Source organism: Lynx rufus, unplaced genomic scaffold, assembly GCF_022079265.1.
Source record: "Lynx rufus isolate CCGP_SWC_20201006 ecotype Redwood Valley unplaced genomic scaffold, mLynRuf1.p SCAF_8, whole genome shotgun sequence".
Classification (NCBI taxonomy): Eukaryota; Metazoa; Chordata; class Mammalia; order Carnivora; family Felidae; genus Lynx; species Lynx rufus.
This window is the reverse complement of record NW_025814896.1, coordinates 30,735,477-30,797,373: the sequence shown is the minus strand read 5'-3', so window position 1 is coordinate 30,797,373 and position 61,897 is coordinate 30,735,477. Positions and strand designations below refer to the sequence as shown.

Sequence of the window (61,897 nt, the reverse complement as noted above, 5' to 3'; positions counted from 1 at the left end):
TACTGAGGAAGTAGTCTGAAAGGTGCTTGAAAGGTCACCACAATTTTAGACTTCTCACCCCAATTTTATAAGGTAAAAAGACTGCCATTATTGGTGCCCAGGAGCAGACATTTCACACTGTGGGTCTACAGCAGGGTCTAGACCCTCAGGCCTGGCATCCCCCGAAGGCCCAGGAAGGGCAGTTTAAGGTGGGGGATTCTGGGAACATGCTGCAGACCCCGAAGAGGGCCCACTTTACGGCACATTGGCCACCCTAAAGCTGGGGACACTGGGGGACAGTCCTTGCTCTTTTCTCACCGAGGTGGGGGCCATTCCTCAAATCAGGGGTCAACGAAAGGACAGACCCCATTGTCAAAGAACTGAACATTGGGCTCCCGGGCAGGGGTTCAGTGGCAGGGGAGGGTCTCTGAGCAGGTAAACATGGGCTCCCACATGCCAGGGCAGGTAAGCCCACAGGAGGCCAACAACGGGGACAAGGGAGCACGCTGGGGAGGGAGCCTTCATAAGGGGAATTTTGGGGGGTCCTCCCTGTCCTGTCGTGGTTAACCCGTTAGGCATGCAGGCAGGTGGGGCTGGCAGCTTGCCCAGTACTTTCTCCAGGCACAATGACTAATCAGCAAAACACGTCTGATGTTCAAGTCTCAGCTCCCATCTCCTGGGCACCGAGGCCCTCTGCACACAGCTGTTCCTTCCTATACCGCCATACCAAGCCTTCAGGAGATCAGGGAGAGCTGCAAAGCCCCCAGAGAGGCTGTGCCACAGCTAACGCACTGGGTTGCTGACCTTGGTGTCAGGACATGCCAAAGGGTCACAGAGTAGACACATCTGATTAGAGATACTGTCTCTTCGGTACATAGAGAAATGAGGACGTCGTCTCCGGGAGGCCCCCAGGAAAGGTCAAGGTGGCTGGGAGAATGGGAAGACTCTCAGCACTGATTAGAATGGGAATAAGAGTTCCTTTACACAATCTTCAAGAAATGGGACGAGGCCTTCAGGGAGTTTGTGAGTGGGAAATGGATGGCCCTGTGAGATGGGACAGGGCAGAACGAGCCTCCAAAGACACTGGCATTTGCCTAAGCCCTTTGCCCCCACCATCCTTAGAAAGTCTCATTCCTGCTTCCCACTCCGGGCCCCAGTCCAGTCTGCCCGCCCTCCCCATTTGAGCTGGGCTCTTGCCACCCATCTTGCCTTGCTTCCCACACTCTTTCAGGGACCTCTGTCCCCAGCATCCCCCAGAGCCGCTTTTGCAAGTCACCTGGGACGTCTCATTTCCCCGACCTCCTCCCTCTGTCTGCCACAGTCCACGCTGGTGGCTGAAATGTTCTTCTCCGCACCCAAGCCACGCCCCTGGGATCTCTTCTGGTTCCCTGGCCACACACACTCTCTCTCTCTCTCTCTCTCTGCCTCCTGCGCAGGCGCCTCTCTCTGCCATTATATGTCCCCCAAGGTTTTCTTCTTCCTCTTCTCAACTCTCCACACGATCTCATCCATTCCAAATGATCTCAGTGACCACTTGTATATAAATGGCTCCCAAGAGTTTGTCTGTAGCTCCAGATGTGTGTTCACCCTCCACCCGCCTGGGTGGATCCCAGACACCCCAAATACCAGGCCACTCGCCTCCTGCAAGGTCATCTCCTCACCTCCATGTGGGCAAGACAAGGCCACTGGTGCTGAGGCCACAGGCTCCTGGAAGCCCTGAGCCTGCCCACCTTCTTCCCAAGATCTTTCCAGATCCCCTAACCCAAACGAACCCCCACGTATCCCTCAGCCTCCCTGGTAGCTTGCACCAAGGTCATCCTTGCTAGGATCCATCCTAGCTAGGCCACCCACTGCTAGGATCCGTACCTGTGCATGGGGAGAAGGCCGTTCCCAGAACTGCTCAGGGCTGGGTGTAAGTGTTCGTTAAATCCTGGATTGATGGAGCTGGCCGACTGACCCTTCCCTGGGACACTGCCCCATTGCCCACCTAATACTCAACACCACTGTCTCACCCCTACTGGTTCCGCCCATCCTCACAAGGCTGGAGCCTGTGTCCTCCCCCAGCCAGACAGCCAGCTGTGCCTGGACTTCTGCAGGAACACCCGCTCTATGTGCCTTCCGACCCGCCACCCCTCCACCTGGAGCCCCACCCCAAGCCTTTAGTGCCTCCTGCTCCAGGCGCTGACAGGTCCTGGCAAAAGGTTTGGGACCTTGGTGGCCCTCCCTTCGCGACCTGTCAAAGCCCCGACTCTTCAGTGCCCTCCTGACCCTGTTTCTATTTCCGTCCTGTTACACCCCCAGGGACTTACATGTTCACCGTCTACTTGGAAAGAATTTCCTTTTTTTCTTCTTCTTCTTGTGGCTCCAGCGAAGCACAAAACCAGATGCTGGTAAAGGCTAAACCGCTCCCGCAGCCTCTGCTCAGAAGAGCTCTCTGGGGAGCCCTGTGGACTCAGGTGGTGTTGGAAGCAGGGTCTTTGGGCAGAGGGGCTGCTCTGGACTCTCCGGCAGTTTGGGGCTGGCTCTCTTCCCTTCCCCACCCACCCCCTGGCAAGAGCAGGGAAACAAAAGGCATGCTGGACAGGACCCCAGCCTACATCCTCAAATTGCTCTGGTCTGGGGAGGAACTAAGCAGGAAATGCAGGATGCATTTGGAATCCAGAAGAAATCCAAGAACTGGGGCCACGACAGCCTGAGCTCTCAGAGCCGGCATCTGGAGGGAGGGATGCATGGGAGGCAATTCCAGGGACCTCCCCCATGACATTTATGGGCGTTCCCTCCAGGGGTTCATCATTCACATGACTCCATCATACCGTTGTGTCTACCTCTTTCTGTCCTGCCAGAAACCAAAGAAGGGGTCCTCAGACGGGCCAGATTGGCCCCACTCATCTCTTGGGCCAAGCCCCAGAGGTCATAGGTCACTGGCCAGCCTATGGATTGGCTAATTTGGGGTCGAGTCTGATCAGCTGGGCAGGCAGGCAGAAGTGGGTCAGATCACGTGGTATAAAACACAGCTGTCCAGGTGCCAGTGTCCGTGGGTGGAGTGATATTCCCAGATGGGCCAGGAGCAGACAGCCATGGACATCTCTAGCACGCTGGAAAGGTGAAGAATGCAACTGCAGGTAACGAGGACGCTGAGGGACAGCTGCTTAAACATGGGGCGTCATCTTTCTCACTTGACAAGTTACAGGGTGGGTGGCTGCGGGCATTGTTCATCGCAGACACAAGCTCTGCCTCTGCCTTCTAACCTCTGCTGTGTCGACTCACATACTCTCTGTTGCCTGATCATGATCAATGTTTCCAAAATCCACATTCTTATTCAAGACAGAGAAAAAAAGGAGAAAAGTCTGCTTTTATCAAGATAACAAAAAGCTTTCCCTGAGCCCTTCCCCTAAGCACACCTCCACTCGGCTCTTATGGGCCAGAACTGAGTCCTATAACCACCCTGCCAGGGAGACTGATGAAGTCAAAATAGGTTATGGGGCGCCTGGGTGGCGCAGTCGGTTAAGCATCCGACTTCAGCCAGGTCACGATCTCGCGGTCCGTGAGTTCGAGCCCCGCGTCAGGCTCTGGGCTGATGGCTCGGAGCCTGGAGCCTGTTTCCGATTCTGTGTCTCCCTCTCTCTCTGCCCCTCCCCCGTTCATGCTCTGTCTCTCTCTGTCCCAAAAATAAATAAAAAGCATTGAAAAAAAAAATTAAAAAAAAATAGGTTGGATGCTTGGGAGCGGAGGTCCACACTCAGCCTACCACGTGATTTTGTACAGCCCACAACCTAAGAATGAGTTTTACATGTTTCAGTGGAAGGGGTAGTAAGGTGGTTGAAAGAATATGTCATGATGAGAAAATTACACGGAAGTTTCCTCTTGGCTCACAAAGCCTAAATTTTACTATCTTGCCCTTTACAGGAAAAGTCTGTCAACCCTTGCTTTAGGGCAACAAGGACCCCAGCCTCCCACTGGGCACACTGCTATTCTGAAGAAAATTAGAATTCTGGCATTAGGAAGAGGCAAAGAATCACTATCCAGCAGTCAGGCTCAGTGCCCACTATCTATGCCAGTCAATACGTTTCAAGCCCGCATCCACTTATCTAATCTGCAACAGCATAAGCAGAGAGCTCCCCCTCTCACTAGGAACCTGACAGAAAGGGGTTTTTCTGGAAGCCCCCAGCCTTGAGGACATCTTCCCAGACTGGCCAAATGTGTAGGATTTGGAAAGAGACCGGTGAAAAGGAAAGGGAGCTACTAGGAAGGATCAACACTGGCTGTGTCTCAAAAGGCCCAGTGGGACATTATTTGCTCAATGAACTTGCCCCCAGCCAAGGTGCCGGTTCTTAGTATCACAGGTCTAGAAAATGGATCCAGTTAGGGCTCCACAGTTACCAGCCTCCTATAAGCTGACACAGACAACCTAACTCACTAGGACATGAAGTTCCTAAGCCCAAGACCAATGTGCTCATTTTTAATGGAAAAATATAGCTGTATGTTTACAAGCCAGTGTCCTCGTGATGACAAATGAACTTGTTGGGAAGCCAAACTGTGGTCTGAAAGTCCCTTAGTGCATTCAGAGGCTGAGCAGGGAAGTTAATAGAAAGAGCTGTTGATTTAGTGCACCAGGCATAGGGCCATCCTAGTTCACACATTCACCTCCTTGTGCATCCTGCCTGTTTCCATGATACATCCCTCTTCAACCACCCATCCAAATGACTCATGCCTCGATCCCAGCCTTTTGTCTTTCTCTGTGCCTTTAAGTTAGCTTTACCTATCTCCAATCTCATCCATCATGGACCCGTTTCAGTCTGGAACCCTCAGAAACCAGCTCTCAGGGAACATCTCAGGGTCGTCCTAGTGGGTCTACAAGCACCAAATGCCTGGACCTCTTATAGAGCAGATGGTTGGTGTTCCTCTAGCTTCAGATGTGAACGGCACAGGTGGGGCCCACATGCCCTCTGATGCATTTCAACCAGCTAGCACCCACCAGCCAATAACAAATGGCCAGGCAACAATTGGTCATTGGTCATTGGTCATTGACCATTGGTCAATTGGTCATTGAACAATGCACGCATTTGATAATATTTACGGAGCACCTACTGATGTGCCCCGTAGCTGGGGAGACATCAGTGTACAAAAGAAAAAAAATTCTGCCTCCACAGAGTCCTCATTTCAGGAGACACAGAAGTGATGGGTAATAAACAACATAAAATATACAATAGGTGGTGACAAGGAAATGTAACAGGGGAAGGGAACAGAAGTACTGAGGATGGGGGAGATCGCCCTTTTAGATCAAGGACCCAGGGAAGTCCTCAGATAGGAGGTGATGTCTGAGAAAGGGCCTGAAGATGATAAAGGAGTGAGCTATGCAGACCTCTGGGAAAGAGCATTCTAGGCAGAGGGAGCAGCAGGTGAACCAGTCCTGACTGAGGAGGAGACCTGGTGTGTTCAGAGGTTCGCGAGGAGGGCCGAGTAGGCAGTGCATATCAGGCAAAGGAGGGGAGCAGGGGCTGAGGGTGCCAGACGCAGTAGGTGATGAGTGCCAAAGCACGCAGGGCTGTGTAAGTCACAGCAGGACCCCGGCCTTCCAGGTGCGGAAAAGTGAGTCGGGTGGTGCCTTCGGAGGGCTTGAGGAAAGAGGAGATAGACAGCATTGGACTCTCGGTGAACAGGGTCACTCTGACTGCTGTGTTGGGATAAAAAAGCAAAAGGACCAGAGCCGAAGCAGGAGACCAACTGGAGAGAGGTGACGGCAATAATCCGGGCAGGAGATGATGGTGCTGTGGCCACTGGCCACAGGGATGGAGAAGAACGACAAAAAAAGGTAGATTCTAGAGATTCTGCAGATGGCATTTCCACGTGCCACACCCACACTCAACATTCCCAAGCTACCATCTAGACCTGCTGTCTTGTCAGGAGTCCCTAACAACTCAGGAAAGTTGTTTTTTCCTGCCCCTCTTCTATCTGTCTCCCTCTATATTTAAGCATATTCTCAAGTCCTATTCTTGGGTTCCTTTTCTTTCCCTGTTGCCATCCACAGGAACATCCATGTGCCAAATTTGCATTTCCAACCCCAACACTATCTCTATGAGGTTGACTCTGGTTGTCCGTACACAAATTTTCTCCTGACTTTACTGCTGAAAGTCATACACACTGTTGGTGTGGGAAAGACTTTTTAAATAAGTACAGTATTTCCAACTTAAGATGGCATCCTGTCAAGCCCTTAAGAGCCCTCCCCTTAAAACACCAACAAAGACCTAAAAAGAGGATAGAAATTCAAAACAGATCTGTAGAGTAAGGATATCAGTCAACCATTTGCAAATTCAGCAAAGACTTCATGCTCACTGGACTGTCCAGGCTTGTGGCTCTGGGGTCAAAAGAGACCTGAGAGCAGAGTAGGACAGCAGAGCTTCTCAGATGTTCCATTTGATGGAAGAGGAGTAGCCATCAGCTCTGAATTTTTAGAACAAAGTTCTTCCTCATTAGCTGAGAACTGGGTAGTTTGGGATAGAAGATCTCTCCTCAGTCTGATAGAACAGAACTAAAAGAATGCCCACTGGCTTCTGTCTCCTCCAACTCTTTAAGCCAGAGTCAAGCCATGAAATGCATCCTCCAGGGAACTGAATCCCTTGGCCGGTTTCTGCCAGGCCCCTTTGTGGGACTGAGCCACCCTTGTACCCTGGGTGGCTCCCCCATCTATGGGCCCACTGCTTGTTCTATCATCAGTGCCTAGAAATATCCCCTTTGGGCTGAGTGACTCCCCAGAGAGAGGTGTATCAGTCAGCTATTGCCACAATAATGCTGCAAAACAAACCACCCGTAAATTCACAGGTTACAAGAGCAAGCATTTGTATTTCTTGTTCATGTGTCTGTCTGCAGGTCCTAGGTTTGGTTCCAGGCTTCTATGGACACAGATCTATTCCGTTTTTCTCCATACTCTCCAGGAAACATCAGCTATCAGGGGCACGTTCTTCCCATGACAAATGGCAAGTACATGAAAAGTGAAACCCAACTGTGCAAACGTTTAAAACTTCTGCTCATATCACATCATGTCATGTCTGTTCACGTTCCACTGGGTGAAACAAGTCAGATGGCCAAGCCTAAAGTGATTATGCAGGAAAAGAAACTCTGCTCCCAGAGGGAAAGGAAAGTGATTGAACATTTGCTGAATAATCTTCCACTCTATCACAAGTGGCTGGGTTAGGACATCAACATATGAATGTGGGGGACACAATTCAACCCAGAGTAACCTCTTTAGTGGGAGGAGATACGAAGTCACACGGCAAAGCATGGGGTCACAGGGAGGAGGGAAGAACTTTTGTCATCATCTACCACAGTGGCAATACCAATCTAGTTCTTGCTCTGAGCCTGAACAAACAATGGCCCAGACCGGAACACTCACTCGTGTGGCCTAGAACAAGGACCCCACCACCCCAAGCCCCAGGTTCCTCCGTCTGTTACCAGGGGCTCACATTTTCCGTGAGAAGCAAATGAGATCCTATTGTACATGTGTGTTGAAGAAAAGAGTTATAAAGAGAGACTGTGGTTTTCTGACCCAAATAGGGTATCATACAGGCATAAAGGCAAGAGGCAAATATTCCCAGACATGAATGAATTCTTCTTTTAAAACAGTACCCTTCGAAAAAGCCCAGTCAACATAAACACAATGAAAAAGAATAAATCTGAAACAAAAAGGGGCTATAACTGAAGTCCCAGAGAATACTGTGAACAATTTGAAAGCAGTAAATGTTTAAACCATCATGAAAAGGCCAGTTTTCTAAGAAAATATAAATCACCAAAATTGCACCCCCCCAAAAGTAGAAAACGTTAACAGAATGTGATCATAAAAGAAATTAAAACATCAAAGTTCTACTTCCAAAAAACCCAAATGCAACCAGTTTTGCAAGTAAGTTCTTTAAACCTCCAGGAACCACATATTTAACATTCTATACACACTTTTCTAATGCATATAGTAAAAAGATGCAAAGCTACCCAAATTATTTTAAAAGCCCAAGAGGGGAAGAAAGAAAAGCCTGGAAAGCCTAAGATAAAAAATCTTAGGTCACTTGTGAACATAGATGCAAAAGCCTAAATAAATATTTGCACGTGAAATCCATCAGCATATTAAAATAATAATGTCATGACCAGTATGATAGATTGTATTATAATTATGAAAACATTTGCTGCCCCAACCTGCTGGGTACTTTTCTGCAGGAAGATTATATGCCTATTCACTGACATCAAGCAAGTTCAGCCACTGATTTGCTTTGACCAATAAAATGTAAATAGAAATAACATATGCCACTTCTGAGTAGAAATGTTAAGATGTTCCAGTATCTCTCTTTTCCATCTACCATGAGATGCTCCATCAACGTGGGCCCTAGAATTAAGAAGACATGAAATCAATCCTTAGTGCTCATATGTCATGAGCAAGAAATAAACATCTGTTGTAATTCACTAAGATTTAGGGATTGTTTGTTACCAGAGCAGAATTTAGCTTAAGCTGACTAATACACCAAGGTGAAGACGGTATCCAAAATACAGGGAAAACATTAGAAATATTAATGTAATTAACACATTAACAGATAAATGGAGAAAACCCCTATGATAATCTCAATTGATACCAAAAAAGCATTTTATAAAATTCAATATTCACTTATAATAAAACAGTTACAAACTAGATCTTGAAGGGGATTTCTTCAACCTGATAAGAGGTACCCACCAGAAACCAAAAGCAAACAGCATACTTAGAAACTGCAGAAGCATTCCCATTAAAGTTTGGAACAAGGCTATGATCCCCTTATCGCTCCTTTACTCAACATTGTACCAGTAGCTACACTTAATACAGTAAGGAAAGAGAAAAAGACACAACAGGTACATTAACAGTAAAAAAAAAAAAAAAAAAGGACTATCAAATTTGGCAAGTAATATGACCTTCTACCCAGAAAACCTGAGAAAAGTCCTGGATAAATAATTGAAACTAATAAAAGAGTTTGCATTTAGCCAAGTATAAACCAATATTCAGGAATAGCCTTCCTATTCCCCAGCAAGACAAAAAATCAAATAATCATTTGATGGCATTTCATATCAGTGGGGAAAAGGTGGACCACCCAACAAGAAATAATCGGGATAAGCAGCCAATCCCTGCCTCATACCACAAGTCCACTAAAGATCTAAACACATAAAATAAACGTTTAAGAACTCTTTTTAAAAAACACAGAATCCTATCTTCACGACTTGGGATAGAAATGCATATTCTGAAATAGGTTACAGAAAGCACAAACCATAAAAGAAAAGATTCATGAACGTTTGTTCTTTCTGAATTTAAAGCTTCTATATGTCAAGAGACCCCATAAACAATGCAGCTGACTGGAAGAAAATATATGCAATTCACAAAAAGACTATAGTCCTCAATATATATATATTTTTAACTCCTACAAATCACTAAGAAACTACCAAAACTGTGGGCTAAGGGATAGGAGAGACAACCCACGGGGGGGGGGGGGGGGGGGGCGGGGCGGGGCAGGGGAGACAGAGAATTTCTAATAATCACAAGAAAAAATATCACTAGTTGGGAAATGCAATTAAAACAAAAATGAGACACCTGGTTTTACCTACCTGGTGACAAAAAATAAATAAACACGAATTTTTCATTACACTGAGTGATGGCAAAACGGCGTAGATACAAGTGCTCACATACCCCATCTGTGGGAGTGTAATTTGGCAAACCGCTTTTCAGGGTAATTTGGCGGTGTCTTCCAAAACTGAAAATACTTAACACCCTATGATCCAGGGACCTTTACACGGTGCACACAGAGGCATTGTCTATGGTTATTACAGCATTGTTTATAATAACAAATAACTAGAAACAAGAAAACGTCCATCCTTGGCAAAGGGGATACTTAAGTGAAGCATGGTTATACAATGAAATGTTATGTATCAGTTACAAGGAATATATGAGATACATAATTTCAACAGAGAGTTCTCTTTTTGTTGTGTGAACAAAAAGCTAATTGAAAGAGAATATGGGGGCACCGGGTGGCTCAGTGGGTTAAGCATCCAACTTTCTTTTGCTCAGATCATGATCTCACCATTCATGAGTTCAAGCCCCGCATCAGGCTCTGTGCTGACAGCTCGGAGCCTGGAGTCTGCTTCGGATTCTGTGTCCCCCTCTTTCTCTGCCCCTCCCCCACTCGTGCTCTGACTCTCCCTCTCAAAAATAAATAAACATTAAGATAAACTTAAAGGGGCGCCTGGGTGGCGCAGTCGGTTAAACGACCGACTTCAGCCAGGTCACGATCTCGCGGTCCGTGAGTTCGAGCCCCGCGTCGGGCTCTGGGCTCGATGGCTCAGAGCCTGGAGCCTGTTTCCAATTCTGTGTCTCCCTCTCTCTCTGCCCCTTCCCCGTTCATGCTCTGTCTCTCTCTGTCCCAAAAATAAATAAACATTGAAAAAAAAATTTAAAAAAAAAAAAAAAAGATAAACTTAAAAAAAAAAGAGAGAATATGTACAGGGTGATTCCATTTATCTAAAAATACATATACATACAAAATACTATATAATTTTCATTCACATATTATGTATGCAGAAATGTATTTTTATATTTTGGTAGGACAAACACCAAATTCTTAAGATGGGGGATCAGAATTAAGGAAATGATCACAGGAAACTCCAGCTTTATCTGTAAAGTTCCTTTATTTTTAGGAGAATATTTTCACAAGTACTTGTGTCACTAAAAACTAATTTTTAAAAATCTGAGAATTTTCGGGGGTGCCTGGGTGGCTCAGTTGGTTAAACATCTGACTTCAGCTCAGGTCATGATCTCACGGTTCATGAGTTCAAGCCCCACATTGCGTTCCATGCTGACAGTGCAGAGCCTGCTTGGGATTTTCTCTCTCTCATTCTCACTCTCCTCTCTGCTCCTCCCCCACTTGTGCTTTCTCTCTCAAAATAAATAATAAATAAATTTTAATAAATCTGGGAATTTTATATCAATTATATTATTACCTTCATCCATTTAATAAACTTTTTTGTAGCCTTGTTAAATACTTGGATGCTATGGGGATATGAAGAGGCAGTCACTGCGAACCACCTAAGACACATGATCGCATTATTGGCAAACAAGGCAGGTACGATGATGGCAGTAAAAAATCAAACTGAAGCGCCTTGGGAATTCAGAAGACAGAAATCTACTTCTAGAAGGGGCAGGGAGTTATGGATAAGACAGTAAAATCACCAGAAAGCTCATTAAAGGGGATTACCTGGATGCTGAGTCTTAAAGCTTTGGCAACCTGGGAGAAAATCTTCAGACAAGCAAGGGAGAAATGACACCTTCTTGTAGGGAGACACAATTGTAAAGACAGCGGATTTCTCATCAGAATCATGGAGGCCAGAAGAAAGACACAGCATTTAAGTACTGAAGAAGCTGCCCATCAGAATCGTACATCCAGTGGAAATGTCCTTCAGAATGAAAGGGATGGGAGGAGGCTAGAATGATCCATGTGGTGATGAAGACATCAGTAAGAACTCACACCTAACACAGATACGGATAGGTACATTAAGAAATACTCACAGATGTGTAGATACATAGGTTAGTATACACACAGCTCTGTCAGCCAAGAGAGCCTAGAAGCAATGATACCTCCGTGGCACAAGCACACCTAATGCCCAAACCTTGGTTTCTTTTTTTTTTTTTTAAGTTTATTTATCTTGAGGGTGGGGGGAGGGCAGAGAGGGAGGGAAAGAGAATTCCAGGCAGGTTCTGCACTGTCAACACAGAGCCCCACGCAGGGCTCTAACTCACAAACCGTGAAGATCATGACCTGAGCCGAAGTTGGATGCTTAACCGACTGAGCCACCCAGGCGCCCTATCAAAAGGGCTAGGATTCCGTACAGAAGTGTCTACTTCTATGACTAGGGCAGGATGTCACAGGATGAGCCTAGAATATCTTGTAGTGCCAGAAAGTAAAGAAGCACTCCAAAAAAGAAAAAAACAAAAACAAAAACAAGCCACACACACATTGATGGGGGTATGTCCAAGGGACATAGGAGTCCACTGAAAGATTTCCCAATGATCAAAGCTGGAACAATATAATAACAAGATTAAGTAGTATTGGACAATCCAAAGTATAAAATAAATACCCATGAATCCATTCTGATACATAAAAATAACTGAATAAATTAATAAAGGATTGGGATGGGGGGAGACAATGCTCCTGGGCAGAAGAATCCCAAATAAATTAAGGTAGATACTCTAAAGAAGGGGAGCATCACTCCTTACTTGCGGCTGCACAAAGTGACTTCTTTCCAAAGAGCAGAGCACGGAAAGGAGGAAAAGACTAACCTCCCGGTGCGGAAACCTGACAAACACAACCTCAACCAGTGAGCAAGGCTCATATCAACAGTCCTAAGTCATGTTGATGGTACCTACACTTGACACGATGACATAGAATGGCACTTGACTTCTGTGGTTTTCCTCCCCAAAACCTACAACCCCAGTCCAATCATGAGAAAAACATCAGAAAAATTCCAGTAGAGAGGTAATCGTACAATATACCTGGCTGCATTCCTCAAAATTGGTAAGATCATCAAAAACAAGGAGAGTCTGAGAAAATGTCACGACCAAGAGGAACCTAAGGAAATGTGACAACTAAATATAACCTAGTACCCTGGGTGGAATTCTGGAACCAAAAAAGGGCATTAGGTAAAAACTAAGGAAATCTGAATCAACTAGAGACTTTTGTTAATAATAATGTACCATCATTGGTTCTTTGGTTGTAACAAGCATATAATATTCATGAAAAAAATGTTAATAATAGGGGAGATGGTTGGGGGAGGGGACTCTATATATTTACTTCTTCCTACATCTGAAACTGTTCTAAAATAGTCTACTGATATCACAAAAGAAAAAAACCCTGATAGAACGAAAAGGATACATAAATACAAAATTCTAATTAGACCCTTTAACACTATTCTCTCAACAATTGCTAGAACTATATAGAAAATCAGCAAGGATATAGAAGAAACCAAGAATACCATCAACCAACAGGATATCATCAACATCCACAGAACACTCCATTCAACAATAGCAGAAAACACATCCTTCGCAAGCCCATAAATCATGTACCAAGAGAGCCCATATGCTGGACCATAAAACAAACTCCATAAATTTAAAAGAGTTTAAATCATACCGTCCAACTTTGTTTGGGAAACCAAATAAGTCACATTTCTTATTCATTCGTTCACTCATCTACTTAGTGAATGTATTTCTCAAAGCATAATTAAATCTTCTTTGAGGCTGGCATACAAAAGGAAAACACTAAAAGTCTGGTAGAGAAACGGAAGAGAACGGGAGGGTATGGAAGGCAGGAGGGAGGGAAGGAGGGAGGGAGGGAGGAGAGAAAAAAATCTCATCTCAGGGCCAACAAGGTCCCTTTTTACTGTTAAGAATGAAAAATAAACGATACTCCAGAATAAGTTACAATGTTATTTTACCCACTTACTCAACATAAATTAAAGGTATTTTCTGTGATTTGTTGGGAGGTCTCTTTGTTGTTGAATTCAGAAAAGACCACAGAGAATCCAGGGCACACACGTTCTCCCTGCAGCCAAGAGGGCTGTAGTCCTATACGGCCAGCAGATGGCGCCAAAGGACAGGTTTCAAACGATGAGGTCGTCCTCACTTCAAGAGACCCTGGAGTCAGCAGGGATCCTCCCTGCCTCTGCTAGCCTTAGTGAGAAGGGGAGCCAACCCAGCCCTTCCCGTGTGTGTGTGTGTGTGTGTGTGTGTGTGTGTGTGTGTGTCTTTCTCTCTCTCTCTCTGCAACCTAAGGATCCCCACCACCAACTGCTAGGGTAAGGATAGTGAGAATGCAGAGAGCAAGTGTAGAAACACTAGCATGAAAGGAAGGCAAGGGAAGGTGGTAGAAAGAGGAGAGGGTGATGGAAAGACAAGAGCATCTTGAAATGTGGATGGGAAGGATGGAGTAGAGAGAAGGGGGAGAGGAAAAGGTGAGGCAAGGTCCCTGAGTTTGGAACATGAGATGCACAAGTGGAGGGTCACATACTTCCTTTGGGGTCAGGGATGGGGGAGTGAGGGGGGGGGATAGGGTGGTCCCTATAAGGATGGGTGTTTAGATTAGCTATTTGTAGACCTGCAGAGGAAGTTGCCTCCAATGGCTTCTAGTGAGCCTATGAAGAAGGACACTTTGGGAGACATTGTTGTCTGTTGACAGTGAAGAGACAGGGGGGTTCGGGGGTTGAAGGGGAGAACAGACAAGGGAAACCTAAGAGGGTTGCCTCAAAATTGCTCCAATACTGAGCTCATTGAAATAAAACATGCCTGACATTTTGCATCCCCTAACAGAAAGCCAGGTTTTGAACACACCTGCAAAATCAGCGTCCAACAACCACTGCCAAAATCATGAAAGGCAAGAGCAGATTTTGTATCCACATCTCCAATTAAACAGTATGAAGCAACCCCTTCCTTTCTTACATTAAATGCCTACCATCAGCTCAGATGTCCTGGATGCCACCTTAGGGCCACAAGTCTTCCGTTCGGTTGAGATTAGATTACCCTGCCTAAATCAAGAGCAGCTTCAACAAACGGCACAGCCAGTCATTATGAGAAAACACGGCCTCGTGTAACTCTACCATTATGTTTGGCAGACCATTAATTAGGCAGGCGGTTCTCTAGAACTGAACCAGCAGCCCACCTCGCTCTGCACCTTGGGCTTACCCTTGGGCTCGTCTCAACAGGCCCAAGTAAGTCAATGCAGGGAAACTCAAATCAGAGATGCTTCTCTCCTACCTTTGTACACAGTGCAGACATTCCAAGTGGCTCCCACGAAGTAGGAGCAGTTAACCTGTCCCATAGCAGCAAAGGTGGAGAGGCACGGTACTTGCCAAGTACCCCAGGCCCCTTGAAGAAACAATTCTGAGGCTTCCACATCGCCACAACTGAAAGCCTTGCTCATGAGGTCACTGATGCCCACAGCACAAGACATCATGCAACTATCCTACTAGAATCCTATGACCAGAAAAGAAATTTCCTCTCACGTGACCTTCTCTAGGTGACAGGAAATGTACAGCAGGCGTTGACGTGGGTGTTGGCCCGAGCATGCCACATTTGCCACCCCTGATAGAGTCCTTTGAGTTTCAGTCAAGGCCAAGGCTGCTTCAGAGACTTAGTCACAGCAAGGAATTCATCCCGTGTTCCTGGTACATCTAATCTGTCTTGCTTCTGAATGGCCCTTGCATTTATCTGCCTCAAATATGTGTATTTAATGTTTTATTTATTTTTGAGAGAGACAGATTATGAGCTGGGGAGGGGCAGAGACATGAAGAGACACAAAATTCAAAGCAGGCTCCAGGCTCTGAGCCGTCAGCGCAGAACCCGACGCAGCACTCGAACTCGTGAACCATGAGATCATGACCTGAGCTGAAGTCGGACGCTTAACCGACTGAACCTCCCAGGCACCCCTGCCTCAAATCTGTTTTTGAAGCTGCCAATCATAAATGCTACCCACATTAAATGATTGTTTGATAGGGAGGCAGCACCCTGGAAGGCTCTGGCAAACTCTCCAGGGCCACCGCTCCCATACCTGTCCCCACATTTCCCCCAGGGCTGTTCCCTTCCCCCTCAGATGGCATCCCCTGCAAGCTGCATGGCCTTGCACAATCCCACACTGTCCTGGGAACCTCAATTTCCCCTGCTGTGAAACAGTCCCCACCTCCCTCACATGGCTGCAGGTGCCTAGATGAGGGGACATAGGCAAGGAGTCTGATAAATGGTGACATACTGGTAAACACAAGGCCAGTCCTTATCACCAGGCAGCCAGAGGGACATAAGTAGGTCCTTCCTCCCTTTATCTGCTCTCAGGATGTCATCCCTGTTGCAAGGAGGAAATTTGTTGGGTCAACACAACCGTATATTTTTGGATGGAAGGGTGGAGGGAAGGATGTCCTCAGACTCTTTTTTAAACTTCATAAATTGAGTTATATCACACACACAGAAAAGTGCATAAACCTTCAGTGTGTAACCCAGTGCATTTTTACGAACATATACACCCATGCAACCACCACCCAGATCAAAATATGGAATAGTTCTGTAACCAGAAAGCACCCCTTACTCCCTCCCAGGCACTGCTCTGTCCCCTCATATCTAACACAAGAGTTTTATAGGTTCTTCAACTTCACAGAAAAAAACCATACAGCATATAGCCTTGTGACTGGCTACTTTCACTCAACATAATGTCTTTGAAATTAATCAATGTTGCAAATATCAACTTGTGTTTTTCTATTGCTATGTAGTATTCCATTGTATGGAGGTAATACGGTTCGCCTGCTTTACTATGGATGGACATCTAGCCGCTTCCAGTTTTTAGCTATTACAAACTATGTCGCTATGAACATTCTGGTACATAAGTTTGGTGGCCATATGCATTCTTATCCCTTGGTTGGGCACACGCCAGTTTCAGTAGAATCTGCCACAGAGTTTCCCAGTGTGGCTTGCCCATTTCCACTCTCTCCAGCAATGGCCTCAGATTTCTTTCCTTTTTTTTTTTTTTTTTTTTTTTTGGTGGCCTCTTCTTTACATGGTTCAATAAATAGAATGAGCCTGCAATGTGGAGTCAGACCTCCATGACCTTGGGTGCCATTACTTAACTCTTGTAAGACTTGTCTCCCCATGGGGATAAACTGCCCTCCCCAGCCTGAGTTGGCATCCATATCAAATTAAGAGACCCGTGCACCCAGCATTAACAACTAGCACCTTGCCTGGCAGGTGGCCAGCTCTAAGTGACTATTCCCTCCCTCCCCGCTACCCACACCTGAAGCTCCCCAGCGTGCAATCATAGAATAAACATTTATAGCCCTCTGACCCTCATAGAGTCCTTTAAAATTCCCCTGCCAGTGAGCCTCAGAATCTACCTATTACTCTCTTCCCCCATACTTATGTGACAGGCCACTTCTACCATCCCACCACAGTTAGTGGGGAAAATCCAGGACACGGGGAGGGTGCACACTGGATCACTGCCTCCCAAGGCCAAGTTAACAGAGGATGCTTCTTGCAAAGCAACTCTGGGCCAGGAGGGAGATACACCCCTGGACCAAAGCAAGGTCCAAATTTACGTGGTCTATTTAAGTGTTGTTACGGAATGATCTCCAAGATACATTATGTCGACTAAAACAAGCAAAATGCAGGACAGGATGAATACTTGGTCACTTTTGTGCGAAAAGGAGAGAGCAGGGCCCATCTTTATATTGACATATCTAGAAATGGACACACAAGGCACTAATCACGTGGGGTGTGGGGAGCAACAGTGGTACTGGGGGCAGGTGTGGAGGGAGGGGTCTCCACGGATCCTTTCATGACTTTGAGCTTGAACCACATCTTTAGCTGCTCCTATAATTTTTATACAGTTACAATCTTTTAAGCTATGTGGCAGGCGATTATGAACCCCTGACCTAAACTCCAGGGGGGACCAACCTTGGTGAAGCAAGGACACCTGTTAGCTGTGTGGGCATGGCGGGTGTGCATGCAGGGAGGGTGTGTCGGGAGGTGCAGGTAGGCATGTGTGTAGGCGTGTCTATGTGTTAGACATCTCCACCATAACCCAAGGAAACAGAGGACAGGATGTAGAGTCCTGTTAGGGGCAGTGCCTTCAACTTGTGAGAAGGGAGCCCAACCTAAGTGCACACAGAGTCAGGCCGGGGGGGGGGGGGGTGCCGAACCTGGATTTCCACAAGTTCCTCCACCACCCAAACCCCCCAAGTCTATACAATTCAAACTCTATCATTAGCAATCTGGAGTCAAATCTGCAGTAATAAAATGACTAACTGTTCTTTAAGGTTCTGTGCTTGTGTATGTCAATGTAGTTGTGTGTAGCTGTAAGGGTGTGGGGTGCTGTATCTGTGTGGGAGTGAGTGTATGTAGGTGTGTGGATGTGTGGATGTACTGTGTGTGCACACAGGTGAGTGTATGCGTGTGTGCACACGTGTGCAAGTGACTGTATGTATATGCGATGTGTGTGCTTTCACTCAGTAAAAAAAATAGCAGAAAAGACTACTCGCCCCCCCTCTGCCCCCCGTAAGTGATAGGCCCTTGGAATACAGCAGGTGAGAAATACTTAGGTATATCACAAAAAAAAAAAAAAAAAAATGGCCACCCTATCCACCTTCCCAGAAGTCAACAGCAGCCACCCCAAAGGTCAGACCTAGGGCCCCACAGCCAGGTGACACTGACTGATAATTAATGCATCTGAGGTTGGCATGGAGCCACAACAGATGTCCCCTCCCATGGAACTCACCTTCGCTCCATGTGGCCATGCCACCCAGTAGGGCTCTGAGTAGTCCAGCAAAGGGCCGGTGGGCAGACACAGGCCCATCCTGAAGGAGCTGAGCTGAGTAGTGAGGAGCCCTTATCCCTGAGGGGTCTCGCCGGCAGGAAGGCAAACAACCACAAACAGATTGAGGTGAGGGGAGACCCCTTCCAGTAAGGCAGGCACCCTACCTTCTGGGGGCACAGCCAGGCCACAGCCCTCCCACCATCCCCTCATTCAAAGAGGATATGCTAACAAAAAGTACAGACACACACATAAGAGGCTGAGGTAAATGGAAGAGACGAGCTGAGGGGTACGGGAAGGGCAAGCCTCTTTTATTATCCCAAAATGCAAAGTATTGAAGGCACTTACAATGACAAGGCAGGAGGGGAGGGGAGGCACAGGGAGGTCAGAGGTCAGAGGTCAGAGCACAGAGGTAAATCAACGGGCCCCACCCTGGTCACCACCCGGCACAGAGAAAAGGAAAAGCTACAGGACCAGATCTGAAGCCAGTCGGGGTGTCTAGCTCTACGAAAGGTACAAATCCATTCTACAGTGGATTAGGAAATTAGGAGCACACGGCAGCAAAGGGCAGGGCTGGCAGTCACGAGTTAGTGGCTCTTTAAGGAACACGCTCAGGAGTGAAGAGGGCCCTCAGGTCCCCTGCTGGAAGAGGTCCTGGTACATCTCGATGAGACGGGCAGCCTCGCGCTGGCCAGAGAGCAGAGCACCATGGGTGGTGGAGTAGTACTTGCGGTGAGTGGCCTCACCCGAGAACAGCACCTGCATGGGCTGGGCCAGGGGATGGGGAAGTGAGGGGGGAAGAGCAAGAAAGGCTAGGAGGCTACCTGTCTGCCCCAGGAACCCCCCATCCGTACTACAAGTCAGAGAGCAGGCACCTGAGATGCAGGTATCGCTGCTTCCACAGGATGAGGAGTTGCCCATCCCACCTGGCCACCTTCCCCTGCTTCTTCCCCAGACATCCAGGTCTCAGTTCTTTCTGCTCTGAGGCTGCTAGGAGTCCCAGATCTGCAGTCTCAGAGGCTCATGGTGCCTCTTACTAGTGAACTCAGGGCAAATGGTTTAACCTTCCTAAGGCTTGATTTTCTCATCTGCAAAATGGGTTTATACCACCTACTTCTGATGGTGGTTGTAGGGATTAATTGAAACAATGTATCTAAAGCACTTAGAACCTGGAAGAACATAAGCACTCAATAAAGTTAGGCGGTAATTTAACAAACCTTTATGGAGCCCCTATTAGGGTCCAGGGACTGTTCTGAGCACTTGGAAGATAAAAGGTGACCGGGCTGCTGCTTTGAGGAGCTTCCTTGCTGGTGGGGAAGCCAGACACGAAACCCAATTACTAAACGGCGTCATGTGTGACTTGATGGGTGTTTGGGCAAGGTGCTGAGAGCCCAGAAAAGAGGCCCCCTGTAAGGGGGATTGCACAAAGCTTCCCAGAGGACAGGACCTTTGGGCTGCTTCTCAGAAGATGCTAGGTAAACAAACAGGCAAAAGACATTTCAAGAAGAAGGAAAAATGAGGGCAAAAATGCACCAAAGCAAGGGACAGTGAGAGTTTTGGTACAGCCGGGGCTCCACCTCGAGAAAGCAAGCTGTGTAGGTAGGGGTCCAGGCAAACTACAAGTGCTTGCATTCCAAACTTGAGTTTGGACTCTATCCCACTGTGTCTCAAACTGAATGTGCAAAGGCACCAACTGGGGATCCCGGTAAAATGTAGGTTTTAATTCAACAGGTCTGGGGCGCACTGAGAGTCTGCATTTCTAACACACTCCCACATGATGCTGATGCTGCTGGTCCGCAGACCACTCACTTTGAGAAGTGCAAGCTTTAACCCACCAACAAGGAGCCCACAGAGGTCGTTAAGCCGCAGAGGGGTGGGGGGAGGCTTATCGTGGCAGAAGTAGGCGAGCTGCCTACTCCCACATCCATTCTGCTCTTTCTCCTCGGTAACAAAGCCCTGATTTTTAACTGGATTCATTGCCATCCAGAATAAAAATGACGCATCCCAACCTCTTTAGCAGCTGCTACAGGCACGTGACTAAGTTCTGGCCAATCAGCTTCAAGTGTACTGTGGTTTAGAAGCACTGACTCAGCCCCAGGGGTTCCTCTCTTTTGCCTTGTCTGCCCTGAGACTGGTAGCCTCGCAGCCCTCTAGAACCACAAAGTGGCCTTGAAGACGGAGCCAGGTGCCAATGGTACTGGGTCCTGATACCTACCTCTGGATCTCCCTTTGTGTCTCTGTGTGCTTCAGGCCCCAGCAAACTCTGTCTGCTTTAGGCCCCAGTTACTTTCATGTTGTTTTGCTTTTTGCTGGATGCACTAGTCCTAACTTGATGAAGGTGACAAGAGAAGGTTTGCTTTTCAGGAGGATGGCTGTAGCATCTAAGGGCCTTTTCCTCTCTCCCGCTGAGCACAACCAGGCATGCCCAACACACGCTGGAAATCTTCTTCACCAATTACACCAAAGAACTGTTTTAAATATAATCCTGCTGGGTTTTAACATTTTTTTTTTTTTGTATGTGTCTGCTTGATGGGGGAAACTTGAAGTCCACTTTATAAAAACAGAAATATATACAATTGTTTTTCTCAGATTTATTATTTTTCTCTATTATTTATTATATAGTTGATATAATTTAGGGGAGGGTCAGTACTCTCAATTTTATTTTCTGAAACTTATTAGGGGGGAAAAGTAAATAAAACATATTGGGGAAACTTACTCCTACTGAATGAGCGCTGTCCAACAGAACTTTCCATGGTGCTAGAAATGCTCTATAGCTACACAATCCAACAGCCACTAGCCGCACGTGGCTATCAAACTTGAAATGTGGCCAGTGCGACCAAGGAGCTAAATCTTTAAATCTATTAATTTAAATCATAATTAATTTCAACTAAATGTAACTAATGGCTAGAGCAGAACATGAAATGGCTCAGCTTTTACAACCTCAAGAAAGCTTTTAATATCTGTTTGATTCCATTTTTTCTTTCAGATGTGAAGTGCACGTGACCTTGCTTTCTCCTTCATCATCTCCTTCATCACAGGAGCTACACCGTCTGCCTCAGCTTGTCGTCACCCCTCGGCGGAACACCACCCTCCCCCTCCCCTCCCAACCAAACCCACACACAAAACCCCTGCCCGCCCCCCCCCACCGCCCCCCCAGGACCTCCTCACCCTGCACCCCGCTCACCGCCAACTTGGAGCTCTCGGTGTATGGCAGGGGCTTGGCCAGCTTCTCCACATCTGCCCCACTAGATCCCACCTGCGTGTACGAATAGGAGCCTCGGAAATAGGGGTTGCTGCCCCAGGCCGAGCGCAGGATTCGCCGAGGTTTTGGAATGTTGGGGTTCCCTGTTGGGAAGTCGCAAGAGCCGAGGGGAAGGAAGATGATAAATGGCTGCACACAGAGGACACCCCTGAGCGGACAACTGGCACTCCACCTCCCTGGCTGCAAGACCAGCCCCCGCCAGCAGGCAGGGGGACGCAGGAAGAGGGGTGGAGAGGCTGGGGGCTCTAGCTGTTGGCCCTTCAGTGCCTCCCTGCGGACCGCCCAGCAAAACAGCTCATCTCTCTGGGTCCCTCGATTTCCTATATGAAAAATGTTCAACTCAGAGGATCTGACAGTGACACACAAATGCATCTCACAGCAGGGCAGTATGGGTAGGAAATGGGCGATCGGAGGTTTGGGGGTGATACCTGAGTTTTTACCGTCAGCCCTTAGAAGAAACACAGCACCCACGGTTTTCAGGGTTTCAAGTTCCAAAGCGCGTGCGGGGGGGGGGGGGGGGCGCGGGCTCTCCCAGTGGGCACGCCCCTCAGCTGCACCATCTGGGGATGCGGAAGAGCCACCGCAGGCGCAGAAGATGCAGAGGGTGGCAGAGGACCGGGAGGGGGCAGCGGGCTCGGCGGCGCGGGGACACACCTGTGAACTGCCGCAGCATCTCCGTGCAGATCTCGGCCACCGCCTCGTCGTCGCACTTCTCCATGACGAGGGCCTCCTCGCCGCAGATCCAGCCGCTCAGCACGTGGCCGTAGCGCTCAGGCGGGTAGAGGACATCGAAGCCGCAGATCTTGCGGTACCAGAGCTCCGGAGGGTAGGTGAGGGTGCCGCTCTCCGCCTCATCCTCCCACACAAACTGTATGCTGTTGCACTCGGGGCCCCAGAAGGGCTCCTCGAATTCCAGAAAGATCTTGTCGGTGGTGCCGATGCCCAGGCGGTGGATGGCGGCCACCTTCTCGGTGGGCAGGCCCGGCCGGAAGAAGCTGGTGTACTGCCTCTTGAGCACGCCCAGCGACACGGTCACGATCACGTGGTCCGCCGGGATCACCTCGCAGTCCTCACACTCCACCAGCACCGGCCACTGCTCGTCCTCATCCCGCCCATCCCCCCGGGGCTCCTCTCCCCCCTGGCCGCCCTCCCCGGCGTCAAGGTTGTGGTCACCCTCGCCCCGGGGCTCAATCTCAGGGCCCCGGGGGCGGGCCGAGGCCTGGTCCCAGTGCACACAACGGACTGGTTTCCCCAGCTGGATGACGTGGGCGGGGATGCCCTCGGCCAGCAGCTCCACAACCCGAATGAAGCCCGAAGGGATGATATGGTGGGCCCCGGGGATCTCGGTCCACTCCCCAAAGGCACTCAGGGACACATCGTCCATGCTGTGCGAGCTACTCTCACAGCTCTCCACCTGCGGGAAGAGCCAGAGAGGAGCCAGGTGACCACCAGGTCTCAGGCAGGGGTCAGAACGGGACCTCAGAGCAGCCCCGCCCTCCTCGGACCCAGATGCCCCAGGATCCGTCTTCTTCCCTCTGGCATCTGTATTCAACAAAGTTCTGAGAGGACAAGGATACCTTCAGGTACTGCTGGATCATGGCGAGTTTCAGGCACTTGGTGGCCTCAGGGTCGTCAGGGTCATCCCTGATGCGGTTGCGCACCTCTTCCCGGGTGAACACCCCCACGCTGTTCTGACTCTCAGCATTGACTGGTTTACCATGCCGGAAGAACTCCTGGGTCAAGTTATAGACCTGCCAGAGAAACCCCAGGAGACTGAAAACACACCTCTCTTCGCACCTCCCTCCATCTCAGACCAAAGGACCCCAGCTCAGAAGTCCCCATGTTCCCGATGCTCCCAGATATGCTGAGCCCATGGCTCCTCATCCTTGGTGAATCAGTGTGGCACTCCGTGCTGCGCTCAGGCTACACCAACAGGGCCAAGGTTCAGGGCTGGCAAGCTGTCCTGGACAGCCAGCCAGCTTACTTGCTTCCAGATCACCATCTAAGGCCCCGTGGGTCTACGAAGGAGGGACGGGGCCCTGGAGGCTCTCCTGCAGGGCCCTTGCTGAAAACCAAGTAAAACATTTGGTGCCTGGTGGGAAAGGAACCGCCCCCTCAAGGGCGCTATGTCCCCTAGCAGACCACCCACTGCAGAACCTGGGTCTGCACACCTTTCACTTTTCCAAGAACCAAATGCCCAAACCCTCTCCCTGCCACTCCTGCCCAAGCGTACCCTCTCCCAGGAGGGCAGTCTGGAACTGCTGCCTGGACAGTGTTTGGAGGAGAGGGAGCAGGAGGAGCCCTGAAACCTGACCTCCCAGGAGCCCCTCCCTGGCCCTGCTCAGGTCCACACAAAGTGCCCCTTTACTGCAGAACTCAGACATATTTAAGCAAGATGACCATGTTGGGGCAGGGCATGTGGTGGGGAGGGAGGCTCCAGTGTCCCAAGGAATGAAAATACAGGCATATTTTGGCAAGAACTCCAAACCATACCTTATCAACAGAAAGCAACAAACAGTCCCTTAGAGCAGGGTCCTATTACGTCCCATGCCTGCCAGGCACGTAACTCCCACCAAACACTAGGCAGATCTCCCTGAAGAAACTAAGCCAGTCCTGGGCCAGTCATGGCATCCCCAGAGGGCAAGGTCTGAGTCCCAACATTCACTCAACAAACTTTTACGGGGCCATGCCAAACACAGATTGTAACGGTGAGGAAGACGGACACAGCCCTGAGCCCCTGCCTTCACTCAAACTGGGGAGATCTCATAACTGGGCTGTTTCCACAGGATGCGCTGTGACAGGAAATAACCCTCAGGTTTTGAGATCAACGCAGATGACCTTGGACAGTTGGCAGTGAGAGACAGAGGAAAAGTATTTCAGGAAAAAGGAACAGCATACTCAAAAATGAGGGCGGGGAGAGAGAATGTAAGCGACTCAGTCTTGCTGAAGAGGGCAGCGAGGAAAGAGAAAGTTACAAGAGATGATTTTGGAAAGGCAGTCAGGGGTGGGGCATGAATGACTAAGAGTCACGTCAAGGACTCTGGACCCTGGCATCACTGAAGGGCTGTGAGCATGAGCACACGCCCTCTCCCTCCCAGGACACTGGCAACAGGTGGGCTCCTTAGCCAAACATCTATGGCTGGTGCCAATTAGTGGTGTGGTTCCCTTCCTAAAGCGAGTCTGAATTTGGTCAGCACACGTTCACGGGAATCATGTCTGCCCTGCAATCCAGCCCTGGTAGAGGCCCTGAGGCTGCAGGGTAGAGAAAGGAAGGTGACAATACCCATCCCCTACCATTCCACTCGGGGAAAAGCCTCCACATGAGATAGAAACATGAATTAAACATGTCTCTGTAGCATACAGTCTAAAGAAGAAGATGAGTTAACTTGTTCACTTTTCCTCCCTACAGTCACACGATGCTGGGCGTTTGGCCTTAACTGGAGTCCTCAGCAAATTCCTCACCCAGTACCACTGCCAAGGAGTCAGGCTTTCAGTGTGCCTCCTCCTCCCTGGGTTTTCTTCCTTGAGTGATAAGCAACATGGTAGCCAGTCTTTAGCTTATGTTGACCAAAGGCCGGAATGTACAGCTGAGGACAGATAAATTTAGTCCATCTAAACACGATTCTTTGTGTCCACCACCAACTGGGACAGCCTGGCCTGCACACGGAGTTGTCCTATGGGTACAGTCTTCTGTCCTGGATTAAATTACATCTTCCCAATGTGACCAAGGGAAATGGCACAGGCCTGTAACAGTTAATAATATTCACCCCAATTCTCATTAAGCACTTTTCATCAGGATCTCATTTAATCCTCGTGACATTCTGAAGTGGGTTTAACTATGTCTGTTTTACAGGTGAGGAAAGTTAAGACTCAGAGAGCCCCCAACAACTTGCTCAAGGCTACACAGCTAATAAGTAGTAGAACTAATATTTGAATCAAGGTAGTCTTGCTCTAGGGACTAAGCTCTATATGACACGAGTGCACGAATTCACTTATTTGTTAACAAATGTAACAGATTGAAATGAGTAGCCCTTCGAAGTCACCTCTGGAGGGAGGCTGAAGATTTATTGTGAAGTCACCCTCCGGCAGGGCTTCATATGCTTAGAGCATATCTCTTCAGAATGGCCTCCAGCTTTGGTTAGGAACCACACACAAATAAATCGATCACTTTCCTCAGGGTTAACACCTTCTCCTGCCAACCCAAAGCATCACCCCTCGGACTGATAACCCATTTTATCCATGCTACTCTCCACAAGTCACACTCTTCGTTTCAAAAGTCAAACCCACAAGCAGAAACTGATGATGATCTACTTTTAAGTTTATATAAGAGAATAAGTAAGTCATGGACCCTGAAAAGTCATTCTCAAGAGGCATCCATGCTGAAAGCACTCACAATAACCTGGATTTCAGGACGTGACTAATTCCCAGTAGACCAGGAAGGTCTACTTTGAAGAATACTAGCTCTTATCTGCTCGTTAACAATTCAGTCTCCTAGCACATGAGTAAGAACATACAGTACCATGGGATTGCATATAACATACCTTGTGGGTGTACACATATAAGTCACAGCATGCCTGCCCTCCACTGAACAAGGACCATCCCCAAAGCAAGAGTCATTTCTCCTTTTCCATACCCAAGAGCCAGAAGATGTACAATAGGTGCTTTTTGGCCAACTTACTGACCTGGAGTGAAGGGTCATTATGCTACAAATGACAAGCAATCAGAAGGCAAGACCTACGTGCTACCTTGCTTGTTAAGTGCAGTTCGCAGCACCACTGAAAGATACTAAAAATATGAACATTTTTTTTTTGAGAGAGGGAGAGAGAGCACACAAGTGAGTGAGGGGCAGAGAGAGAGAGAGAGAGAGAGAGAGAGAGAATCCTGAGGCAAGGCTCAAGCTCACCTGTGGCAGGGCTCAAGCTTACCCAATATGGGGCTTGAACTCATAAACCATGAGACCATGACCTGAGGGAAAGTCGGATGCTTAACCGACTGAGCCACCCAGGCACCTCTATGAACAGTTTTTTAAAAACCTGAACAAGACAAGGATGCGTGTCATTGCCACTTCTATCCAACACTGTACTGGAGATGCTATCCAGTGCAATACAGCAAGAAAAGAAATAAGTGGTCTTAGGCTGTGCTGTCCAATACGGTAGCCACTAGACATTTGTGGCAATTTAAAATTAAGTTAATTAGCTCCTCAGTTTTACTAGCTACATTTCAAGAGCTCAAAAGTCACATGTAGCTAGCAATTACCCTACTGGACGGTGCAGGTCCAAAACATCTCCATTATTGCAGAAAGTTCTGCACAATGCTGGTGTGAGGATTAGAAAGAAAGAAAAAATTCTCATTTTTTGGTATAGTATTATATACATAAAATTCTAAAATATTATTAGAATATAAATTAAAATAATATCTTAATAGAAGGAAAAAATTCTCGTGTTTTGGTATAGTATTATAGACATAAAATTCTAAAATACTATTAGAATATAAATTAAAATAATATGTTAATAGAAAGAAAAAATTCTCATGATTTGGTATAGTATTATATACATAAAATTCTAAAATATTATTAGAATATAAATCAAAATAATATGTTAATAGATATAATATTAGCATTAAAATAATACTTCATCAAGATAGCTAAAATCAACATGTAATATAATCAGTTATAGTTCTATATATTGGGAAAAAATTGAAAATAAAGAGTTTTTTGTTTTTTTAAGTTTATTTATTTATTTTAAAAGAGAGAAAGAGTGCGAGTGGGGCAAGGGCAGAGAGAGTCCCAAGCAGGCTCCATACTGTGGGGCTCAAACTGATGAACCATGAGAGCATGACCTGAGCTGAAGCTGGACACTTAACCGACTGAGCCACCCAGGTGCCCCAGAAAATAAAGTTTTAAAAAATTACAACTTAAAAGAGTATCCAAAAGCAACAACAACAACAATCACTACCCAAGTACCCAGTAATAAATCTAATAAAAGGTGCTTAAGGCTTTTCTGAAGACATGTAATCATCTGTATCAGTGACCTCTTACCTCGTACTTCTCCACCCCTCACCTTCATCCTGTCCTCAAATTGTCCTGCTTTTCCAAATATGGGGCCCAGAGAGTGTGCAAAGACATAACCAGGATCATAGAAGACCCCAGCAGGCACTCAACTCCCCCCACACTGCCGGCGTGCTCCCCGCCTCCCACACCCATGGGTCCAGCTGCCCTGCTAACACCTCACCTCGTTGTATAAATCACTGAATTCCTCAACCACGTCCTTGGGGATCCTGTGGCCACGGTTGGTGAGGTAGCAGGCCACGCCATTCTTGGAGTAGAGGCTGATACGGCCCACGCTGCGCTCCCCATCAGTTGTCTCTTCCAGAAGGCCATTGGCTTCTGCTAGATGATAGATGGGATTCCCATGGGAGCCATGGATCCAGGTGGCTCCCAACTCAAAGGTGGCGTGTCCTGACGGTGACAACAACAGGCCCTTAGAGGGGCAGGGATTTCTTCACAGAGGGCCAGAACACTGCCTCAGCCTTCTTCCTCCAAGAGGATCCTTCCATCCCCTCAACAGAGCAGGAAGGGGAATTAGGCCCCTATCTGGCAACCAACCAAAGTCTTCAGTGAAAAGTTCCCAGGGGAAACTACATGTGGCACAAAATGGATTCCACTTTACAGCTGAGATAACTGCCACCCTGAATGCCTTTGTGATTTGCCCCCAGAGTCGCTTCACTGGACTAGTTACAAGGCTCTGCTTTTCCATCCCACCTTTGTCTAACACAACACCAGACCCTGAGCCCTCCTTTTTCATTGATGGCTCTCCCTCAGGAGATACTGTGTGGGCACCTGAGGGTACAGTGGTCCCAGTGAGGGGAGAGAAGTTACCTGAGGTCCTCTGGCCCGAGGTCCTCATCTGACCTTACTCCAATCCCTCAACATTCTCCAGTGGCCCCGGAGCCTAAGCCCCGATCCCAGACAAAAAGTGGCCCCCTCCCAGCTCAGTCTGAGGCAGAGGAGGGAGGGCAAACATTCCAGGTTGGAAGACTCCTCCTGAAGGCAGTCTCAAATAGACTTCCAGAGAAAACTAAACTCTGTCTTCCTAAGGCAGAAAAACCTTAGGTGGCAGAACCCCAGGAGTCTGTCTAGGGCAGGGGGCAACTCCTGGACCCAAGTTGGGACAGGGCTAGAGCTGGTGCTGGTCCCACCATCCCATCCAGAGCCAAGGTACCAGATGCTCTGAGGCAAGCTGCCTCTGTGCCTGGGCCTCAGTTTCCTCTTCCGATGCTGTAGGGATGGTGGCACATTGTCTCCTTCCCTGTCTAGTTCCCAAGGAAGTTGAAGCAAAGCAAGGGGAAGAGAGAGGAACATTTTTTGGTGTTTTGTTTTGTTTTGGAGGGCTGAGTCAAGATATCGGGTGCAGTTAAGTTTTTTGCTGAGACGGTCACAGTAATTCCTCCTCTGTCCTTGTACACATAGCCCTTTGTAACGTGACCTTGCCAGTCCTCCCATCATGAGGTAGAGTCCATTTCCCTACCCCTTGCATCGGGGCTGGCCCTGTGACTTGCTTTGATTAACAGAATGCAGTGAAAGTGATGTCTGCGGCTTCCGAGCCCAGGCCTCAAGAGATCTTGTGGCTTCCACTTTCACACTCTTAGAATGTGACCACCATGGAGAGGTTTACCCTGTTGGAGACACGTGGCCCAGCCAAAAAGCCAGTGCCAACCACCAGACAAATGGGTAAGGCTGTCATAAACAAACCAGCCCCGGTCAAGCCACCGGATGACTGCAGGCGAGTGGGAGATTCCAGGCAAGACCAGTGAAAGAACCACCTGCCTGAGTCCTGCCCAAATTCCCGACCCACTGAACTTAAGCAAATAAAACGGTACTGTTGTAAACCACTACATTTTGGGGTGATCTGTTATGCAGCTATAGTTATTGGATATGCCATAACAGACAACAATCACCCCTCACCCCAGGAACTGGCCATTCTTTTTTTGTGCATCCCCTCTCCTGGCTGTTTCTAATTAAACCACTAGTTACTAAAAATAGCCCTGTATATATGTATGTGCCAAACAGTAGGCAAGAGAACAAAACGGTCAACCTCATGCTACCGCGAGTGAGACAGATTTCCTGAGGTCTCTGGGAGAAGATGCAGGAACGTGTATGTCCCTTTGTCCAGAAAGGTGGGCAGATGGGATGGCACCAAAAAACTAAAAACCCAGTGCCCTGCTTCCAGTGGGTTCCTAGTGGGCATTGAGAGTATTTATTACTAATCCCCCTTTAATTCCTCAGGCTTGGGGTTCCCCAAAGTGTCTTGCCTGGTTTGAGCTCCCAAGAGAGGAAGAGACCTCGGGGAGGGGCCTGGACCCTCCCCAGGGCACGCAGGGAGCTCCAAACCACACAGTCACTGGGCAGTGACATCCAGGCGTGGGACAGCACCCTTCCTGGATGGACATTTGGCAAAAGCAGGAATGAGGTGAGGAGCTTGAGGTCGGCAGCAAACTCAGCACCCCACCCCTATTCCCCAGGCTCTGCAACAGGGGGGGTGGGCAGGCCCTGGTCGAGAGATATTTCCTGCCCTCGCCTGCCTGCCCCTCTATGACTGCGATCCTTGTGACACCCCTGCATCAAAGGGCACCAGCACCATCCAGTGTCCCTGGGGCTTCTGGCTCTCGACGCCTGCCCCGACCACTGAGATTCAGAGCCACCGCCTCACACCGTAGCAGGTCCGCCCCTGGTTTCAGCCCCGTATGTCTGCACACACAACACACGCAAATTCGCCCTCCCGAGGACGTGCTCTCCCCGCTCCTGACGGAGTCTGCCTTGATCACATACATCACTCCACGCATATGGCCCCTTCTGCTACCTGCCCAACTCTCCCCATCACCTGAAGTCTGCCCAAGGTCCCCCAAGTCAGGAAGACCCCCACCGCCAACAGGTCACCAGATCACACTTCTTCGCAGCTTCCCGCACCCCATCTCTTCACCCCGCCGCCTGTTCCATGCGTGGCATGTCCCAGCTGTCAGCTACCCCTGAGACTGGGCCATTTGTCCTCATCTTCTGTTTCTGCGTCATACACTGAATGTCTTATCAAGACTCAGGAACCACAATGGGAGCTGCCCCTTCCCTAAGGCTCCCAGCCAGCCAATCACATGTCAAGCGAAGCGTCCCAGGGCTTCCTGCTAGCTTTCCCCAGGTTTATGAGTGCTTTGGATGGCACTTCCATCCTCCCCTGCCACACAGTCCTGTGTGTCTCAGCAGAAGATGGACACAACCTCACATTGCCCTCCAGGAAACACCCTAGAAGACTCTCAATACGATCAAATGCATGGCCCTGCTACCCCATGTGGGAACAGAGACACAAAATCCTCTGGAGGGTAGCCATCGAGCGTGGTCCCTACCCACTCGGTCTCTCATTGGTCAGACCCCCTGGCTGGGAAGTGCTGACCTCCAGCTGCATTTCAGGCAATTCCCCCACCCCTGGTAAAATCTGCCCAGTCCTGGGGAAAGTCTCTTACCTGGAGGCTTTCTCCAGAGGCCTCATTACTCTGTAACCTGGACAGATCATCTTCCCAGGCAATGCTAAGATCTGCCCATCACCCACAAGGAGGCCCCAAGTCCCAACCACTCTGCTGCCCTGAGCTCCTACTGTCCCAAGACTAGCTCTCAGTCATGATATGTTAATTCACACTCAAGAGGTAATGACTAATAAGAACTTACAGAATTACTCTTCTTGTGAAGCAGAAACTGGTCCACCCACTGCCGAGACACTGGCCTGGGTGTCCTTTCCTTCCTAAACACTTGAACTCTAGGTCATGTTCCAAACACGAAGGCCAGAGCCCCATCTTGCCCACCTCAGAGGGTTGCTCAGAGGGCAAAGGAAGCTTCTGGCAAAGGCCCACTTATCCCAGGGAAAAACCAAAATAATGAGATTTGAGGCAGGGCCAGAGCACTGAAGGACAAAAGGTGACCTTGGCGCGGGTGGAGGGGGGACACTTACCGAGTTTCACGCTCTGCACGCGGCCTCCGATGCAGGTGGAAGCCTCGAGCACAGTGACATCCGTGAAGCCCTGCTCCAGAAGTGCTTTGGCTGCAGCCAGGCCAGCCAAGCCAGCGCCGATCACCACCACGCGAGGCTGTCCCCTTCTCCGTAGGCCACGACTGAGAGGGTCATTCGCACTGTCGCCACTGGATTCACAACTTTGCATACCGTCCGCACTGGCCTTCTAGGAACCTGCAGGGGGCGGGGGTGTCACAGCTTACCTGCTCTGCCTTCACTTCCCACCTGTCCCATGGGACACTCATGAGCTCTGCCCTCAAGGGGGCGGGGGAGGGGGGGACCTTCTTGAGCCCTCCTGCTCTTCCGGAGACCTGGACAACAGGAGCCATCTCCAAAGGATGTGGCAAGGAGGAGGACAGACAGAGGGAAGGAGAGAGGTAGAAAATATGCACTGTGGGCCCCCACCGGCAAGCAGGACTGCTGGGAACCCACCCTAAGCCCCTGGGATCCGTCAATCCCACCCCCAACCTGCTAGGCACACTGCCTATTCCCCAAGGCTGAGACTAGAGCCAGCCAGGAAGGGGATGACCCAAAAAGACCAAATTCAAGAAAAGACTATTGACACTGCTGTCCCTGAACAAGCTCGCTCTGACACGGCTGCTGTGGTCCAGCTCACACCAATCCCAGATGCCCACACAGACGACAGGATGCTCACACGGACCCCAGGATACTCACACAGACCACAGGATGCTCACACAGACCCCAAGATGCTCACACAGACCGCAGGACACTTGCACACACAGCGCTGGACCCTCTACTTTCCCTCCCGTGCGTGGCTCTTCCCTGGCACTCTTTCTCCTTTGCCCCTTCTCTCCTCCTCTAGCTTTCTGTTAGTCTTTCACAGTGTGAATGAAGTGGCAATTTGGTGGGCAGGACATAGTCCCGCCCTCCCCCCAGAAAGTGCCACGAGGCCGGTATCGGACGAGCCTCTGCTATTCCGGGTAGTTCTCTGGTTGTTTTCCCCCAGCCACCCAGCCCCTCAGTCACCGCAAAGCAGCAAGGAGCCCAGGAAACGGTGGACTGTGAGGACCCATGGCACCAGAGGCCAGACATCAAATTGACAGTTACACTAAGCCAGCTTGTTCAGAGACGCCAGGCTAGGGAGCTGATGGCTAGGCAGCCAAGGGGGGTCCCTGAATCGCCCCAGTGCTGGGAGAGGCTACCGCCTATTCCCAGAGTGACCACGAGGGCTCCAAGGTGCCTGTGGGCCATCCCAAGGGGCCGCTCGGCTCTCATCCTGTCTCTGTTCCCTCCCTGACCCAAGCAACTTCGATTCCAGTTGTCTTTGCTGAGGGTTCAGTGGTAGGACCTACTAACAACAGGGGAGGGAGGGTGTCTGGAAGGTGGCTGCCGGGCAGTGCAGCAGACAGGGGACATAAAACAACTGTCTCCCCTACCTAACAAAGCTCAGTATAACCCTTCCAATGACACAGCAGCCCCACACCCAGAATACGCCCAAGAGAAGCAGGACGTAGTCCACCAAACACACACGCTAAGGAATGTTCATAGCAGCTTTATTTATAAGAGCCAAAACAGCAGAAGCAACCACGGGAGAATGGATAAATCTACTGCACTACGTGCAGCATTTTCATGCATATTCTTCAACAATAAACAGAACCAAACTACTGGTGCCCTCCAACAACATTGCATTGAAGGAAAGAGGCCAGAGATAAAAAGTACATATTGTATGACTCCACTTACACGAAGCTCATGAAGAGGTAAATGAATCTGTGGTGACAGAAGAGAGATCAGGGGCAGGAATGACTGAAAACAGTCAGGAGGGAACTTTCTGGGGTGGAAGGAATATATATCTTGATCTGAACGGTGGCCACACAGTATACATACAAAGATCCACCGACCCGGACAGGTAGGATTTGTGTCATTTTTTTATGTATGCGTGTGTACCTCAGTAACCATTCAGATATTCATTCCTGGCAAGGAAGGCAGTCAGGCAGGCAGGCAGGAAGGAAGAAAGGAATGAAGAGAGGAAGGAAGGAAGGAAGGAAGGAAGGAAGGAAGGAAGGAAGGAAAGAGAGAAGAAGAAAAAAAGGAAAAAAGGAAGGGAGGGAGGGAGGAAAGAGAGAGAGAGAAAGAAAGAGTGGGAGGGAGGAAGGGAGGGTAGAAGGAAGGAGAGAGTAAGAGACAAGACAGAAAAAGAGACAGAGAAATTAAAAGGAAGAAAAAGAGAAAGAGGGAGGAACAGAGAGAAGGAGGAAAGAAAGGAGGGGGAAAAGGGAGGGAGAGAGGGAGGAAGGAGAGAGAAAGAGATGAGAGAGAAAGAAACAGAGAGAAAGAAAGAGGAAGGAAAGAGAAAGAGACAGAGAAAGAGAAAAAAAGAAAGGGAGGGAAGAAAGAGAAAGAAGGAGGGAGGAAAGAGAAAGACAAGAGAGGGAAAGAGAAAGAAAAAGAAAGAGGGAGGGAGGAAGGAAAGAGAATGAGAGATAAAGAAAGAGAGGGAGAGAAGAAGAGAAAAAGAGAGGGAGGGAGGCAGGGAGGGAGAGGAAGGAAGGAAGAAGGAAGGAAGGAGCTAGCGAGCTACATACTGACTTCTTACATCTGGTCTGATCATTAAAGCTTCCCCCACCTTGAATGGCGCCCCCCAACATCTCTTTATCATAGGCTTAGCTAAAGGGTCTTTTTCTAAATACGCTGGGGCTGTTCCTCATGCCTCCCGCCACCCACTCCGCCGGCAGACGCCATACCTGGGCACCTGGGCTTGGACGGGCCTGTCCCCCCACTCCCGCCCCCAAATTCCAGGCAAACCCCCAGACCCAGGCCGACCGCCTGGGTGCCCGGGCAGTTCCCTAGACGGCCGGAAGGTGGCGCCCGCGGCCCAGAGCCCTCCGAGGCCGAGTCTCCGCTGGAGGCCGGGGCTCCCCGCCCCCTTCCAGGAGAACGCGGTGCGGCTCCGCCTTTCCTCCTCCCTGCAGCTCCGTTCCCTCTCCTATCCTTCCCCGCTCCCTCCAGCGAGGTTCCTTTGGGCGTCTGGGAGCACGGGGTCGGGTGGCCTGGGTCCTTTCCTCCCTGCGCCCTGCCACCCTCCCCGCCCCCAGGTTCTCCTTCCGGTGGACTAAATTTAGAGGGGAGGGTGTGGCTGCCTGCACCCGGCGGCCAGGGCGGCCAGCGGGAGGAAGGGTCGCCGAGACGACGCGGGGTGGCGTCACGTTGGTAAACACACTGGGTGCTCGGAGCTGCCGCTGCCGCTGACGCCACCTGCCAGGCACCCCGCGATGCGACGTGGCGCTGCCGCCCGCCCCGCCCGCGTGCCTCACCCCCAGGACTGGGGGGCCGCTGCCGGCGTGCTGGTGTCCTGGCTCCATCAGCACCCCCCCCCGGCCGGGGCCACCCTCCAAAACCGCCTTGCTTATACAGTAAAGGGGGGGGGGGGGGACCGCCGCAGTTCTCAAACCTGACTGGTGCAACCCCTTCTTGAAAATTTCCTGCGGGCTCCAGGTGTGACTGGGATAAAACTGGGAGGGACCCACTCCCCTCTGAAGTCTCCTCACAAAACCCCTAGTTCCCGTGGGGCACCCCGTCTGGAAACCGGGGTCTAGTGAAGCTGGAAGCTATGGGGAAAGGATACTTGGGGCGCAGCGCCTCCCCAGCCGGCTACCTGAACTTCTGGCTACCCTCAGAAGTGGCCAGCTGGTCCTCACTACATTGTTGTGACAGTCGAATAAGGCCTTATGCGGATGTGGCAAGACGGACAATATTTTCAAGAGCCTCAAGTGTGAAAATCATTTGTAAAGTTCTATAACTAAATTCTGAGCAGAGAGCCTTGGGGCGGGGGTTCAGAAATGCCCCGTGGGGAACGCAGGTGGGCAGTTGCCTTTAGATGAACACAGAAAGGACCCTGAGTTCCCAATGTATCAGAGACCTTGCACTCAAAACAGCACAGGGGTGAAAGTAGGTAATGAGCAAGGGCCATGTGGGTCACCTGCACCCATGACCTCCCCCCCCCCAAAGGAATCCCACAGGCCAGTTCCTTCCACGGGTCAGAGAAGCCTTACACAGGGCCGACAGAAGGCAGAGAGCTGAGAAAGCTGCCCCATGGCCCCCCATATGGACACACGGAGCCAACACACCCTGGGGTCCAAACTGAAAGGGACAGAGAAAATCATGTGTAGGAACGCCTACTCCGTGCCAGGCCCTCAGCGAAACGCTGAACTGGGCCTTCCAGTGCTGTTATCTCCAGCCAGGGTGGAGAGGAGAGGGTGAGAAGCAACTTGTTTTCTGTTGATTTGTGGCATCTTTTCCTTTCAGCTTTTCTTTTTTTTTTTAATTTTATGAGAAACCGGCTTATTGAGGAAGAAGAATCAGTTCATGCCCCTCGGTGCCTGCCTGTCCTTCTCTCGCCTTTGGGAAATAAATAAATAAATAACATCCGCTCCTTGATCTGTATGCACAGGAGAAACAGAACACCCTGTACTTTTTGAGCAGATAAAGGAGAGAAGAAAAAAGTGCTGGCTCAGCCAGGCAGGGAGGAGGGGGGGGGGATAGGGAGGGGAAGGGGGAGGAGGGAGGCACAGGGCAACGGACACTTGTCTTCTTGCTCCTGCTTCCATGGAAAAATGAGGGTGGGAGCCTGGGGCTCCCATGTGCCCAAAGAGGCCAAGCCTGGTAGCTTCAAGAAATCAGGCCAGCCATGGCATGAGTATCCCACCCCCACTCTAGATGCCCCACTGCCTCCCCCCAAACCTCTGCTCTGGCCCGCCAGCCAACACCTCCCCCTGCTGCCCACTGCCCTGACTGAACCTGCCCAGGAAGCCAGTCTGGAAAGAAGGCAGCAGCAGAGAGGAAAAGAGGGAAGAAAGGCCCCATCCCTTTGGCAGGGTCACCCAAGAAAGAAGGATGAAGACGAGAAAGCGAGGCGACAGAAATGGGCGTTGGCGTTGCCACTTTCCCACCCCCACTTTCTCTCAACATCCCCACCAGTTGCATCATCACCCCCAAATTTACCCTCCAATAAGCGCCTCCAATTGCCAAATACCAGAGACGTACTTTAGTCCTGGCCTCCGACTGCTGACCCCCTCTTGGAAATGCCCAGTACTGAGCAGGGGGCACCAGGCATCTTCTTGTGCTTCCCCATCATGATTAAAACCACAGGACTGCCAAGCGGTCCCAAGGCTCAAAGCTGAATGCATCCTCAGAGGAAGACCTGCCCTTATCCATCAGACCAAGCCATGTCAACCCCCCAGAATCACTGTCGCCTCTCCCCTCAATTTCCCCCCCCCACGCCCCTGCCTCCTCCATCTGAACTGTACCCCTAGAGAATTGCTGGGCCTGCCCCAAGTCACGCCCAGGCCTCTCATAGACCAGGACGTAACCCAGCAATTCACTGAGCTAACCGTGTACCAGGCATAGGGAAGGCCTCGGCATATCGGCCCCTTGCCCTCTGGACTCAGCTGACCTTTCTGGCTTCAATTCTCACTCAGATGCCCCCAAACATACACACACACCCCAACTTCACTAAAGTCTTGGGATCCCCGGCACTGCCCACATGAAGGCCTCATAGGAAATATCCCTCCCTCACACATGTCACAGAAGCCAGCTCTGGATTCTCTTGACACGCACACCTTTGTACGGAGTATTGGTTATGCAGCTGTGTGACTGCACGGCTGTATGCTGTTGGACCCACCAGCAAGGCCTGCTCCCACTGACCTTTCCTGAAGCACCCTGGAAAGGGGAGTTCCTTCCACTGGCTGGGCTCTGCAATGATCCCCCATGTCCCCACCCCCGTCCTTCTTCCGTTCCCCAAGCATGGACATCTCACCCCAAGAAATCCTATTGTCTGTTATTCCGTAATGAGGCTGCAGCCCCACAGTCACGGAGCAGGGCGTGGTCCCAGGCTACACTGGGTGACTCCCCCCCACCCCCCAAGCCCTGGGAGTGAACTGCCAGGAAGGGTCAGTAGCCCAGTTCACTGCAGGGCTCCCCTTCCGCCTCAGGCTGGAGTGCACTTCAGCTCACTTCAATCTCAATCGGCAGGTCACTTCCCTCCCCAACAGCAGCCACTATAACAAAAAACTGGCTGCCACAAAGGGCCAACTTCCCAGGTGCCCCACCCCCTCCCCAAGTCAGCCTTCACAAGAAACAAAAAAACTCTACCCATCCTTGGCTCCCCTCTAAACACAGCCTACTCTTGGGGCGCCTGGGTGGCTCAGTCGATTAAGTGTCCGACTTCAGCTCAGGTCACGATCTCACGGTTTCTCGGTTTGAGCCCCGCATCAGGCTCTGTGCTGACAGCTCAGAGCCTGGAGCCTGCTTCGGATTCTGTGTCTTCCGATCTCTGTCCCTCCCCCGCTAGCACTCTGTCTCTCTCTGTGTCTCAAAAATGGAAAAAAAAAAAAATGTTACAAAAAAAAAAATTAAACACAGGCTACTACTCTCAAATGTGTCTGCCTGTCTTTTTCTCAAGGTCACCTCATTCTGAGCGACCCATTTCCCAGAGGACAAGAAGACGGCCAAGGCAGCTAGCCCACCCAGCTCACCTCACCTCACCCTTTAGGATCCAGCCTCCTCCAGCTGAAGCGCTCCACTTCCCACCTCCAAGCCCTATGCTTCCTCACAGGAGCCCTACCCAGGGCTCTGGGGGCCATCTGCACCCTCCCCTAACCAACTTTGGGGACTTACAATCCTTTCCTCTGAACAGATACTACTAGTGCCCAAGGGCAGCAGCCCTACCTCAGTTTCCCTGGAGGGACCCCTCTCTGCTTCAGGCTTCTAACAGATGGGAGGGAGGGGCAGGGAAGCTGGGGGGCTGGCCCAGGGGAATCTCTTTGGACTGCCTGGCAGGTCTGGGGAGGGATTTGGATTCTCCTGGGCCCCCCAGACAATGCAATTATTCTTCAAATGTAAAAAATGCCCAGAAATCCCAGACCAGCTGCTTTGCACAGCCGCGGAGACAAAGGGGCTCTGTGTCTGCATGTGAGGCCCCTCCCACTCCTCAACCCCAGGGAGGGGCTGGGCCCGAACTCCTCCCCACCAGACCCTCCCCAGCCCTCCTCGCCCTGGCCAGCCAGCCAGGAAGTGAAAGAGGCCGGGCTGCTGGGCCAAGCCTGGCCAGCCACAGGGGCATGAGGGTGGGCAGTGAGAGGGCATAAGCATGGGGACAGGGCAAGGGCAGCCTGGGAGCCCAGACCCCGGCTCAGTCTTTTCCTTACCAGGTGACCTGGACTAGTGGGTTCCCTTCTCTGGGTCCCACCCGGCCAACACCTCTGAACTTAGCCCAAAGACACAGCATCTGTACCCCACCTCCTGGACACACTGGTTTAAGCCCCATCTGATGCTTAACGGCCTCCTTTAGTCTTCCAGCTTTCCCGTCTGTAAAATGGGCATAGGGACCTCTACCTGGTAGGACAGCTGGGAGGAGTAAATGAGACAGCACCTAGCAGGGCCACCTCTGAGACAGCAGGAGAGGGAAGAAGACCCCTGAAGAAACCAGTACACGGGCTTCGCCTGGGACCCAGGACTCCATCTCACTTATAGAAGAACCCCAGTCAGCATCTGAGCTCAGACCCAGGCCTCAGCCTATGGCTGCAACCCTAGTATCAGACCAGACCTTAACCCTGACATCAATCAGAGTGTATGGACAGCCTGTGTTTGACTGGCCCCAACTCTGAGTCAGCCTACATCCTACCCGGTTCTGGAGGGTCGGGTATCAGAGACAATGGTCATTAGGCAACCCCAAGCTCATAAAAGGGAAGGCGTGGGAGCCTCATTCCACAGAGCCCACCCACCAGCAGTGTTCTCTGGCTGCCACAGGCCCACGTGGGCAAGGGGCTCTGGGGGCCCCATCTTCCGTCCTGGCACTCAGACTCCTCTCCCAGCACAATGTCTTTGTTACCCACATCTCCTCCTCACAACTAGATGCATAAAGTCAAGTCCCTAAAAGCGCAACTTTAAAAGTCTTTGTAAGCCTTTTCAGAAGAGAAGCGGGAAGCCTATACTGCATCCTGCATGGAGAGAGGCAGCCCTTGACTTGGTGTATGGGGGGACAGAGCCAATGGCACGGCCCACACAGGCACTGGCGGGCAGGAGGGAGAGGCATTCCTGGAAAGGTGAGCTCTGTGTCCCCACCCCTACTTCCCTTGATGCTCCCTGGACCCAGGAGGATGGTTCCAGGACCCCAGTTTATAGCCGCCTACAGTGACAGGCCTTGGAGATAACCCAGCCCAGGCTAGAAGCCTCGCTGGGGGTGGAGGAGGGGAAGCAAGCATGGAAGGAAGCCAGAGAAAGGGTAGAGTGTTTCTGATGGGCCTCACGCTCAGCCGGCAGCCTCCACCACTGTGTAGCCAGGGGGAAACAGGTAGAGATGGGCCAGGGCGGAGCCCCAGACCACATTCCTGCCCCCACAGTCACACTGAAACAGCTTTGTCCCACACTCCACCCTAGAGATCTCACCCTGAGCACAAGTAAGTGAGTGGCTCACACTCCGATCGTAGATCAGGTCAGGGGCCAGTCATGACCACTTCTAAACACTCGGCCATGAACCTCTCCAAATCTGGGCCAGCCCGACCGGCTCAGCTTCCACCTCCGACCCCCGCTCCTCATCCCCCATGCCCTGGGTTCCCATTTTTGTGCATGACCGCAGGCAAACATCCTCTCTGGCCAGGGAGGCAGCCAGCTCTGTGCCAGCAGGGCCCATCTTCTTCCCCTCAGATCCCAGAACTTTCAGGTGCAAGCAAAGCCCGTGCCTCCTCGGCCCAAGGAGAGGTCAGGGGTCTGAGATGTGGACTGTGGACTCCTAGATGCTCCTGGAGAAGATGAAATTACCCAGACAGCCGCCTCTGCCCCCAACCAGTGAGGCCTTGGGAGAGTCCATTAGCACTTGAGCCTCACTTTTCCCATCTGTAAAATGGGAATAATAAAATGGGAATAATCACCCTTGCCTGGAGGGAGGCTAGCCCGGACCCCAGACCCTACTGGCCAGCTTCCAGGGTCCCCCAGCAAAGTCCTAAAGGCACAGGTCTCATTCTGGCTCGCTTCAGCAGCCCTCAGGATAAGACCCCAAGGCCTGGATTTCCTCCCTCCGAGCAGGACCTGACACCCAAACTCTGAGTCCCCCTCCAGGAAGTCATCAAGCACACATGTGTAAGAGGCCACAGAACTGATCGCTGTCCTAGGGACCACGCTGGTGCGGGGCTGCCCTTGGTGAGCAGAGCAGGCTGTGGGCAGAGTGGGCCTGAAGGGAGATGGTGCTCACAGAGACACTCCTCTGGGAGGAAGTTCTCCTACAAGGGCTGAACTTGAGAGAAAATTAGCCTCAAGAACAAGGCACCAGCCCTGTTCTGAGGCACCCAAATCACTATGGCCCTTGGGGAACCCCAGGAAGAAACACTTACCTCCCTCCCTCCCTCCCCCCTTCCCTTCCCCTACTTCCTCTCTCTCCCCTACTTTCCTTCCTCCCCTACTTTCTCTCTCTCACTCTCTCTCACACACACACACACAATCACAATCACAAAAACACACTTTCCTATGGTTCACTTGATAACCTAGCTTAGTAAATAGTCCCCTCCTTTGAGAACATGTTCTAGCATCATGGTTTGCATATAGGTTCTCCCTGGGATCAGATCACTTGTTTTTTAATACCAATGGTTTGAATCTTTGTGACTTATTAGATGAGTGACCTAACCCAAGGAGGATAGAGAGTGCCTGCTTCAGGACACCTGGGTAGCTCAGTCAGTGGAGCATCCGACTTCAGCTTAGGTCATGATCTCGCGGTTCGTGAGTCCCAGCCCTGCATCGGGCTTGCTGCTGTCAGCCTGTTAGCCTGTTAGCACAGAGACCACTTTGGATCTTCTGTCCCCCTCTCTCTGCCCCTCCCCTGCTTGTGTTGTATCAACAATAAATAAATATTTAAAAAAAAAAAAAAAGAGTGCCTGCTTCACAGGGTTGAGTGCGACAATGCAAAATACTTAGCCCGGAACCAGGCATGTAGCAGCAATGGTTTTTATATTTGTTTTCCTACAGGCCCAAGTGCATACCAATCAGGGTCACCAAGGGAGGCCTGGGCCAGGAGACCAAATGTGGCGGGGATGTTGAGCCAGTAGAGAAGTCTCAGACCTTCCTGAAGGATGACTCCAGAGCAAGACCTCCAGGCCTCAAAGAGAACCACCCTAGCCCACAGTGATAACTGCCATGGTCTGATGACAGGGGAGGAACGAAGATTAGGAGAGAAGGCCATCCCACTTCCTGGCGGTGCTTGGACCTCCCAGGCAAGACCTATGAGGCTGTAGGTACAACGAAATGACCACCCATGTGGTCACCAGCCTCCATGATGGCCCTCGATGACCTTTGTCTCCTAGTACTTATGCCCTAATGTAGTCCCCTCCCAAGCTGACCTGTGTAACCAATAGGATATCATAGAAGTGACAGAGTGTGATTTCTGAAACTGGGTCAGAAAACATGCTGTTGCGTCCACGTGCTCTCTTGGACTGCTTAATCAAAGGGAAGCCGGTCACCACCTTGTGATGACACTCCAGAAATCCTACCAAGAGGCCCAGGAGGCAAGAGTCCTACCACCAGCCAAACCATCTTGCCAAGCTGTGAGTGAACCACCCGGAAGCAGATCCTCCAGCCCAGGCAAGCCTTCGGATGAGTGTGGCCCCAACCGACATCTTGATTGCACCTCCTGAGAGACCTCGAGCCAGAAACACCCACCTAAACTGCTCCCAAATTCCTGACCCACAGAAACTCTGAGGATGATGAATGTTTATTACTGTTTTAAGCTACTACATTTGGGGGTTGTTTGTTACAGCAATAGGTAACTAACTACAGTCAGCAATTCTGTCTCCCCAGAGACCCCCGAGGGAGAGACCCCCAGGCAAACTCCCCATTCTACTCAGGAGCCCAGCTCCCTTGTTTCTGAAATTCAGGGCTGTGGCGGAGTAAAAAGACAAGGTGGCCCAGGCCCCACAATTTACAAGCCCACGAGACAGGCACTCCTACCTAACCAGGGATTCACACTCACCTGGAGATTTTCACAAATGACCAATCCCCAGCCCCCATGCTGGGTCATCTAAATCAGACTCTTGGGGCGGGGGCGTACAGGACAGGGTCTAGCTCTCGGTGATCCTGGGGAAGACTCGATTTCCATCTGTGGAACAGTAGTTGCCCTCATATCTGCTCTGCTTTCTCATGAGTCCTAAGCTCTCCAATCAGAAGGCTTCAGAGAGATTTAGATGTTTTCTCTCCCCCAAGATACAGCCCTGCCTGGCACTGCATTAGTCCCTGGGGAGAACACAGCAATGGATTAAAGAGAGAACGTACATGATGTGATAACAGCCGTGATGCTGAAGATGTGATAACAGCTGGGATGGTGAATGCGGGAGAACATGGGCCAGGCACCTAACGGGGGCAGGGAAAGGAGTCAGAGAGGATTTCCAGGGGAGACCTGAGAAAGGAGCTCCAGCAGCACAACGGCAAAGGCTCGGAGAGACTGCTTACAAGATCAACTCTCAACACCGCTTTTCCCTCCCTCCAGGGCTCCTCCTCCAAGCTGCTGGCCCCACGTGGCCGCATTCACCTGACCTTCCTCTGCAGCTGCAGCCGCCACCACCTAAGCCACTCTGCAGGCATGACGGGCGCCCCTGAGCTTCCCCAGGTGAGTCGGCCACACACGAAAGCTTGCCCCCTTGGGGGCACCAAGGAGAAGGGGCAGGGTGGCCCCAACACCCCAGAGGGTACAAGACTACACAGGCGGCATCCCAACCCTCCAGAGAAAGAGGCAGGATGGTCACGCTCGCGCTCAGCAAACAATACAGGCGTTGCAGACCCAGCACAGTGCAGGGTGCAGAGCAGTGAGATGTCCAGGTGAGATGCCCAGGACATGGAGGAGGGGTGAGGATGGGGAGGAAGCCTTAGCTGCGTCTTAAAGCAGGGGGGCATGTTCCAGGCCTAGGGTGTAGCCAGTGGGGAAGACACTGGAGATGCATGAACAAGGTAGGAGAGAAAATGAGGCCCAGGGAGGGGAGGGGTGAAAACAGGGGCGGGAGGAAGCAAGGGACAGACTTTTCATTCACTCATTCATTCATCCGTTCAAAAATGTTTTGTCTTCACACCCATTAGGACGGCTACTATAAAAATAAATAAATAAATAAAATGGTGAGGATGTGGAGAGATTGGAACCCTTGTGTGCTGTAGGTAGAAATGTAAAACGGTGTAGCTGCCATGGAAAACTGTGTGCTGGTTCCTTTAAAAATTAAATATAAAGTTACCATGTGATCCATCAATTCCACTGCTGGGTATATATGTGAAAGAATTGAAAGCAGGGTCTTGAAGACATATTTGGACACTCATGTCCACTGAAGTATTATTGACAATAGCCAAAAGGGGGAAGCCACCCAACGTCCAGGGACAGATGGGTAAACAAAATGGAGTATATGCATACAATGGAGTATTATTCAGCCCTAAAAAAAGCGGGGGGGGGGGGGGGAGGACATTCTAACACCTGCTACAGCATAGATGAACCTTGAGGACATTATGTTAAGTGAAATAAGCCAGTCACAAAAGGACAATTACCTTGGGGCACCTGGGTGACTCAGTCGGTTAAGCTTCCAACTCCCACCCAAGTCACGATCTCACAGTTTATGGGTTCGAGCCCCTCTTCAGGCTCCAGGCCAATAGTGCGGAGCCTGCTTGGGATTCTCTCTCTCACTCTCTCCCTCTCTCTCTGCGCCTCCTCCACTCACACTGTCTCTCTCTCAAAAATAAATAAACCTTAAAAAAAAAAAAAAGGACAATTACTACATGATTCCATTTATACGAGGGACTTAGGGTGGTCAAATCCATAGACACAAGTAGGACGCCAGGGGCCAGGGAAGGGGGGAGATGGGGAGTTAGGGTTTAATGGGACTAGTTTCAGTTTTGAAACATTAAAAAAAAAAAAACCTGGAGACAGACAGTGGTGGGGATGGTAGCACAACACTGTGAATGCACTTAATGTCACTAAACTGTGCCCTTACAAACTGGTTAAGATGGTAAATTTTAGGCGATGTCTATTTTACCCCCAAAGAAACCGTAAGAAACAACTACGGCGACAAAAGCGTTTGGTGAGTGCCAAACGTTACAGCCGGCACTCAGGGTGCAGCAACGACCAGAGGCCTCCGCCACCCGACCCCCCAGAGGATCTAACAGGTCAGGGTGACAAGTTCCACCAAACAAAAGAAGAGCAGGGTGAGGGGAGACGCAGCTGCTCTGCGTGGGGAGGTCAGGGAAGTCTGGCCGATAAGGTGACATTGGAGCAGAGGAAGTGACAGGCAGGAGAGGGGATCAGAGGATGAGAGTGCTCCGGTGACCTCCTGGGGATTGCTGGATGACAGGATGTGGGGGTGAGGGCGAGGGCAGGAGCAGGATGACTTGGGTGACCAGTCATGACACGGCCAATCCTGACAAGTTCCGTGTCAACTAGTTGTCGCCTCTCCCCTTCACGACAAGCCTGTGGGGAGGAAGGGTGAGAAACTGAGGCTGAAGAACTTGGTGCGGGATTCTCGGGCAGGGGGAGGGCCCAGGGGCTATCACAGCCCGGAGCAGCAGCCCCCTGACCGGGGCTCGTGTCCCCTTGCAGAGATCCACCCATTCCTCGGAGGGACCCTTGAACTTGAAGCCTGGGAGGCGTGAGCGGGCGGCTGACGAGGTGGCTTCCCTGCGGGGCTTCTCCTCTCTCCCTGCCAGGAGCCGCAGCCTCGGGTCTGGGGTGAAGGAGGACAGCCCAGTCAGCACTTTCCACGGACTCTTTCAAAACCACTGACAAGAACCAAGGCTGTGAGACAAACTCAGCCCGGGCACAGTGCCCCCTGGCCGGCCCCTCGTGACTGCACAAAGCCCGTCTGTGCTGCGGCTCCGAGCCCAGGGAGGAGGGAGGTCTCCTGCGAGCCCATCCTCTCTCCTGAGCCACCACGGGGTCCCCACTCTGCCTAGCCCAGGACACCCCGCCCACAAAGAGGCAGCACCGGTGGCAGGGCTGAGCTGCCCAAGGCTTGCCGAGCCCAGGCAGGGTTTGTGGGGCCGTGAAATGCTTAGCACTGATTCCGTACCCCTCCGCTGTAAACTCTTTTCTGGCAAGGCCCCCTCTCTTATGGCCTCCCCGTTCACCACAGCTTATCATGGGCGAAGGTGACACACATACCATCACAAAAGGAAAAAAGGAAAACATCCTCGAGAAACCCAGCCACCAGACACACTTCGTAGCAAACTTCTCTTTACTGAGCCCTTGGTGTGCCAGGCCCCGTGCTGGGGACTTTCCATTCACTGCATCATTTAATCCTACACCCTGCTGCCCATTTTACAGATGAGGAAACAGGCTCTCAAAGGTTCCCAGATGGGACGAAGGCCACCCAGAGAGAGTGAGGGGCAGAGCAGGGCTTGACGACACTGAGCTCATCTCTTTCTGCCCACTGCCTGCTGGGTTCTCAGGCTCCCACTCAGCCTCCCAGGACAGCGGGCCCGAGGGCTGCCCTCAGCTTGGCACTCCCGTCTCACCCTCCCCACAGGCTGACACTGAACACATTGTGCCAGGCACTCGGGGCTGGCAGGAGGCATCCCCAAGCCTGGCGGCTCAGCCCAGCTGCCCTGCCAAAACCTAGGCTGCCACTGGGAGGCCACCTGCCTCCAGGCCAAGGTGTTGGTGGGGTATGCTGCGGCCACCCTAGCCTCTCTACCCCGTGAGGCTTGGCCTAAGGCTTGCCAGGCACTACGCTAAGCCGGCCACAGCCCTTTGCCCTTGGTTTTGTCTTCCATAAACACCTGGCCCTGTCCAGGAATGGTGTTCTAATTGCTTTTGCCTACACGATAGAAAAGTCTAAGAACAACTAACTCGTACTTCCCTCCAGACAGTCACCTCCTTTCTCACTGGCCCAAGACATTCCCCTCCCGGTAACTTCAGAGTGGTTTCACTGTGCTCTTCTAACGAGTCCTAACACAGGATCGCCCAATAAAGGGCTCTCCATAAAGTTCAAGCCTGAAGCAGGACCCCCACCCTCACCCCCGCCCCCGCCCCAGCAAGAGCTGGAACCGGGTCTGAAAAGCCAGTGGTGTTCATTTCAAAATGCACACGTGGGCCCTGAGCCCATGATTTAATCCATAAAACACCTACAGAGTTAAGACGCTGGGCTTGGACAATAAACATATTCTTCAAGTCCTTTTGTTGAGTTCAAAGACAGACTTAATAACTCACCAGCTTTTGAAATCGAGAAATGTCTGTTCTTATAATTCTGTCATCATTATCACTATTTTTTGCTGAGCACATGTGAAGTACAGAACACAGTGCTGAGCACTTCACATAGAATATATCAGTTAATCCTCACACCAACGTGTCCATCCCACAGAGGAGGAAACTGAGGTTCCGAGAGGTTCCATAACCTGCCATCCAACATAATGCGCTCCAAAAATCGCTTAGTAAGATATTAATGCTCAGGCTTTACGTTTTAAAACCAAGAGATGAGTCGATTTCATTGTCTTTTCCTGAGATAAATTTTCAGATTAACTCAAAAGTTTTGCATTAATTGTGTATGATTTTTTTGATTTTCTAAAATAAAGAAGATCAAAAGTCATCCGTGTATTTAACATTTAAAAGCCTCATTTAAAGGGGCGCCTGGGTGGCTCAGTTGGTTGAGCAGACTTCGGCTCAGGCCGTGATCATGCAGATTGTGAGTTCAAGCCCCACATCGGGCTTTGTGCCGACAGCTCAGAGCCTGGAGCCCGCTTCCCGCTTCCCGCTTCGGATCCTGTGTCTCCCTCGCTCTCTGCCCCTCCCCCACTCGTGCTTTGTCTCTGTCTCTTTCTCTCTCTCTCTCTTTCAAAAATAAAAATAAAATATTTAAAAGCTTTGTTTAAAAATCTTTCCCAAGGATGTTTGCCCATTGGTGATCCTAAGTGTCTCCTGTCTGAGTCATCTTTTTTTTTTTTAAGTTTATTTACTTTGGGTGGGGGAAAGGGGAGGGGTAGAGAGAGGGAGAGAGAGAATCCCAACCAGGCTCCACACTATCAGCACAGAGCCAGACTGAGGGCTCGATCTCACAAACCATGGGATCATGACCTGAGTTGAAATCAAGAGACCAGCTGAGCCACCCAGGTGCCCCACAAGTCACCCTAAAATCTAGCTGACCTGAAGTCTCATCATTTTTGGTCAGTCCAAAAGAAGGACCCACCAGCCTCTCCTCCCTGGGGTCTAGAGTTTGGAGGGCTGGACTGGCTTGGAGGAGAACTGGCAGTGGGTAGAGAGGCATGGTTGAAGGTCTGGGGACAGGCCCTGTGGGGGCTGTGAGGTAAAGAAAGAACATCACACCAGATGTCCTAGAACCTTGGCTTTGAGACCCAGTCATGCCATTCAGCACTGCCAGTATCTCCATGCTCCAAATGGGGCAACAGCTCATGCCTGGTACAGCCATGTGGAGAGGACAGGAATTATGGGTCTGCCAGGGCCTGGCACAAAGTTGGCGGAGGGTGGCTACGTTCTTTCTTCTGTTTCCTAATAACTTATAAATCATTTCCAAGTGCTTCTTCTCTTGGTCTTAAATCACACCTTCCTTAACATTCTCCCCCAAGAAGCAACTAGAAGATAAAGGAATCTGGACCGAGGGGGGTGGGGGGTGGGGGGGTGGGGGGGGCGGGGGTCTTCCCCTCCCCCGCAGCCAGGCCACCCTGCTCTGGCTGAACCTGAATGCTTTTCTTCAGCTTCTGTCCCTCTCAGCCTCTGATGTAGAGGGAGCAGGAAAAGCCCTGGTGCCTGCCTGTTTGAGGAAGAAAGAGACAGGGCACCGAAGGACAAGGGCCTGGAGCTGGGCTCAGCAAGAAGGCGCAGGAAGCATCGTCTGCCGGGGCCTCCCTGAGCGCTTCATCACTGCGTCAGCCTGTCCGCCCCAGCGCGCCATTACAGTAACTTCTCCTGGGTCACCTTGTGAGCGGCCACACCCCATCTCCTCCACCTGAGCTACTGAACAAAGAATCCTCACACCAGGGAGGAAATGAGGTTTGGCAAGGGGCAGGGCAGGGTAGCCTCAGTGCCGGTCCCCACCGGCCACCAGGGAGGGGAGAGGGAGCGGAAGGGCACAGGGGACCCTCCCCTTCCCCCTTCTGCATGTGCAACACCCCTTCCGGGAAGGTGACATGGTGAGATTCTTAACCTTTTGGAAAAGTGACTCAGAGCTCTGAGAATCTGAGGATAAGGGTCAAAGGGTCAAAGGTCTATAAGGGTCACATAAGCAACCCAGCCCTCCCTGTGCTTTGGGCCAAGAAGGGGCACAGCTATTCTGTGAGGAAACCCAATGTGTGCGTTTGAAGGGGGTCCCCCACCGCCACCCCACCATCACTGCACACCCATGCCATATTTCGCACTGAATCATTGTTGTTTTTTTTTTTTAATTTATGTTTTATATTTGAGAGAGAGAGACAGAGAGCGAGTTGGGGAGGGGCAGAGAGACAGAGACAGAATCCGAAGCAGGCTCCAGGCTCCGAGCTGTCAGCACAGAGCCCGACGCAGGGCTCGAACTCACAAACAGCGAGATCATGACCTGAGCCGAAGTCGGACGCTCATCGGGCTGAGCCACCCAGACGCCCCTGAATCACTGCTCTGATCCAACCACTGCCCTGCTCAAAGACTCTGATGGCCCCGGAGGCAGGTCCCTGACACCTTCCCCCTGCCCCAAGGGCCCCTGTCTCCCATAGGCACCCTCTGGGTCTTCTGACTCCCACACCCAGAGGAGGGCCTGTGAAATCTCATTAGGTCAAAATCTCCCCACCCTGCCAGCCACTCCTCCAGGAAGCAGGTCCTTGCTACCCTCTACAGATTACTCCTCCAGTCTAATCAGGACCCCACCCTAAGCCCCACCAGGCTCTCTGGTGGCCTTTGTGCCTGTTCATGTCCCCAGCAACTGTCCCCTTCCCTGGGTCCCTCCTGGAGACACTGCCTACAGCCATGTCAATCACACAAAGAGCAGCCAACCAGTATTTGCGTGTCACAATGGCCCTACAAGGGAGGTAAGGTCATCCCCGTGGTCCAAATGAAGACACTGAGGCACAGAGCAGTTTGACTTCTTGCCCAGAGATCACAAACCCCCTCTCCAAGGTGAAAGGCTGGGAGACCTTAGGCAAGGAGATGGCAGGGGAAGGGGAGGGGAATGGTCCTCCCAGAATCACACAGACCCCAGCCTGGCGACCGCTGTGTCCTAGGCACCACACACGTCCGCCCAGGTCTCTTCCTCAACCACCCAGTGAAGTGAAGCAGAGCTGTTGCTGCAAGAACCCAGGGCTGACTCTGGGCCCATGTTGCCTTCAGACCAATCCTCCCTCTGCAGTGCCCTTGTCTTCCGCTGACTGTCCAAATAGTATCCATCCCCCGAGCCCACTTCCCCCAGGGAGCTACCCATCCATCCTTCTGGGCCCACCCATCTTTCCACATCTTTCCACATCAGCCCTTGCCCACCAGGTGTTTTCCTGGTGAGTGGAACATACTATTAGGACACCTTCTCCCCCAAAAATTTTCATGGTCAAATCAGTTTAGAAAACACTAAAAGGTTTCTTTTTCTGCAGGACTTGTCAGAACCTTTAATTCTCCTAAATGCATTCTGAATCTCCCATAGGCTGATGGAATGAATTTGACAGTTTCTACCCTTATCTGTCCCCAAACCGTTGAGGTTTCTCAGAACAGTCTTTGTGAAATGCTGCCCCTTCCCACCTTTCAGAACAGCCTGGCACAGTAGAGGGCACACCGGCAGGGATCATGGCGGGGGGTGGCGGGGTGGGGAAGAGTATCCTTTTAGGACATCGACGGGACATTTGGGGAACTCAGACTGAGAGCCCCTCAGTCTCTCCTTTCTACCCTCCCCCGGATGAGGTGACTGTCTACTCCTGCCAGCATCTGGAGGGACCTCACCTGACTGGGGCCCTCAGATACCACCCCCCACCCCAACCCCACCAGGCTATGTAGGGCCCAGAGAGCAAGGGGCCTCGGAAAATCCCTAAAGCAGGCTGGACAGTTCTTCTGGGCAAATTACTTAATCTACTCCATCATCACTATTGAGTTTTAATATTAAACCAAAATTAAAATGCATTAAGGGGCGCCTGGGTGGCGCAGTCGGTTAAGCGTCCGACTTCAGCCAGGTCACGATCTCGCGGTCTGTGAGTTCGAGCCCCGCGTCGGGCTCTGGGCTGATGGCTCAGAGCCTGGAGCCTGTTTCCGATTCTGTGTCTCCCTCTCTCTCTGCCCCTCCCCCGTTCATGCTTTGTCTCTCTGTGTCCCAAAAATAAATAAAAATGTTGAAGAAAAAAAAAAAATTTAAAATGCATTAAGCTGCCATTCTGAGAAGATGCGGTTGCCCACTCAGCAAACCCTGTCACCCTCCCCCCTGCTCCCCAGGGAGGGGACCAAGTCCTTCAGTTAACAGAAAACTAGGGCCTCAGAGGGTAGCAGACACTTGCCTGTAGTGGCCCAGTCAGGGGCAGCGCAGAGAGAAGCATCCAGGCCTCCTCACGTCCAGGTATGCGGGGAGGTGGCCCAAGTGGGATAAGACCCCAACAGTGGCTCATGTAACCATCGGTGGCCACTACAAAGACTCACACAGGCCAGGGAAAGGGATGCTGTACACACTGGGGGTGACAGCTTAGTGGCTGGGGTGACTCTGGGCACTTTTAGGAGAAGATGGCATGTCTGGGGCTGGAGTCAGCTGTCTCCCCAGTCTCCTCGGCCCCACCCTGGCTGCAGGAAGAGTGCTCACCCCAGATTGGCTACCCACAGGGCCGGGCTCAGCTGTGGGCAAAGATAAGATGCCCTGTATCCCGGCTGTGTGTCACCCTGACTTGGGGCAGTCGCCTAAGACACTTTTCATGGTCTTGAGAGTTCCTCACAGTCAGGTGCTCTGAAAATCAAAGGTCTCAGACCTTTGTCACTGGTCTAAGACCCAGACTCCCAGAGCCCCTTCACCCAGCCCCACCTCCCAGCAGAGTGGCCCCTGCATCCCACACCCTCTACATACTCCCCTCACTTCCCACAACACAGTCCACAGGAACCAGCATGGTCCCCTTTACCTCTTCTAGATCCCACCTGACCTGCACCTGTCCCTGTACCTACCTGCTTCGGCCCCCGAGTCCCCAGTCTCAACCCTCACTACACAGAGATGGCCCATGGACCAGGTCTGCACCACCCAGGAGCGTGTGGGAGATGCAGAGTCCCAGGCCCTGGCCCAGACCTACTGAATTAGAGCCTACATTTTAACGAGATGCCCATGTGATCCATGTCTATGTTAGAGTTTGAGAAGCACTTTTATAGACCACTGGTCTAATCAAGTCATTGCACCCAAGGCCTATAACCTTCAATGGCTCCCCAGGGCCTAGTGAATCAGGTCTAGACTCAGCAGCTTGGCAGTTAAGACCTTCCCTGACCTGGCTTCAACCCAGTACTCCAAGCTTGGGCTCCCCCTGCCCCTTGGGAATGTCATCCCCTCGTCTGTTGGCTAACGCTGCCCGGGACTTGGGGACCCTCTACAAGCACTGCCTCCTCCAGGAAGCTGGTCTGAACAGTACCTCATTATATCACATCTGGAGTGGCTCACTCATTTCCTGCAGAGGAGAGCTCTTGTCCTGTGTAGCCAGTGGCTCCGTGCACCAGGCTGGGGCACAGGGTGCTGACCACAGGTAAGAGGGTCCGGCACCCAGCTGGAATGTCCACCCTCAGCTCCAGCCTGACAGCGTCAGGCTGAGCCCCAGCTTTCATCTCAACTCAGTGGACGAGTCTCCCTGCCAAAGAAGGGGCACTCCCGAGACCCATGGGCCTGCTGAGCTTCTAGCAGCCATGTGCTTACCCTGCGCCACAGTTTCCCAAAATGAAAAGAATGCCACCAACTCTGCCTCCTTCCCTCCCTGGGGGACTGGAAGGATCTGCTGAGATAGATGAGCAGACTCCTTAAACTGTGGGGCTCAGAATTTGGAGCCAAGAAACTCCATCCCTGTATGGTCAGCAACCCTTGTTTGGCCGGCCAGCCAGACCCTGGGGAAGCCAAGTGACCTGCCCAGAGGCGTTCTCATGACCAAACAGGAAAGCCTCGAAGGACGGGGCTGCCACACCCACCGCCCGCCTCCCTCCTTCCTGGCCCAGTTCCTCGGGGCTGGCACCTCATGGGAAGTCCTCACTCCTTTATGCTGGGTGTGCAAGAAGCCACTCAAGCATGCAACCTCAGGAGTTGCCAACTTCTGCAACCTCTGGGGAGCAAAGAAAAAGTCTCTCCAATCCCATTTTACAGACAGACAAAAAGAGGTAAGGACAAGACCAACAGTGATGTGGATTAAGCTGAATTTCTCCGTTCCCCCAGCTCTGCTCCCACATTCAACCCAGCCCTACTCAAACCTCCACGCACACTCCCCAAGGCCAAGTCCAAAGCTCCACCTCACAACATTGTAAAGTAATCCAAAACAGGCGGTTTATCTGCAGAGCCCCTCCTGACCTCGTGAGCTCTCCAGAGGCAGATGAAGAGGGGAAAGGGCCATGCTAAACCCAGAGGGGTGACCTTCTAATGGCATCCCGAGCAGAGAGCTGCTTTTGCACCAGAAGTACTTGACCTCCCCAGCACCCCAAAACCACAACACGCATGACGCCTAACTACTTGGCCTGGGCCTGGAGCCCTTTCTAGAAGAAAAAAAAATGGGGCATGAAGCAGAGGACCTCAGCTGCCCACTCTGAGTGGGGACCCCTTCTACCTTCAGAGTATGGCTTCTTTCCTACCTCCCCAGCCTCCAAGGCCAGGCGCCTCTGGGAGTCAGGCAAAAGCATTTGTTGGTTAAGAAGCCTTCAGCTGGTGTGGATGTGAGTGGCAGGGGAGAAGTGTCACAGTGGAGTGGTTTACAGCACAGATTCTGGAGCCAGGCTGCCTGGGTTCAAATCCTCACTCTGTCACTACTGAGTTACAGGACTGTGCCTCAGTCTTCCCATCTGTAAAATGGGCATGAGACCTACATTCTAGAGCTGTTAAGAAGAGTAAAGGAGTTAATATTTGCAAGGTCTTTAGGCCATTATGTGGCACCCAGTGAGTATACCAGGTCCCTGGCCCAGCCTCTTGGCCTCTGCTTGATTTTTCCCACCCAGGATATTCTCCTTGCTCCCACCTATTCCAGCTCAAGACCTTTCGCAGGCATGTCAGCCTGACCTTAGATCTGAACCCTTAGCCCCTATTCCATTGTTCCCCTCACAGTGTCCCTTGGCCCTCTATTCAGGGCTCTCCCAGATCTGAGGTCCCCTAGCTCTTAGCTCTCCATTCTGAGATCACCAGCCACACAATTTAATTCTCAGCTGGCTCCTTTGTGCAAAGAAGAGAGCTGTGGGTGGAGAGACAAGGGTCTATAGAAAGATGCTCAGCTCCAGCTTCTTCTTCCAACTCCTGTCCTCCAGGGCTGGGCACCCAGCAGGCACCCAAGGGATAGGCCTGAAATAAATCTCTGTCCGCCCAGATCTCCCCCATCTCCTGACTTAGAGAAAACACACACACACACACACACACACACACACACACACACACACACAGCCCTCTGTGGACCCAGCCTGGATTTCAACCAAAGAGAGCAAAGGAAATCATTTATGCCCAACCCACCACAACCCACACCAACTCTACACCCCCCAGACCTGCCCAATCTTCCCTAAGCAGACAGGCCTGCTTTTAAGCCTCCTGTACCCTCCCCATGTCCCTTCTTCACATCCCACTGGCCCTCTCCAATTTTTACAGCAGTTTACACAACTGCTTTTGTGGAAAGAAAATAAAAATCCTTGGGGTCACTGCTCCTGCACTGACCGCAATACCCATGTCTTTCTCCCTAACCCAGCCCTGACCTTCCCACCTGGCTCAACAGCCAGGGACTGTGTTGGATGCTCTAGAGACAGCAATGGGCCATTCAGTCAAGGTCCAGCACTTGAGAAGCCGGACAAAGTAAACAGATAACTGCAACAAATAGTATGGACTGTGATAAATATAATTAAGAAAGGAAAGAAACCAGGTGCTATGACAAATTACAGGGGAGTGGGGAGGGGGCCTCTACCAAGACTGGGAAGGCACATTTAAGTTGAGACCTGACAATGAGAAGGAGCAGAGCCAGCCCAATAGAAAACCCTGGACGAACATTCCAGGCAGAGGAAACTACACAAGCAAAGGCCCAGAGAAGGAAAAAGTTTAGGGTGTTCAAGGAGCAGAAGTGATTCAGATGCGGCGATCAGGAAGAACGCAAAGGGGACAATGGTCAGGATAAGGGTGGAGGAGGTCTGCAGTGGCCAGATCATGGAGGGTCTGATCTTTGAAATTTTATTCCAATGGCAGTAGGGAGCTATCAAGGGTTTTAAAGGAATGTGATTATGTAATCACTATTTTTCTAAATCATTCTTGCTGTTCTGTTAAAATAGATTTGAGGTGGGCAAGTGGGAATTTGGGGGAAAGCAGGTAGCAGCTACTACAGCACCTGGGCAAGACCCAAAAGGTGGCTTGGCCTGGGGCAATGGCCTGGGGCCATAGCAGTGAAGTCAGAGCATGAAGAACAAGCCTGAGATAGATTTTGCAGCAAGAGTCAAAAGGACTTGCTGTTGCACTGGATGTGGGGAGGGGGGCAAAGGGAGGAGCTGGTACCATCTGGTCCTGCCTTTAAAGGTAGGTGGGTTATGGGCTACTTAGAGAAGGCCCAGGAAGGTCACATTTGGGGAGTGCAGCCAGGGTTCTGTGTCATCCATATGAAGTTTGCATACCTATGAGACACCCAGGATACCCTAAACCATCAGATGGGTGGCTAGCTAGAGAAGCTGCGGCTGGTGACAAAATCCGCTACTTAAAATCATGAGAAGAGAAGCGACGTACATTTAAGATCAGTGTGTTTGTAAAGTAATGCTTGATTTGAAAAATCAGAAGAAAAAATGAGGGCTTGGAGGATAGGTAAACAGCGGGGAGTCAGGAGAGCGGAGGGGCTGAGGACAGAGCCCTGGGATCCCCCAACCTTTAGAGCTGAATGAAGGAGTTGTCCCCAAAGACAACTAAGGAAGGGCTAGCCAGGGAGAGAGGAAGAAAACCAGAAGTCAAGAGAGGATACTAACTCTAGAAAGAGAGAAGATCAACAAGACCAAGGTGTGTGTGTGTGGGGGGGGGGGGGGTCGTCAAGGAAGACCTGCTTGCAGGGGCGTGGGAATCACTGGAGACCTTGACTGGGGCAGTTTGCGGTGAAGTGGTGGGACCAAGCCGGGTCAGGTGAGCTGCAGAAGTTCTGCTGTGAAAAGAAGTAAAGAAGTAGATCTGTAGCTGAGGGGGAATGAAGGATGAAGGAAAAAATAAAACAACAAAAAAAAAGGAGCGATAAGTGAGGGGTGGAGGGTATTAAGGCATGTTCTTATCCTGCTGGGAATCGGGGGATAGGAAGCCACTTCTAACCCTGGAAAGAGGGGAAGTAATCGGAGTGTGGGACAGGGAGCAGACCACCTTGGAGCCAAGTGGAGGCATGGGCGTGTGGCGGGAACTGGAATGCTTTCTCCCTGCCCCCCCCCCCCCCCACCAACAAGAGGGAAGGGAGGCAAACGTGAGGCCTTCACTGCACACACTTTCCGATGCACGCCTACTCAACCCTGCATTCGTGCCCACTCCAACGACCCCTGGGGCTTGTTCCAAACACCAAGTTGCCCCCCACGGACTGGCACGGATGTGTCACCACCAGCAGGTTCTGCAAACAACCTGTGGGCACATCTTACCATTCGTGCCAGCCACTGCACTTATCGCGTCGAGGCTCTGGCCCCTTCCTAGCACTAGCTCAGAGGGGGTCCACCGGCCCTTCACCTGCCCAACCCCCAAGGCAGTGGCCTCCCTCAGTCCCTCCCCCAAAGTGAGCACTCAACACACCCTACCCCTTTCCCAGCCTGGCTCCCTATTTGGCCCTCTGGAGAGAGCGGCTCCCCGCCCCCGAGACCACCCGGACAGCCGGAGGGAGGGCGGCCCAGCCTCTCCCCGAGTCCCGGTCGTCGCCCCGGCGCCTTCTCTTCTGTCCCCAGCGCCCACCCCCCGGACCGCCCGAGTCGCCGCGGGGCGCCCGCGCCAGGCTTTGTCTGCGCCCACCGAGCGCGCCCGCCGGGCGCCCGGGGCTCTCCCCTGCTGCACAGAGCTCGGGGAGGGTCCGGCCTGCCCTCCACCCCCGCGCGCTGGCCTGGCCAGCGCAGCCCCCGCCCCGGGATCACCGCCCCGGGCCGGACCACCGCTTCCCCGGCGCGAGCGAGGGGGCGCGGCGCCCACCGCTGTCCGCGAGCCTCCGGCACCGCCGCGCACCCCAGCCCTCCCGCGCGAGCGCCGCGCTGGCCGCCGGAGCCCCGGACCGCCGGAGCCTTCGGGCCGTTCGGAGCCCCTCACCTTCCCGCGGCGGCCGCAGCCCCTGCGGGCGTGAGCGAGGGCCGGGGGCTCGGGACGGGGGGGAGGGGGGGCAGGGGGACTGGGGGGCGGACGCGCGGTACCTTTCCCTGCTGAGCCGGGGAAGTGAGTCTGTGGCGAGCGGCACTCCAGCCTCGGCCTCCTCCTCCTCCTCCCCTCTTCTTCCAGCCGTCTGGCTTCCTCCTCCAGCCGCCGCCGGGACCGTAGGGGCCCGAGCCAGCCGCCGCGGCCTGCGTGGGGCCCCGCTCCGCCTCGCGTCCCCGGCCCACCCCGCCAGGTCCGCCTGGGCCCGGCCCCCTGCTCCGCCTCGGGGCGGGGACGCGCGAAGCTCCTCCCCGAACCCGGCCCCCAGGGAGCGGGGAGGCGGGGGCCGCGGGGGCCGCGGGAGCCGCGGGCCCCCGGGAGGAGGGGTGGGGGCCCGCCCCCGAAGCCCCCGGCCCGCCCCCGAAGCCCCCGGCCCAACGCTTCGTCTCTAGCTGGGCGCCAAACGTACTCACTCAACCCCAAAAGGAGAGTAACCAGCCCAGCCCTGCCGGCCCGATGCTGGGCGTAACTCGGGTCCAGACTGCCTGCCAGGAGACCAGCAGAGCCAGGACGCGGGCCTCAGTTTACCCGCAGAGTTGGAGGGAAGGGGCGCCCCTCTCCTCCCGGAGCTGCCTTCACTCCCACAGACCCTTCGCTGGATCTTAGTTGGGGTCAGTGGGTTCGTCCCCAAGGGCCGCCTCATTTTCTCCCCAACACCCGTTGCCTCCCCGGCCACCGCCACCGCCACCACCCTCTACCCCGCTTCTGAGACCTCCGCGCCTCAGTCTCCAATCCTAGACAGTAGGGGGTTGGCGCAGGGCGCACTCACACCGCCACAGCCTGTCACTTCGCAGCCCATTACGTGGAAATGGCCTCTGTAAGAAAATAGCCTTCGCTGGGACGCGCTGCCTCATCCTTGGTTTAACAAAAAAAAACCGAAGCAAATAGGTGTGAAACCGAAGCAAATAGGTGTGAGGGTCACTTTTTCTTTTCCTTTTTTAAAAAATCATAGTTATTTGGAAATTACTTGTTTATTCGCCATTTGAGATTCTGCAAGCACTGCTCTGGTCCCTTGTAGAGTTTTCATTTGTGCCCGTTTATGGGGAAGGTCACTTGGTCTCTGACCATTTCATTCTGTGAACATCTCCAGGGCCTCCTGGAGCTGATAGAGACCAGTCCAAGGGGGGGGGGGGGGAAGCCTTGGATGGAAGCCAGGCCCCTGCCCTGAACTGTCTTTCAGGGTGAGGAGGGTGCCACATCTAACCTACACCTCACAGCCAGTCCCAGTGCAGAGCATAGGTCTGCATGAGTGGAGGCCAGGAGAGCAGAGGTGACCCTACAGAAATGAGGTTTGATGCTCCCCTGCAAAAGGGACCCACTAAGCGTACTGGTTAAGGGGCAAGGACATGGTGCATTTGAGGTGAAGTTTCTTCTCAGTAGAAAAGTCCTGGTCATTGCCCACGCTAGTCCCTTCATCCAGAAAGCCTTTCTGCCCCAAACCCCTGTATCCCCTTCGAGTTTAATGTCACCTTCCTCAGTGAATCCTTCCCTGTCACCAAGGAAGCAGAATGCTTTTGAGTAGGCTCTCAGAATTAGATTTCCTGGGTTTGAACTCTGCCTCCATGTGGCCTCCCTGTGCTTCAGTTCTCTCATCTATAAAATGGGACTAATAAATAATACCTACTCCAAAGAGTCATTGGATTCAATAAAAATGCTAACATGGGCTTGACAGATTACAAATGACAGAAAACTACTCAGAATGGCCTGGTGTAAGCAAATAGGACATGTATATGCTCACATAACAGAAGACGTCAATGGTCTGAGATCTGCACACCAAGAGGTTTGAAAACTACCAAGACTTAGTCTTCCTGTCCTTATCTCTCTTCTCTGCTCCTTGCTGTGGCAAGATGGCCGCCAGCAGCTGTAAGTACCAACCTCACAGCTCAAGTCCTCGTTGCTTTCAGCTGTCCCAGCAAAAAGCCAAGGTTACACCAAGTTGGCTCTGCTGGGTCACATATCATTGTTTGGGCCTGAATCACATGCCCAGCCCTGGAGTCAGTCCCATCCTAACCACAGGGATGCGGAGTGAGGAAGGGTGATGTCAGGGCACTGTTTACAATTAGAAGGTGAATGGACCCAGAGCTGTGTGCCAGACACACAGAGCGTTCACATTAAAAAAAAAAAAAAAAATTGGCCATTGTTGGGAGCCTTCATCAAATTTCAGGGGTGGCCAGTACCTTTTGAACACCCTTCTGTGTTTAGGGAACTTTCCAGGAGCACGAACCCTGCCCCCCCTTCTCCAAAGCCAAAAATGCTCCTTCCCAGTCTTCTCTGCAGCTGGGGTGCTGGCACCAACCAGGCCCTGCAACCAGATGCACCACTGAAGATTTTTATGTGGAAGCGAGCATGTGGGAAGACAGGCGTCACCCAGAATCCGTTCAGGAAGATGGTAGCAAGGACAGCCCTGGAGGCATCTGGCTGTAAGGATGACTGTGACAGAGGTGCCAGAACACTTGCCTAAGGACATGTCAGTTGTCTCTCGCTGCATAACAAACCACCCTCAAAACTCAGTGGCTCCAAACAACAATTTCTTATTTCTCACAACTCTTTGGGTGGACTGGGCTCAGCTAGACAGCTCTTCTGCCGCGTGCTTGACTGGGGCTGGAACAATCCAAACGGTTTCTCTCTCCATGGGACCTCTCCTGCAGAATAGCCTGGACTTCCTTACAACATGGCAGCCGGGCTTCTCTCTGGGGTGAAATGGAAGCTGCCAGGCATCTTGAGGCGTAGACCCAGACGTGCCATTTCATTATTTCTACCACACCCTATTGGCTTAAGAAAGTCACCAAGCCAACCCCTATTCAAGGGGAGGGTAAGCGGACTCCACCTCTTGATAGGAAGAGTGCAGTGTGGTATTAGTTTGGAGGGCTGCTGCAGGAGAGTCGCACAAAGTAGATGGCTTAATCAACAGAAATTCCTTGTCTCAAGTTTTTGGAGGCTGGAAGCCCAGGATCAAGGTGTCTACAGGTTCGCTTCCTTCTGCCAGGGAGAATCTGTTTCATTGCTGTCTCCCGGTTTCTGGTGCTTTGCTGGCAATCTTTGGTGTTCAGGGGCTTATAGATCCATCACCCCAATCTCTGTCCTCACATTCATCTTCTCACAAGTTCCCCCTGTGTGCATGCCCCTGTTCTGTGTCCAAGTTCCCCTCCTTATAAGGACACCTGTGGATTAGGGCCCATCCTAATAATTTCACTTCTACCTGATTATCTCTGTAAAGACACTATCTCCAAATACGGTCATATTCTGAGGGACTGGGGATTAGAACTCCAACATATCCAATAAACGTATGGGGGAGACATAATTCAACCCATAGAAAATGAGCACGCAAGAGTGCAAGGAATCCTTGGTAGCCATCTTACAGATAATCTATTACAAAGCAGAAGCCTCAAGGCATACACACCTCTCTCTTATCTTCAAGAATGGATTTCTAGGGTACACAGTTTCAGATTAGGGCCTAGAACTTATTTTATTTTATCCTATCCTATCCTATCTTATCTTATCTTATCTTATTATTTCTTAGAGAAAGTAAGCCAGGGAGGGGCAGAGGGAGAGGAAAAGAGAATCTTTTTTTTTTTTTCAACATTTATTTATTTTTGGGACAAGGAGAGACAGAGCATGAATGGGGGAGGGGCAGAGAGAGAGGGAGACACAGAATCGGAAACAGGCTCCAGGCTCTGAGCCATCAGCCCAGAGCCCGACGGGGGGCTCGAACTCACGGACCGCGAGATCGTGACCTGGCTGAAGTCAGACGCTTAACCGACTGTGCCACCCAGGCGCCCCAAGGAAAAGAGAATCTTAAGCAGGCTCCATGCCCAGTGTGGAGCCCAACACGGGGCTCAATCCCACAACTGTGAGATCATGACCTGAGCTGAAATCAAGAGTCAGAAGCTTAACTGCTTAACTAGCTGAGCCGCCCAGACACCCCAGGGCCTGGAATTTTAAATACCGCTTACAAATCCTACCACCACCACCAGCTACCTTGGGTACAACCAATTTTTCTCTACCCACCCCCACCATGAGCCAAGCGGGTCTTTGGAGCCTGATTGGTGCAAAGTGGATTAGAGCTAAAATGGTTCCCTATTGCTTCCTCCCGGAACAATAGGTCAGGTTTAAGCACCTGACTAGCTGTGAGGCCTTGAGCAAGTTCGGCAAAAGCTCCCTTTTGTCGTTCTCAAAATGGGGGTGATGACAGGAGCCTGTGGCTCAGGGTTGTGACGAGGATTAAAAAGGAATAAGAGAGGGGCGCCTGGGTGGCGCAGTCGGTTAAGCGTCCGACTTCAGCCAGGTCACGATCTCGCGGTCCGTGAGTTCGAGCCCCGCGTCAGGCTCTGGGCTGATGGCTCGGAGCCTGGAGCCTGTTTCCGATTCTGTGTCTCCCTCTCTCTCTGCCCCTCCCCCGTTCATGCTCTGTCTCTCTCTGTCCCAAAAATAAATAAACGTTGAAAAAAAAATTAAAAAAAAAAAAGGAATAAGAGATATAAAAATCAATATCCAAGCCATCAGGCCCCCTCCAGATATCAGTAGTTATTAGCATCAGTCTCTGCCACATCCATACAACTGATTTAGATTCTGTTTTGTGTTGAAACATTAGTCAAGCACTGATCACAGTGAGACTTCACATGTGTGGAGCACTTTATCGTTCACAAAGCACTTCCACACCCACCACCCCGGGGAGAGGTCAGAGTAACAAAGAAGGGCTTTAGGAAATTTACTAATTGTAAGTAATGCTGGTTTCTGTAAGAAAGAGACCCAAGAACACAGTGGTTCAAACGTAACAGAAATTCATATCTTACCTGGACAATAAAGAAGTATTCCTATTTCATA

At 51.4% G+C, this 61,897-nt stretch overlaps 1 protein-coding gene across 6 annotated transcripts; it reads right to left on the bottom strand.

The window, feature by feature from the left end:
* Window positions 1-6,799: 6,799 nt before the first annotated feature.
* SMOX (spermine oxidase) lies at window positions 6,800-57,244 on the bottom strand. Of its 6 annotated transcripts, XM_047068212.1 has the most exons (9): window positions 57,073-57,243; window positions 55,749-55,847; window positions 31,566-31,799; window positions 27,804-28,030; window positions 23,151-23,324; window positions 22,228-22,987; window positions 21,496-21,656; window positions 19,529-19,618; window positions 18,602-19,079 (listed from the first exon to the last, which is right to left on the bottom strand). In XM_047068212.1, the coding sequence occupies exons 3-9, from the start codon at window positions 31,771-31,773 to the stop codon at window positions 18,942-18,944; spliced, it is 1,758 nt and encodes a 585-aa protein (XP_046924168.1). In that variant the 5' UTR covers window positions 31,774-31,799; window positions 55,749-55,847; window positions 57,073-57,243; the 3' UTR covers window positions 18,602-18,941. The 6 variants fall into 6 exon arrangements, with proteins under 6 accessions (XP_046924172.1, XP_046924168.1, XP_046924166.1 ...); XM_047068210.1 differs by lacking the exon at window positions 55,749-55,847; XM_047068211.1 differs by lacking the exons at window positions 55,749-55,847; window positions 57,073-57,243 and adding an exon at window positions 51,042-51,258.
* Window positions 57,245-61,897: the final 4,653 nt, after the last annotated feature.

Coding starts and splice junctions, on each gene's coding strand:
- SMOX (XM_047068212.1), bottom strand. CDS start 31,773: ATGCAAAGTTGTGAATCCAGTGGCGACAGTGCGAATGACCCTCTCAGT. Junction 23,325..27,803: donor TCAGTGATTTATACAACGAG/GTGAGGTGTTAG, acceptor TTTCTCTGGCAG/GTCTATAACTTGACCCAGGA. Junction 21,657..22,227: donor GATGCTGCGGCAGTTCACAG/GTGTGTCCCCGC, acceptor ACTTCCCAACAG/GGAACCCCAACATTCCAAAA.